The following is a 72,089-nucleotide window of genomic DNA, read 5'->3' on the forward strand; positions in this document are numbered from 1 at the left end:
CCCAAATCCAATTCGCGGCAAGGAAAATTGTATCTTCATTGGTGCCGGCGTTTCTACCGAGATCGGTGGCCGCCGAAAGAAGACAGGCATCGTCATCATCCTCATCTTCACCATCTTCTTCTCCCAAAGCCAATAAGAAAGTCACGGACAATCGTCTCACTTCCGTGATTGATGCCGTCAATGACCGCAAACTGCCGCCGGAGCTCCGCGGACAGCGCAACAACGTCAGGTGAACATTACTTTCAAATAATTCCGATTTCTCGGAAAATATTCGTTAGATTGCATGAATTCCATATTTTTATTTCCTTTGATTTTCTGAGCTCACTTAATTTCTAGAGATTTACCTGTTGGATAATTTGGATCTGTTTCATTTGATTTATTTGTATGTATGTGTGCTTGGCCGCTATAGAATTTCTCCATACTTGTAGGAATATGTCTTCCTTTGTAGAAATTGTTTGCTAATAGTTGGAAATTGCAGCTGGTTAGCATATTACTTCAATTAATCTGTGACTGAAAATTCTAGCAATTTGAGTGACTGAGTACTCTAATGGAGAATTATGTTCACCTTGTATATGTAGTATATTACCACATCTATATTCGTCAATGTTACAATGACAGCATAACGCAAAGCCAAATAATAAGGAAATAGAACATGAGATGAAATACTATTTTGCACACAAAGTTCTGTCTTGATATATATGCTCCATGTTTAGGTCCATTGTTTGGTTATTGTAAATTGTAATAACCTTATTCTGGTTACGATTCTACACATATTTTAGATGCCTATTTTTATCTTAGGAGTTACTAAACATTTTCAATTCGTCAACCTCTTCTAAATTTTAGATTATAGCTGCTAAATGACTTTATTGTTGAGAGAATGTCAATTCTTCAACATCAAAATGTTCATGGCTGATATAGCTCTTCCTTTGTAAATATTTAATCATAACCCGGCTCATATTAACTAGTTTTATGTCTTGGTGGTAATAATGTTAGGAGCTCTTAAATCTGAAGATTTTATAGTTATGTTACTCTGCTCTTTATTGACTTAATACATTTTTTAGGCTTTGGATTGGCTTGTCATCTAGGTGTTTTAATAATCACATACTTGCATTTCTTTGTGTGGTGGCTCTGGTTTTCTTTTTCTGTCAACTATCAGAGTTGAGGGGTATTTCTGAAAATTTCTAGAATGTAGTCATATCTTGTTTGTGTAGGACTTCTGTTCTAGAAAAAAATTAGTGCCACTGTCACTCATTTGATACGTTGAATGTTTACAAGCTAATATGATAATAATTGTCAGTTACACCATTACGTATCTCAGGGAAGTCCTGTTTTCTATAGCAGTAGCCATTTTGGGACTCCTCTTATTTGCTCTGCTCATTGGTAATATGCAGGTATATATCTAAGCTCCATACCTCAAGTGACTTGCCACAAGGTGAAAAGATTGCTCTTTCAAATTTGTTACTCGAATGCAAACTCAAATTTAGTTATATCAGAGAGATTCTAGTTACTCGGGGCTGGAAAGTCCATCGCTGAAATAAAGAAAACCTTCAAGGTGCGGTCTGCAGGGTCAAGTATCCCCCCCCCCAAGAAGATGCCGTCTGTGGACGCGCCCTCCTCCAGAGACGTCTCTGTGAGCAATGCCAGTGACATTGAATCGGAATGGATAGAGGTGGATGAGTCTGGTGTATACATCACCATCAGACAGCTTCTTGATGGCACTAGAGAGCTTCGCCATGTCAGATTCAGGTCTCCATTTCTCATACAAAGCTCACCATCGATAGATAGCCTTTTCACTCGGTTAATAGCTATGTTGATGTGTTTCAGCCGTGAAAAATTTGGAGAGGTGCATGCCAGGCATTGGTGGGAAACTAACAGGGACAGGATACAAACTCAGTATCTTTGCTAGAACCAAGGTAAGGTGCATCAAACCGATATTATCATATTGCGTTGGTAGCTATTTTAGCTTGGTCTGATACGTTGTTTTTTGAGAAGTGTATTAAGGCCATTATCCCTCTCCTCCTCTTCTCCATTTATTATTCATAACTATAGCTTGAGAACAAACGAACCTGCTGATAATCTCCATATATTTATACTTTCCAGATATAGAACGTGGATCCTTGGTCATGCGTGCTATTGTTGCTGCCACTACACTTTCAGATCATCAAGGTAAATTTGATTTTTCCATTGATAAAATATGTGATGATTTGTATACGTCTCAGAATAGTATTTTTAATGTGCCTTAAATCAAATAATAGCATTTTAAGAATATAATGATAATGTGAGTTACTCTTCAGAATCCTACCACTACAAAAAAAAAGGCCTATTACCACATAACTTTTACGACACCATAATGTATATGTCTGTATAGTACCTCTATTACGACATGTTATGTTTATATATTCATTAATACAAAATTACTGGACACTATTAAGACATCGAATTGTTGGGGTCGTAATAGTGCGTCAATTACAACACTATCAAGTGCCACACTGCAATCTCAAACAAAGATATATTTTTTCTCTTTTTAAATTAATCAAAGATGTAATTAAAGGAAAGGTCAAACACTTAAATACTCGTGCAATTAACTGGCGGCAAGCTTCCCACCAATTAAATAAAATTTTAAGTTCTAAAATTTGAAAGCGGTAAATTTCCCCAATTTTTCACTAAATAGCGAAATCTTTTATTCTAATTGTTTTAAAAAAAGAGCAAAGCGAGTAAAGAAAGGGAAATTTTCATTCTCATGCCCTATCCTCACCTGCGAAGAGAATGAGAAGGAGAAAAACTGCTTGAATTTCCTTCCCATCCTATAATTCCCTCTGAAAATTGATTTCGATTTCAGTTGGTGACAGGGAAAATCAAAGAAGACCTTGGATCTTGACATCGACAACGACGAGGAGTCGATGTTGGTTCAGCCCGACGTCTTTATCGTTCTTGGCAGCCGACCCATCCACCGAATCTCTTTGTAAATATATGCATCTGCACCAGGTAGTCATAGCGAGTTTTTGTAGGTTTGAATCTTTATTTTGGCTTCGAATTTTACTTGTAATTTATTTCGAGTTTCAAGTTTTTCCTATGCACCTTGTAACATATCTTTGTCTATTAGAATCTGATTATTTTAGTTATTCAATTTTGTGAATTTATAGTCTAGATAAATTAAAGATTTTCAATGAGTTCTCATGTTCTTATTTTTCGTTCTCATGGCATATTTATACTCTGATTTTAGTGCTCATGTTCTTTAGAGGTGTTATACATTTACAATTAGAGGTGTTTGTCTAGTTTCATACTTAACTACGAAACTATTTCATAATTAAAATGAAAGTATATATTAATCATGGGGTTACTAATTTGAGGAAATGACTTCTAAAATTACTGCAATTGTTAGACATCTTTCAAGAGAAGACTTCACTGTTTAAAGAATAAACTCTAAGGTTTGGGCTTTTAAATCTAGGAATTGGTTATGTGTATCTTATGTCTCTTTCAGTGGAAAAGATTGAGTTTATTTTTTAATGCATGCATTGCACTTTCTAAACCACTTTCTTTTGAATCCATCTGCTAAATATATATTCTTAGTAATTTTCTTATTAGCTAACACATGTAAAATTTATATAGTTTGGTTTCAAGTGATGAGAAGCTTCTTTGTGACTCATTTCAATACATGGAGATTGCGAATGGAATGCACGGGAAGTAAAAGGTAAGATAGGAAATATTTCATGTCATGTAAGGTTCAGTGGAACTTAAGTCTATTTCTGTTTCTTGCAGTATAACCACTTATGTGGTTTATGTTTCAAAACTTGGGATGATTGAGCTGATTCTGTTTAGGGATGCTGGCAACTTTTCTCTTTATTGCAGTCGCACAACTGGATTTTTGGTATTCTTGCTGGCTAGCTTCCTGGGGTAGCTTTTATTAACCTTCACATACAAATACGTTTGTTCATTCAATCTGCCAATCATGTGCATTTTGTTGCTTACATGATAAATATTTGAATCATAACTTTGTGGTTATTTACATTTTTTATATATGACTCTTATTTCTTAGGATTGGAGCTTCTTTGTGGCATACTTGGTTGCGAGGATCTCTTTTTGGTATTTCTTGCAATAGGGTATCTCCTGAAGTAAGTGGTTGAACATCTTGTCGTTTTTCTTTTATCTTCTTTGTATTACACACTTACCTATAAAAATGTAAATAGGTTAATGAATAATAACAGGTTATTATCTGCCTTTATCAATTTTCTTCAGGCCGCAGTAGGAGAATTTTCTTCATTTTTCGCAGATTGGATTGCTAGACATGGCATCAGCCTATTTATTAGGTAATGGACATTTTGCTGAAGTCTTTGATGGGAGATCATATATTAGGGTGATTTTTAGGTTATCAATTAGAGGTCATATGTATGTATCTAGTTTCGAATCAATTTTCTATTTTTATATAAATGATTTTGTCAGCTTATATATCAAATCAAAAGTCTCTCTGGACCCACTTAGTAAAGTGATGAATTCGTGAATAGTTGTGGATTATAAGATTATCATTGTTCTAAATTGTTAATTAGAAATCTTGCAAGCTGAGTTTGAGTTTATATGTTTCGTTGATAAGTATTGTGGTTGATTTGCAGGTAAACAAAAATGAGAAAGAGTGAAGAAGGGAAAGAAAGTGATGTGCAAGTTAGGGAGAAATTCAACTTCAACATGAGTTAATTGAAGCTTTAGTGGGCGATTGTTGAACTCGTAACTACAAGCCCGTAACACTATTCTTCAGCTGGATAGAGAGCAACGAAACAACCATTTTAATAGCTTTGATGGCAGTTCTCAACATATTTGCAGCCCTGGGAAGAATGAAAGTGCTATAAATTGCAGGCTTGCTAAGCTTGGGAGTGATGAATTTAATAAGGCTAGCTTCATTTTTTACTTGAGAACACGTTGTTCTAAATGTTTTCATATTTTGTAGCTCAATAGAAATAGATAGAGTGTAATTTTGAAATTTCTGGGATGATTGCTTATTGTTCAATTAATATAAGGCTATCTTCGATTTTGATTTGTATGTTCAGCTTATGAAATTATGCAGCAGTTTTACACCTTTTAAAATGTCGTTAGATGATTTATTCAAATGACATTTAATATGTAAGTAAAAATATTGAATTGTATTAAAAATATAAAAATTAAATCAGGAAGATGAATAAACATGTCGTGATAGCTGATTTTATAACTTTAATTACCAACCTATTACAACACGCTAAAGTGTCTTTAATGTTGTTAAGGTTTTAGCTACACAAGTACACACGACACTAAAACTTAATGTGGAGATAGATAATATGTTGCAATATCACTTCTATTAAGACACATTCAAACGCCTTTAAAAGCTTTTTTTCTTGTAGTGTACATTTGTTGAATGTAATTTTGCTGCTGATTTCTATGCGACTTCAGAGAATAAAGGTTGTATATTGCCAATTATTCTCCTAGATGTTGATCATATTTTTGTGGAGTTTGTAAAACTAGATCATATTCAAACTAGTTCTTCTTTTGTTTTCAGGTGATCAACGATGATGATGATGATGTTCGAAGAAGATTGATATAATATTCACTATGTAATAAGCTTCTTTACTCATGATTGAGTTCCTTACCAGAATATTCCTTGGTGATGTTTGAAATTTCAAATTTGAAATAAAGCATTGTTATATTGGGATTAATCTCATATTTGTTGGATTATTGTTACGTAGAATATCGCGGATATTAGGAAATAATAGTTAATTTAGTCATAACATTATTTTCATATTATAATTGTATTTTAAAAGCCTCCTAGCATCTCAAAATAAGAAACTCCAATCATCCCCAAATAGGATGGCAAAAAAATGTCCTTTTATGCATTTTTTGGCAAACTTTTAATAGGACACTCCTGAGCATCCTAAAATGAAGCGTCCCAGAATAGGACATGCGCATGCGTCCTATTACACATATTGTGACTAGCACAAATAGGACTCATTTTGGGAAGGTCCCATACAAGGGAAAGTCCTATTATATTGCATAATAGGACACTTATGAGAGTCCTAATAAGGGATTTTTGTTGTAGTGATTGCAAAATCTTAGATTATTTAAACTGGAATATCTGATTTGATGGTTGGAGTATTTACTTCATTTGAAAATTTTCTAGTTGTAATATATAAAGACGCAATAATTGCAATAATAACTGAAAGAGAGCATCTTAGATTTGTCTTGTTATTGTGTCTTACTACCGTTATAGGAGGTTATCAATGATGTCAACTCAATGCACTAACTAAGTGCAATTTATATCTATATGACTCTACATTTATAAATATATTCCATTTGTCCATGAAAAAAATTATGTTTGAGGATGCACACAAATTTTAATAAAATTGTTAATTTTTTTTTTCAATTTAAAGAAAATAAAAGTTATTTTTAATAAAATTGTTGTAAATAAAATAAAAGTATAATTTGTAGGGATAGTGTCAGTACAAAAAAGTACATTATTAGTTAAATATATGATGTGATGGTTCAAAAAGTGAAATGAAATTCTTTTTCATGGAAAAAAATAGAACTCTTTTTCTTAGAAAGAGAGAGTATATAAACTTGCATAGTCACACACACGCGCGCACGCGCACACATGCATATAACACTATATATATATATAGGGTTGACATAAGTAATGAACAAATCTATACATTTTACGAACAGATTAACATAAGTAATGAACAGACGTATTTAGTAAAAATAGAGAAAAATTCGCCACCAGCAGGATTCGAACTCGGGACAAATTTCTGTTCATGCGGTAGATTGATTTGTTCATCAAAATTATAGATCTGCTCGTTTTTATTTCACGAATTCTCTATTATCTAAATATTTAGCATTATCTGTTGAACCTTTCTCTCTCTATATATATGTGTGTGCGTGCGACTACCAATACGGGAATTTAATTTGATTATAAAGTAACGATGAGTTTGAGCTCCAGATACTTGGTTTCAAATTTTGCTTGGCATGTAATTACGGAAAAGATAAATGAATTTGAAATGTTCAAATATCCAAAGCCGGAGTGTGACGAATTAGTCTAATTTGATTAACGATTAACTAAATTTTATAATGAAAAACACAAGTGTCAGAAATGAAAAATATGGCAAGTATGAACTCAAGTTGGTGTTGTTTTTATAATTGATCGAATTGGAGAAGAGAAATCAGAAATGGGACAAAATAATCGCAGACTTTTACAAAATAATCATCATTATATACATAATAAAGTATTATCCCATGCGAAAATCAATTCATGATTATTCAGGCTTTTTGACTTTGGGAAAGGGGAGCGATGGGGTTTGAACCTTGGACCTCATTGTTTGTATACAAAAATTCGCATCATTTGGTGTCCTCTCGGGGACTTCTTCATTATTCAGTTAGTCATGGTCTATGGACTATTGTTGACTATTGTTGAGCCAGTTTTAAAACTCAATAAGAATAAATCTAAAAAACAAGAGAATAATTAAAACCTCAAGAGATAATGATAAAGAAATTCAATGAAATTAGTCACATCCAAACTTCAAACCACGACTACCTAACGAAATCCAAAAATTAATATGAACGAAATTGAAGAGCAACAACAAATTAAGAACCCACCAACTTAAGTAAAATACATAGACGGAATTAAGTAGCAGTGAATTTAAAACAAAATAATGCTTGCATAGTTTTAGTAAGTATTTACAGCTATATATCTATTTATAGGTATTTTTAGATATAAAGGTAATAAAAATGGTATTTTCTGCTTTGCGAGCGGGAGGGATACTTTTATTTTTTTAGATTCTAGAGTGCATGTGTATTGTGTCGAGTGATTACGCTAGGATCTTCTTCTACTATAATTGAATTTGGTTGGTAGATTATAATTATGTGATCTATCAGAATATTGACTTATTTGTCATCATTCCCAATATTATATGAGGCGTTCTTGGGTGCTCCATGGAGCATCATGCTTCCGGGTGCAAAATGACACTAACACTTACACTAAATGACACTAACACTAACACTATCTTGAAATGACATTAACACTATTCTATTTTACAAATGACAATATCATGTTATATAAATAACACTGTCGTAAAATGACACTAACATTAAATAACACTATCATATTATCGAAATGACACTATACACCCAGGAGTATGGTGCTCCATGGAGCACAGAAAAATTTGCGATATCCACGTCAAACAAAATATTTCGCAATATTATATAGAGTCGGCCATTTTTAGCAGATGAAATTGGTTTTAGGATTTATTAGCTAGCCCTAGCTTTAGCCTATTGGACTACGCCCAATAGAGAGACTATATAATCATCTAATCATTTACTATAAATTATAATTAACTTTTTGCTCATATCATTGAAGACACATCAACATATTTTCTTTCTTTATTTCCATCCCCAATAATACCTATTCAAATTCAAGTTTAATTTTACTTACATCATTCTGGACCCATTTTTTTATCCACTTTTAACTCACTTAATATTTATTTACATTTAATTCAAATTAATATTTATTCTTTATAATTTACTATAAATCAATTATTTTAAAAATATTATATAACATCATTAGCAAAAAAGAATAAATATTTTTTTTATTTAAAGCAAAACATAAACACAAAACATAAAAGTCAATTTAAATTTAAAAAATTAAGTACAATAAATTGACAATAGTAGAAAAATAAAATAAAAATAAATACTTTTTAGAAAAAAGAACAAAAAAGAAGAAGAAGAAGAAGAAGAAGAAGAAGAAGATTAGAAGAAGAAGAAGAAGAAGAAGAAGAAGAAAGAATAAATATGAAAGCAAAATAAAAGAACGAAAAATGAAAGAAAAACAGAAAAGAAAGAAGAAAAGAAAAAAATTGTCTCACATCTGGCAACAGTACCTCTTCTCTCTCCTCCCTCTCCTCCATATGACTATATGCACCTACAACTAAACTCCTCCAATCGATTATGGGGATCGAGATGCCCTTAACCAAGGTCCAATCATTATTAGAATATTTAAAAAGTATTATTGGAAAATTTAAAAAGCATTATAGTAATACTAATACATAGAAAAGCATGATTATAAAAAAAAAAAAAAAATTGTACATAAAAAAAAGCATTAATTATCTCGGAAAGAAATATTATCATATGAAATATTTCTCATGACTATTTATTTAGTCAATATTTATTGACTAGATTGGTTTCATGTAATATAATAAGGATGGTTTTCACCGGTTACCATCTCTTTGTATATAAGTGTTGGTTATAGTGAAAATTATATATTTTTTCATGAAAACGTGGTGAGAAAATGCTGAACATATAAAGTCACTGCATTCACCGTTAAATTAATTACACTAAAAATGGAATTGTGCATCTCACGACGTTTAAAAATGGATTCGACGCAAGTGTTGCATTCATCATTCTATTTACCAAACCCCTATAAATTAAATTTCTTTGGAACCTAAGAATTTTATTAATTTAGAGAGATATTAATTAATATATCGATAAATAAATAACTTATTAATTGATAGAGTATTTTTTTAGTTTCCAAAATTATAATTTTAGATCAAATTATGATGTATAAAAATAAATGATAGATAATATTTTAATGTATTTAAATTAAATAGACTCATGCATGTTTAATTCAATAAATTAACGTGTCAATCAATTCATTGTAACTAAATAAATATATATTCGTGTATCAATTAATAAAATCTAACTAATGATAATTGATACATATGATATATATATATAAAGAGAGAGAAAAGGGTTCAACAGAGAAGCTAAATATTGTGGAGAATAGAGAATTCGTAAAATAAATTCCAATATGATATATATACATAATGAAATTACATATGAATCTCAATATGGAAAAAAGGTTTACGATCATAAATTCCAATTGTGGCTTGTCATCTAAAAAGTATATATTCAAAAATCATCCATGCATGACAAATCAAATGCGCAAAGCCTTGTGTGAGTACAAGAGAGATTTGCTATAGATTCACTTAGATTTGACAATGTAGCAAGTTACTATATTATTCATTAATTATTGTAATATTTTAGAAATTATTAATTTATAATATTAAAGGGATCTATTATTGGGGATAGATCCAAACGTCGATTGGGTCTGGATCGACGAGCACCAATCTGTATATATACACAAGCAAACATTAAAGCCCTCATAAAAGCACCAATAGAAGTGTCATTAAAAGGGCGCTCAAGTAAGTAAACAATAGAAAATGGTCGGCCTAATTAATGTAAATAACGTAAAATAATGAATAATAGCAAAAGAGATAGTTATGTAAATGCATTATCCGATCAATCGGGTTATTTCAGTTGATCGGAGCGAGAGCAATTGAGCGCAATAAAATGGAAGGTTGACGATGGTTGTCTGGGCTAGCGGAGATAGTTTAGGCAATCGAACACTAGAGAAGTGAGAGCATATATAGAGGCAAAATGGAAGATGCGAGAGTGAGAGATCGTGTAAGAGCGAGAGAAGAGTACAAGTGATTGTGAATGAATGGCCTTTGACCTAGTTAGGTCTATATATATGACAGGCATTCGACAACTAGGGTTAATTTGGAACGTGTGTTACAACTCTAGTTGCTCCAATTCTTCATGAACGGACTCTAAAGATTCTCGTTAGACTTGATATTGTCAAAAAACTGCTTCTCTTAGGTTTTATCTAGCAAACTCATGTATCTCCTGTGTGTGGCTCTTATTTGGGCCTTTTCATACGAAGATGGCATGGGCCGCCTGTATGGGCGGACCCATTGATTGAAGAAGTTAAATTATTTGGGCTTTATATAAATTTTGTCCACCGCACCTATATATTCATAAAGGGGTTCTCCAAACATTATTATTACTATCTTATTAAAATTTATGAATGTTTGAACTGACACAAGTCAGGACCGAAGAAATTTATTATTTTAAAGAGTTTATTAATTTATCGAGAAATATAGAGTTTATACCATTCTTAACTTAAAAATGTGTTAAAACCCACCGTATAAGTAAGATGTGTGAATCATATTAGGATCTATATACTACCTAAACTTAATTAAGGGATATATATTCCTTGAATATTTAATTAGATACATTAATGAATTGGTAGATGCATGAAATATTTTATAGTTACATTAATTTATTGAATTAAACATGTATGAATCTATTACATTGAAATATTACCTACCATATATTTTTACACATCATAATTTTATTTAAAATTAAAATTTACAAAAATTAAGAAAAAACAATATAAGTTAATAAATTTTTAATTTATCGATATATTAGTGTCTCTGTAAGTTAAAAAGATTCCTAGACCCCGTGTCTCTCTAAGTTAAAAAGATTCCTAGACCCTGAATCATTAATTTATGAAGGTTTTACTACATATAAGAGATCAAATGAAAACTAATTTTCTACTAGATATCAATCTGAATTATTTTTATATAATTTATAATTGTAAAAGAAAAAATATATATATATATATATATAGGAGAAGGAAAAGAAATTCACATGATTTATAAGTTAACACGTAGAGGAAAGTTTCTATATGTGGAACCTGTATGTATATAATTGATTGGAGGGAGACAAATTCATTACGTGAGGTTAGAACATTTAATTGGGAGGGACAGGTAAATTTGAATTACGTGACGACGATGGATCATATATATGATTTAAGAGAGTTAGTATATCTTATAAATATTGTTGCTTGCATTCATAAATTAACCTACTTCATAATTAATACATTTTCTTGTTTTCTGTCTTATTATTGTGGAGTTGTTGCAACTTAATAATATTTATACGCATTTTTAATTTTCTGTCTTAATAATTTATAAATCTTGTATTAAAATATTCCAAAAATTAGAGGGCACATATAATTACGAGTATTAATTTGACTTGATTGGAAGAATAAACCAATGCTAGGGTTTTAACTGGTCATATATATATATATATACGATTATTCGTACTCAAGCCTTAAATATGTATTAATTATGGATCACATATTTTATCTATGTGACGAACCAAGATTGTGACACGGGACAGAGGAAACGTACATGTAAAATCGGAATAAAATTTTTGGATATCAAAAAATATATATTTATATATTTTTTCATAATTTTTGTTGATTTTTTTTTGGATTTTCTAAACCTTGCATGTTTTTTATGCATAAGTTTTCAAACAAAAATGCATAATATTGTACACAAAAATTGCATTTTTGATTGATCTGGAATTTCTCTCCACCCACCCCCCACACCTCACTTCTCCACCCACCCCCCACACCTCACTTGTCAAATTTTTTTTTAAATTGCACACAAAAAATTCAAGCGGGAGTGGAGGGGTTCGGGGTGGGTGGCGAGAAATGCATGATAGGTTGCAAAATGCTATACATTTTTGTGTATAATGCAATGCATTTTTGTGTTTCTCTCTCTCTCTCTCTCTCTCTCTCTCTCTCTCTCTCTCTCTCTCTATATATATATATATATATATATATATATATATATATATATATATATATATGGAGAGGTTCAAATAAGAACCACTAAATAAAATTAGAACGGAGAACCATTTTAAGCCATTCGATCATCAAGATCTACGGTGGATGCATCATCTTGGTGGATGAATGCAGATCCTGGGTTCGAATCCTGAAGGGAGCAAAATTTTTATTATTTTCGGATGCATTAAATTTAATAGCGAATGCATTAATTTATATAGCAGATGCATTGATTTTAATGGTTCTTATATATATATATATATATGGTGCGGTTATAATGAGAACCACACTTATCGTGAGAACATAAGAACCATTAAAATCAATGCATCTGCTATATAAATTAATGCATTCGCTATTAAATTTAATGCATCCAAAAATAATAAATTTTTTGCTCCCTTCAGGATTCGAACCCAGGATCTGCATTCATCCACCGTAGATCTTGATGATCGAATGGTTTAAAATGGTTCTCTGTTCTAATTTTATTTAGTGGTTCTTATTTGAACCTCTCCCTATATATATATATATATATATATATATATATATATATATATATATATATATATAGGGGAAGGCTAAAATAAGAACGCTTCTTAAAATATAAATTAGGAACCATTTTCAGCCCTTAGATCATCAAGATCTACGGTTGATTCATCACATTGTTGGATAAATTCATGGTCCTGAGTTTGAATCCCAAATGTAGCAAAAAATTATTTTTCGCAATTCATGCCTTTATACAGTTTATTCATGCGTGTTATACATAAAATTCATGCATTTTTACTGGTTCGTAATTCTTAAAATAAGGGTGGTTTATTGAATAACCGCCCCCTATATATCTATATATATATATATATATATATATATATATATATATATATATATAGGGAAGGGCTAAAATAAGAGCATTTCTTAAGATATAAAATAAGAATAATTTACAGCCCTTAGATCATCAAGATCTACGGTTGATTCGTAATCCTGTTGGACAGATTTATAGTCCTGAGTTCGAATCCCAAAGGTAGCAAAAATTTATTTTTCACAATTCATACCTTTATACAACGAATTCATACGTGTTCTACATAAAATTCATACATTAAAAATTTCTCTTATTTCTTATTTTAAGATGTATACAAAATTATGCAAAAAAAAAAGACCGAGGGATGGTGGGTGGATCAGCGGCAAAAAAATTCGATCGGTCAAAAAATGCAATGCTTTTTTTGTACAATTTAATGCAATTTTGTGTGAAAACTTATGCATAAAATACATATTAGCTTAAAAAAATACAAAAAAAAAAAACACAAAAAACTTCATCCGTCCATAAAAAATCACAAATACTCGTGTGCAATCGGTTGCACCATGCAACTGATTTTGAGAATGACACTACTTCATTCAGGAAATGACACTTAAACATTTCTGAATGACACTACTTCAACATACAAATGACACTTGAAGATCTTCAAGTGTCATTTGTATGTTGAAGTAGTGTCATTCATAAACTAGTTGCACGGTATAATCGGTTGCACAGGAGAGTGTCTCATAAAAAATAGTCCTAGTAAGGGATGGTACATGTTTTAATAAAAATGGTTATAGTATTGTGAGTGGAGAAATTATTCCACTTAAAAAGTAATGTTTATAATGATAATTAATTGTATTGTGAGTGGAGAATAGGGCACACCATGTGATATATAGTTTTCAAAAATGAAAAGAGACTTTTTTTTGTGGACATCCCAAAATGGCAAAAATAGGTACTATTTTTTGTGTGGACGGATGGAGTATATAAAAAAATATATTTTCTATTTTCTTTTTTAACATCCGAAAATTATATTCCATTTTACCCTTGCGCGGATTTTGTCTTGAAAGGCTTTGGATGTTCCTTGTCATATGTCGTGTTCTAAGCGCGCCACATGTAGGTCTAAATTTAGTACTACTACATACTCCCTCCGTCCCACTTATAATATTGACACTTTTGAGTTGGGCACGAAGATTAAGAATAAAGGGTTAAGAGTGTAAAGTAGGTAAGATCCACTTATTTTATGTGTGTAGAGAAAGTAGGAACCACATATTATTTTAAGAAAATGTCAATTTAAGTGGGACAAACAAAAAAATAAAGTGTGTCAATTTAAGTGGGACAGAGGGAGTACTATCTAAGAATATGGTACTACTGGAATCGAACCACATATATATATGGGTAGGTTTAAGTGAGATTGATATTTTAGTGAGATCGTAAGACTAATGAATAAGACAATATATATAGTGTTAAATAAGACAGTATATAGCGTTGAATAACGATATTAAAAATTTAGTAAAATTTTCGCTCCCTCTAGAATTTGAATTCAGGTAAAAAAAATTACCTCTAAATAAATATCAGTCACATTAAATCAACATTTACAAATCAATTTAAAATCTCACTATACACAGTGATCTAATTGGACGGACGGATATATATTAATTTGCCCCATAACGAATAATGCAATGTAATTTGTCACAATTTGATGTTGTACGTACGAGTATATATGTGTTGTCTGCAGAATTAATGGATCCTGTTTCAGAATGTAAGGATATTTAGTAATTTGGGTGCTCAGACTAATATTACTACGTACTGAAATGCATTCTCTAGGCTATATATATGCTATTTAGTTCACTAGTTGTTTTTCAATTGTGGTATATAGAACATTATTACTCGGCAATAATCTATCTATATATATACATTAAAGCAAAATAAATTCTATAATACGTGGCATCATATAATCATTCCATTCTAATTTTCTTCAATTCTCATTCATTCTTTTTTTTTTTCTAAATTTTAATCAATTTCTATATCTAAAAACCATTAAAAATCTAAAAGTCATGATATATATTTTAAAACTAGATATCTAAAAAATCATTATATAAATATTTCAACAAAATAAATTCTATCCCACATGGCGTCATATAATCACTCCATTCTAATTTTCCTCAATTCTCATTCATTCTTATTTTTTTAATTTTTAATCAATTTTCATATCTAAAAATCATTATATATCTAAAAAACTATTGAATATCTAAAAAACGTTATGCTAATATTCCACTAATCAATAAAATTTTATCTATATCCTTACACGAAAAATAAAAAATACATAAGTATTTGTAATTTATAGGTTGTAATGATTATTGTGATATTATACTTTATGATATCCAACGTTGCAATTTCAATTTAAAACGTACATGATTTACTTTAATATATATGACTTTGATGTTAATAATTCTATTTATATTCCCTAAAAAATTGTCTTCGACCTCATGGGCAGACCAATTCAGGTTTCAGCGTATATAATAATTCAGTTGAGTTAAAATAAAAATCATCCTTAAGATAAGAATGTATAACTAATCTATTCCTTTGATCCATAATACTTAATATATTTTAATTTGCCTCTAATACCTATTGTATATTAGGAATAAAAAACTACCATAGAAAAAGACTATAGATCCCTTAAAAATCGAAACAAAATTGATGAAATAAACGCACGAGATAGTGTCTCAGGTCTCACTAAAAATAGGAGGTCTCAGTGAAGCGCTCTCCTATATATATATATATATATATATATATATATATATATATAATAACTATTAAATTCAATTGTTAACATTTTTTCCTTCAAATATAAATAAATTGATTCTATTGTTCAAAAGAGCATTGGTGAACTTATACGGTTGAATGAATTTAGTGCTTTCTATCTTCCGATGTACTATCCGCGAATATTCATTTATGAAGATGACTAATTATAAATTCTCATTCATTCTAATTTTCCTCAATTCTAATTCATTCTTATTTTTTTCTAAATTTTTATCAATTTTCATATCTAAAAATCATTAAATATCTAAAAATCATGATATATTAAAAACTATTAAATAAAATCATTATATTAGTATTTCAACAAAGTAAATTATATCCTATTGACGTCATATAATCACTTCATTCTAATTTTCCTCAATTCTCATTCATTTTTTTTTCTAAATTTTAATCAGTTTTCATATACAAAAATATCTAAAAACTATGAAATATCTAAAAATCATTATATTAATATTCCACAATTCAAGAAAAAAATTATTTATATCCATAATGTAATTAATAATGGATTTGATACAGAAATGTTTAAGAATAGGTTATCTTGGCCCCACTAATTAATGAGATGATTGATACGATAAATGATTACGTCATGTCTCTAATGTCTATCAAAGAAAGGGTTTATCTAAATTCAGACAGTATTTGCAAAGAAGATGGACAAATTGAGCTTGATGAACAGGTATTCTTGGTTGAATATCTTGACACGATCAAATGTTCAGGATTGTCAAATCGTGAGATTAAATTGAAAGAGGAATGCATAATCATGCTTCTCAAATATATGATCAATCTAATGAGCTTTGCAATGGCACCAAACTGATAGTCACTCAACTTGGGGAACACGTAAGTGAAGGAAAACTCATTTCAGGAAAAAATGAGCACAATAAGTTTTCTATAGTTAGAATGATTACGATTTCATCGCATTTCACTAAATTTTCAATTCAGTTCCAGAGAAGGCAATTCCTTATGGGTATTTGTTTTGCTATGGCGACAATAAATAAAAGTCATGGACAATCTCTTTCAAATGTAAGATTATAACCTGCCAAAACCTATTCTTAGTTATGGACAAGACGCAACAACTAACATGTTGTATGATGAAATTTTCGATAGATTATGAAGTAATTGCAAATTTAATAATTTATTCAAACTTTTAAAGTTTAAGTCATTAATGATATTATTTAATTTATTTTTTTCTTATTTTTTAATTATTGGTTCCAACTACATACATCTAATATATATACGTTTCAAATCATTTTTTCAATTTCTCTTTTAATATTGTTTGGATCGAAACTCTGCTTATGTATAAATTTTATAAGACATTTAAATTAGGTCCATTTCAAATAAATATTATAACTTTTTTACTTTAAAACAATTTTATTAAATTTTCTATTTTTATAAAAAATAATTCATGAAACAAAAAATATATTAATAATTTCATAAATTTATATTTTAATAGACCCGGTCGAAATTCGACGGGTCACTTGCTAGTTTATAAAGATCAGAAGTAATTTCTTAACGAACGACTTAATTTCGAAATCAATTTGATTCATTCCCCTTTTAATTAAAAAGTGTCCTATTGTACGTTTTCACTTTGTCAATGCAATAGAGGTCGTATAGAATTACTATGGTGTTACTTAATTAATTAATTAATATTCGGGTGATATGGATGAATGCTATTAAAATAGAGGTGAAAGCGATTTTTAAATGAGGATCTCAGTCATGTATATATCCGTGTGAGTATTTATGAGATGTGAGATGTCATCAAATTGAACTAAAATCCAGCATCAAAAAAATAAAATAAAAAATATATATCCAGCATCATTAATTAGATGAGATTCTCGAAGGGCGTTACCATCTCCTATTTCAACTTTGTATACTTTATAAAAGTCTACAAGTAAATGGTAGTTCAATATATTCTATTACTTTTTTTATATATATTCTCATTGTCCCATGAAGCACGCCACAGTTTCCTTTTTTATTTATCCCACGAAACTTGATCTGTTTCTAAAAATGATAAAAAATTTACCCTTTATTCACCTTTTCACTTTTTCACCTACCACACTTAACACACAAAATACAAATTTCTTAATTCTCATTACCTATCACACTTAACACACAAAATATCAATTTTTTAATTCTCATGCCGAAAAGAATTAGGTCATGCTTCATGGGACGGAAGGAGTATAAAAATGAGAGCCTATGATACGAATCACAATCTCCCATCCTTGAACTAAAAAAAATTAGTGTGCGACATAAATTAAAATGTTTGAATATATAGAGGATGAAACCTCCTTCCTTTAAGTACGCATTTCTTGTTTTCTAGTCCTTTAATTTACGAGATAGCAAGTAATTCAGGCTTTAATTTGTGTTTTTGTGTAGGTTGGAAGTATAGTTTTTTTGTATTTGTGTTTTGAAATGAGCAAAACATGAAATTAATTAAGATGAAAAATTGATTTCGTAAATAATTAAGCTAGTGGTTGGTTTGAGGTGGCTATATATTTTTATGGCCTCTTAAGTATTTGTGTACTAAAGTAAGTAGTGATATATTATTAGTCCAGTATGATATACGACGTAGTCCCTGAAATGAAATATAGTTAATGATTTATATATATACAGCAATAATTGTGGAATTGTTTGAGTAGGCCAGAAAGCATAAATATGATAATGAGAAAAGTAAAGGCAGAAAGGGTGCTGATCTGATTTATGGTGAGACCGACGATAATGATAAAATGATTTGTGTGAGAAGACGTCAGCATGAGTAACTTGTTTGGTACAGCTTTATCTCTCTCATGAAAGCTGAGTAGACATCAGCATGAGACGCTGTCTATTTATACGCTTCATCAACATGAATACACACACAAAATTGAGATAATGATGAGCAACAGAAGATGGTGCCCTACTCCAGAGCAGCTGATGGTGCTGGAGGAGCTCTACAGAAGAGGCCTCCGCAGCCCCAACGCCACCCAGATACAGAAGATCACCGCCCACCTCTCCCTCTACGGCACCATCCAGGGTAAAAGCGTCTTTTACTGGTTCCAGAACCACAAGGCCCGCGACCGCCAGAAACTCCGCCACCACCACTTCTACCAATCCTTCCTTTTTCATCAGGTTTTTTTCTTTCATTACTCAACCAGGCCTTTTAACATTACACATTAACCAATCTGTCGCTAGGCCAACACACACTATTTTACCCACGCGTTGATGACAAGGGTAAACCAAGTGGTACGAAACGAAGCCATAGATACTTATTGTGTATGCATTAAGATTTTAGGGTATGGTCCACAAAAATACAAGTTTTGGGACAGTTTTTAGGTCTTTAGTTTGGAGTTTCAATATTTGGTCTTTTGTTGATAAATTAGCTAGATTGAGGATTTGGAGCAGTTGTACAAGACACGAATTAATTGGGTTAATTAAAATGAAATGACGTATGCATAAGTTTTGTTAGCTGAAGAAATATGAGTATTGATGATCTGTTATAATAAGTGTAGGGTAGTAATGGAGTAGTGATGCGGCCGACATGGAGGTCACCTTGGTCGGTGCGAAGGAACGGCCATGATTCCGCGATGATAATGGAGAAGGGGCCCATCCCCACCCCGAGGAGCCAGCCCCTCCAAACCCTAGAACTCTTCCCCCTCACTCCACCTACTGCTGCAAATCATCCATCTTGACCGTTGGATCCACCATCATCACTCTCTCTTTTTCTCTAGAGTTGGCTGGATCAGGATGAGCTAAGATATATATGCATGTCCTGATGCAAGGTGTGTTTGTGTGTCTTAGTTTTGGGTGTTTGTGTTTCTTCAGTTATGTGTCTGTAGACTTCCCAAATATGCTTAAATGTCCAATAGTTGCAGCGAGGAGTACTCCCTCTTTACTGCAGTCTCTTATCTTCTGTTTGCTACTCTTCCTCCACTTTTCACTACTGTCTCCTATTTCCCATATCAGAATTTGCAGAATCTTTTTTTATTTTACACCATTGTGTTAATATCTAGCTCTCTCTCTCTCTCTCTCTCTATTCTATATGTGGTTTAATATCAATGTTTTTAACCTAACCTTTAACATATTTATTTCAACTATATCCCAACTTTTAATATTTATGCAATTTTGTCCCTACCTTTTTAATGGTATTAATTATATTCCCTGAAATAATATATATAGGGAGTTTTTTAAAACTAAAATATTCTTAAAATTCCTAAACGTTTCAACTCAATTACTCCACTGCTTAAGCATCCAACAAAAAAATAAAAATGTAACTGGACAATTTAAACCACAGATCCATTAGGTCAGAAGTTCGCATCACGAGGAAAAATGAAAAATCATTATTGAAAAGAAAAACTGAACCATAGGCTTCAAGAACCCTAAATTTTTTACTTTCAATGATTGATTTGATACACACTGAAAATGTGGGACAAAATTGACAAATATTAAAATTTGAGATATAAATAAAAAATATTAAAATGATACTAGGTAGACCAGTGTAGATGGGTGGATCGATAATTTTGTCTAAGAAAAATATGAGAGACAAGTCGTTGAAGGTGCATGCATGCATCACACATCATTCAATTTAAAACGCATCGTAACAAAAACCAAAACCTGAGATTTGCGTCACAGTAGTACAAAAACAAGAAACGGAAATACGGAGTCTTTATTTATTTTTTGGGGGAACCAATTCTCAAGGAAGCAGTGGTCTACTTGAATGGCTACTGATTGGATTGTGGGATTCATTTTTTATTTTTTTTAGACAGATGGGATTGGACGCGACATTTACATTGTCTTCAAAAAGTTTTTCTTACATGTCAATCTTTGACTTTCTAGTAAGGACAAAATTTCTAACTGCCAAAAATAGAGATCATGTTTATCTCCACACATTATGTATGTATGTGCCCCACAATAGGGGGTTTATTTGTGAATCAATTCTAATATCACTATTAGTCATGCATCAAGCACATTATGTACTCCCTCCGTCCCGCTTCAAATGTCTCCTTTCTTTTGGGCACGGAGATTAAGAAATGTGTAAAAAGTAGATAAAGTGGGTATAAAGTAGATAAAGTGGGTTGGTGGAAATTATTTAAATATTAGGTATAGAGAGAGAGTGTTTTGCCAAAAAGGGAATGGGTCATTTGGAGTGGGACAGCCCAAAATGGCAAATGGGACATTTAGAGTGGGACGGAGGGAGTATTATCTAACCGAGTTAAAATGGGATTTTGGATACAATGTGAATTAGATATCATGTCACTCAATGTGAAAAAAGGATAAAAGGCAAATTTTCCTCTACAATAGGATGTATGGTGCGGATGCATGGTTTTGTCCCGATCCTTCGGTTAATTCAAAAAGTATCATTTCTATGCACGAAAAATATCATTTGTAGTGTAGTATCTAGTATTATACAAAGTATCATTTGATTTTAATAAAAATATTATTTGCATATATTAAAAATATCCTTCTTTGTTATTATAAGCGTCATTTGTAACGTGTCATTTCCAAAATATCATTTATATTTAATAAAAATGACATATATTGTTAGTAAAAGTATCGTGGGTCGACAAAAAAATTAGGCAAAAACAAAGTTATGTGAAAAAATATTTGCACGAATCGGGTCAGATCGGGCGGGATGGAAGCTGGAATGATAGGATCCGTCCACACGGTGCAAAAGGATGTACAAAAGACCTCATCATGTATAAAGTATACTTGTTTTACCTATTTGATACAATTAAAATTAATATTATTTATATTTTTGCAATAGTTTTAGAATTTAAAGGAAAAAAGAAAAAAAAGAAATGCTAATACACTAGCTGGCTCCCAAATCCGCTGACCCTTGCCTTCCTCTCGACCCCCATCTTCTTTTCTAAAAAAAAATACAAAACCCTAACTACGAACCCCTCCAAATCTAAACTCAAACTGTAAATGCTCGATGTTCGAACTCAAATGCATCATCCATGCATTCAATTTCGAGCATTCGAGAACGGCTGCTCCTTGTTAGATCGAAAGATTTATTTGCCAATTTTATGAACAATATGAAGCAAGTTGTACAAAACGTAACGACAAAAATATATTTATTTTTCACTGTAAATATTAAGAGTGTTTTTGCTACTTAATCCTTAATTTTATAGCTAAGATACAATAAGATTGTCTAAACGTAAATTGAGAAATACTGAACTAAATCGAACCACAATCAATCGGATATGATTACCCGAATACTGATTTTTCGATAAACGGTTCGGTATTTGATATGGAAAAAATTTCAGGATTTGATTAACCCGATTAATCGAAATTTTTATGGGTGTGTGTATGTGTTAATTTGTATATATCATTTATTTGTATTTTTTGAAATATTGTTGTGCTCATCATTGTTATGTTTAGGATTTAGACTGACAAGAAAAAAATACAGAATTTTTCTTTTTGACCAGTTATTCTGGATAATCGAAATAAAATTTGAACTGTTATGTATTTTTTGAAATAATTTTGTACTCATTATTAAGTTTAAGGGAATTTCAGATTCATGTAATTGAAAATTTTGGATACAAGTACTCGAATCCGAATTGTTCGACAACCTTACGTGCATACTGACATTGTCAATCTTCTTGGCAGCAATCTTTGTCCGAACATAAAATAAATTGCAATATTATAGTTTGTGTATATATTAATTAATGTCTAATGTAAATTAGGTATTACATTTATTCTTTCTAATTGCAACTACGATATACGTTCTTTTTTTAGTTGTATTGACAACAGTCAAAGAAATCATTAAATCTGTCTGTGATTACAACTAACTAGTTTGATTTTAGTAGAGTACTCCCTCCGTCCCAATATTCAAGTCCCGTATTCCTTTTTGAGCCGTCCCATGTAACAAGTCCCCTTTCCTTTTTTGGCTAAAATTAGGGATGAATTAGTAACTTAATTACCTATACTATAAAACACAAAAATTAACCCTAAAACCTACCCACCCACCCGCTCTGCACTCTCTCTCTCCTCTCCTCTCTGAAATGAATCGCACTCTCTCCTCCCTCTCCTCTTCTTCTTCTTCCACCGCTTCCAACACCTTCCACCGCCACCATCCTCCTGCGACGCCTCCACCTTCCTCTTGCTCCGCCTCCAACGCCTCCACCTTCCTCCTGCCCCGCCTCCAACGCCTCCGCCGCCTCGCGCCTCCGCGGGCTCCAACAGCCGCTGCCCTCCGCCTCTCCTCTGCTCTGCCGCAACAGCCGCTGCCCTCCACCTTCTTCCACCGCCTGGCACCTCCGGCGCCTCGCGCCTTCGCCACCATCTTCCTGCGCCGCCTCCACCATCCTCCTGCTCCGCTTCCAACGCCTCCGCCGCCTCGCGCCTCCGCGGGCTCCAACGCCACCTCTGCCCTCCGCCTCCGGCTCTCGCCCACCACCTCTTGCCGTCGGCTGCTGCAGAGAGGATATTTGCTCTCCGCCTCTGCCCTCCGCCTCCGGCCGTCGCCCACCACCACCCAACTCCACCAATTTTTGTTGTTTCGCCCAAAACGATTAGGGCTCGCCACCACCCTTTCAATTATTTTTGTTGTTTTAATTTCATAAATTGAAAGATTTCCATTTCTTGATTTCTCTGTGGTGGTTTTTGGTGGTCCGGCTCAGAAATTGAAATTGTGGCGGTGCGGTGGTGATTTCTTGAAAGATTTCCGTTCACTGTTCTGGCGGCTACGGTGGTGCGGTGGTGCGGTTCAGAAATTGTGGTGGTGCGGTGGTGCACAGGCGGTGGAAGAAGGCGGTGGTGCACAGTAACTTTTTTAAGGGGACTTGATTAACTCTTAATTTTAGTCTCCTAAATACCCGTGCCCAAAAGAAAGGGGACTTGATTAACGGGACGGAGGGAGTATTAAATATTCGTGTCTAGTTTGATTTTAGTAGAGTATTAAAATATTCATGTTCACTTCCGAATCATTATCGAATATGGCGTAGCTTCATCCACGACGTAGGTCTAGGGGCCATCAAATATAATTTTTGAAGTACTCCCTCCGTCCCAAATGAAATGGTCTACTTCTTTTCGACACAGAGATTAAGAAATGTGTATAAAGTAGATAAAGTAGGTTGGTGGAAATTATTTAAATATTAAATATAGAGAGAGAGTGTATTGCCAAAAAAGGAAACATGACATTTCGTTTGGGACAGCCCCAAAAAAAAAACAGGACATTTCGTTTGGGACGGAGGGAGTATATAAGATCATCTATTAAGGGATGTTTTGACTATCTTTAGTTATAAATAATATTCTCTCCGTCCCATTACTAATGTTCATTTTTCATAATGGGATGTCTCATTTTTTATTTTTTTTGCAATATATTCTCTCTTTATACCTAATATTTAAATAATTTTCATCAACTCACTTTAATTTATTTACTTTCTACACATTTCTTAATTACCGTGTCCAAAAGTAATGAGACATTTGTAATGATACGAAGGGAGTAAATGAACATCATATTCATAAAATAATACTATTAGCAAGCCGTATACACATGATAATATAAAAAGAAAGGAAATGAAAATAGAAAGGATCACCTATCCACCGTGGACAAACATGACGTGTCCATTACTGGTGTGAGAAATTTTAATTAAGAAAGAGAATTAACATTTTTTATTTTAATTAAAATGATCTTATTCTAATTAAAATTTCCACATCATTGGTGGACATGTTATGCTTGCCTACGGTGTGATCGGTTCTGTTATTATAAATATGTGAATCCGACTTGGATTAGAATCACTAAGGGTGAGTTTACTTTAGTTGTAAAATTAATTTTCATTGAAAATGATGGATAAAAAAATATTATCTTTTTTTTTTATCATATGTTTAGTAGAGATAAAAAGATGAGAAAATGTTATTTTACACTCCTATCCTAAGATAATACTCCCTCCGTCCGCCAAAATTATGTAAAAATTACTATATTTGGCGTCCGCCAAGATTATGCCACTTTCCTTTTATGGAAATGGTCCCACCATCCTCTTTAATATTTTATCCTTACTAACACTCTTTATTTACAAAAAACTCACTCAAAATTCAATCTCAACCACACATTTCATAAAGTGGTGGGACCCTTTCTCCACTACATCAAAATCATCACCAATTTTATTAAATCCCGTGTCCAAGCAATTTTACATAATTTTGGCGGACGGAGGGAGTATTAAACATTGGAAAGAAAATGAGTGAAAATGAACTGTCCGATAAAATATTTCACTTTGCTAGATGAAAATTTTCCATCATAGTAAACATGTAAAAATGGTGAAAATATACTTTCTCTTATTTTCCATCATAGTAAACATGTAAAAATGGTGAAAATATACTTTCTCTTATTTTCCATCAAAGTAAACACACACCCTAAAAACAAATAAGAACACGTTTGAATATATGGTATCATCAGCAGTGGCGGATCCAGGATTTTTAAATTGGGGATGCAAAAAATAATCTTATAAACACTAGTGGAGCTAGGATTTTCTTGAGGGAGTTGAACTTCTATGGGGGTTCGGGGGCGGTAGCCCCCGAGATTTTTTTTTTTTGAGGCCTTCGATACATTTTAGACATTTTTTTTTACTAAAATACAAATATAATAGTAATAACTTTGCATTTCAAATGCAAAATGTATACTTTCAACTTTTTTGTTTAATTAAGAATTGAGGTAATTGATTGATTAAATGATGGGCTTGATCAAAAGAATGAAAAAGAAAGAGATGGTGAGCTCTCTTTTTAGTTGGGTCAATGGAATTTAGGATTTTAAAAACTGAATTTCTCTTTTATTTTGGATTAAAACTTTTAATTGGGGGTGCAAAAACTAAATCTAAAATAATTTATATATGAATATTAATACTAGTAAAAAAAATTTTTTTTTTTTGGGGATGCAACTGCACCCCCATGTTCCATGGTGGATCCGCCCCTGATCATCAGTATTTTAAAATATACGATTGTGTCTAAATTGATCACTGATGATTAATATGAAGTACAATATAGTTAAATCTACTCATTAAGAGTAATCACTACTACAAAAATACACATACATAACACTTCATACATAACGGTTTTTTTAAAAAACCGTTATGTATGAGCGCATTTTTATAAAAGACAACGGTTTTTATAGAAATCCGTTATCTATGTAGTGTTATTTATAAGCATAGATAACGGTATGAGGTAATTCGTTATAAATGAGTGTTATCTATTAGTTGCATACATAACGGTATTATCGAACCGTTAAGAAGAAGTGTTATGTATGCGATTATTCCATTTTATCTTTTATTTTCATAATTAATTTATTAATTAAATAATTAAAAATATAATATGAATTATATTATTATTTCTCCCTTCCTCACACCCCTCATTCACCTCCACCCTAGAATTATACACCACATCAACGCCTCCTGTAGAGGAGGCGACGTCTTCGATCAGCTCTTCCATGGTGGCGACGGCGACGGCGACGGCGACGCGCCCGCCACACCGAGCGGCAACGGCCATAGCCTCTCCATGTCGTGACTCTCCTCCCTTCAGCCATAAACCCCGCGCCACCAGGTACGTCGCGACCTCAATCTCGCCGCCGCAATCTCGCTGCCCCTCTTCTCGTCTGCTAACCCTAGGTGCGCTCCATCTCTGACCTCAATCTCGCCACCGCAATCTCGCCGACCTCAATCTCTGACTGCCACGCTGCGCTCCCATCTCACTGCCCCTCTTCTCGCCTGCTAACCCTAGGTGCGGCGATTCACGCTGCCTGCCACGACGTGCCCCTATCTCGTCGTCCTGGTCCTCGTCGCTACCCTAGGCTTCGCGATCTGCGCCGCATCCCCCATCTCGCCGCCCCTATTGTCTGGTAACCCTAGCCGCACCGCCTGGTCCCCCTCGCACTGCCTGCTTTCCTCCCTGTTCTCATTTTCTCTATCCTTGTCGCATCTCCGATCGATTCATGCTCCAGATGCTTGGAATCTGGTGTTCTGCAGCTCTGACTCTTCTCTAACGAGGTGATTTTGTTCTATCACTCTTTGATTTTTGGTTATTTGGAATCTGAGGCATTGTGATGCTTACTTGGGGTTAATTTTGATTGTGGGTTATTAGTTGGTCTTCGATTGCTTGCTTTTTTATTGTGATGCTGTGTTGTGCTGTGCGTATCTTTGTGGTTTGTTGTTTTGGGGGAATTTGTGTATGTTTGCTATGCAGGTTGAGCAAACAATTAGGTAATTAGTGATTCATATAATTCTCGAGCACCTAAATTAGTGATTCATATAATTCGTGGTTTGCTATGCAGGTTGAGCAAGACTCCGTGCAATCACCGGAGGCATCTGCTGCTAAAACAACCTTGGAAAAACTCCAGGTGTGTATTTTCAGGCTTCTTTCTCAGTTAATACTGATTCTTGCTCCATGACCTCAGGAATAAACATGTTTATGGAAAATCATTATCATCGATAAATAGGTGGTCAACCGGTTTTGTTTTTGGACTCTTCATCATGTACCATGTCCATTGTTTTTACATTTAAATAATTTTTTATTTGCAGAGAAAAGCTGTATGCCTTTTTGCTGCGAATGAAAGATGCAAGCGGTGGCTTCAGGTACTGCAGAGTGTTCCTCTGAGTGCTTCTTGATAGTAGTTCCTTTAAATGAAAAAGAGTGTATTCATATTTTATGTAGGTCCATATCCAGAGGTTAGGATAGAGCTTTGGTATGCGTTATACTTGCTGATCAGTGTCAGATGCATTTGTATCCTTCTCGGCAACTGCATCATGTACTATTTATGAGTACAAAAGTTCACTCCGTCTAACTTATAGTAATTCCTTGCATCATGTGTCATGTCTCTGTTTATGCGTCCAAAAAATGAACCATCTAAAAGAAATTCCTATCAGGATGCACGATGGTGGAGAAGTAGATGTCCGCGCTTGCTACACTGCAATATCTGTAAGTTGAAATTACTCTTGATAATTACAGCTGAATTGCTCAGTCACTTGAACAATCTTTAAGACTTTTAGTAGCTTTTGTTAAATATGAGACATTATTGCCAATAGCATCTCTATCAGTCTGTATGCTATTGGTATCTTTCTGCTCTGTTTATATATTTTCGGAAATGTAAGTTTGAATAGTGCAAATTTAACTTTACATGTTAATTAGTACTTTTTATTGTGCGTAGGTAAGCATTAAAGCAGAGATGGGAGCTAATAAACTAGTCATTTTAACAAGTCTTTACACTTCAATAGAAACATTTCCAGCATAGTTTTGATAGTATCATGGTCTTCGGTGCTTAGCTTGTTTTCATAGTTATTGGGTCCTGTACTTCATTACTTCTGACACTGTGGGGCTTAGATCCTAATCAAATTATGCCTAGCCGATGGGCTAGTTGGGATTCCTTTTGTTTGCTGTTGTTACATTATTGAGAATAATTAAGCATTTTCACCAAGGCTAGATTGATTAATTCTTATTCATTTAAGTTATTTTCTCATATTCTGTTTGTTGTCTTATTTAGGTGGCCAGTGTTCTTAACATTTTGGATGATAGGCTGATACAAAATGTAGGAGATTACATCGTAAGGTTCGCTTTGCTTGTTTACTTGTTATGTTCTCTCACCTTATCCCTATTCACCTTTCTTGCGATATTCACTCACAAAAACGATTTGTTTCTGTGGTATTATTGATTTACTGAAGATATACACGTTGCTACCTCTTATAGTTGCCAGACTTATGAAGGTGGTATTGCTGGTGAACCTGGCTCAGAAGCTCATGGTGGGTAAGTACCTTTCTCACTAAATGATTCATACTCATTCAGTTCTAGGATAGTATATGGAAGCTCTGTTTTTGAGTGCTTATTAACAAATGAAGCTCTCTCGGCCTGATCATGCTCGTTCACGTAGGTACGCATTTTGTGGTTTGGCTGCAATGGTTTTGATCAATGAGGCCGATCGTTTGGACTTGCCTGGATTGCTTGTGAGTTTCTTTTTCTCATCTAGGATGGGCATGGAAACCCTACTAGTGTCTGAATTTGTATTTATTAATATAAATCTGATAAAGCATGTCTAAATTGAAATGGAGAAGTTTTTAGTGCTTAGTAACTTGATAGGTTTTGTCCATTTTACCAATCACTTTGATATGCTTTTTAAGTGTTTATCATGATGCTCTATATTGTGATTCTTGGTTGGCTCTTTGTATGATTTTGTGGCAGGTTTGTGGTGGATTAAATGAGCCGTACGTTGAGCTGAAGAGGCTTGTGAATTCACAAGAAAAGTTGTACCATATGGCTAGTTAGTTGCATATTTAATATGTTTAGTATTTTTGTAAGGCATAATAGTATAGATAGAGCAGTTGTTGAATTTTGACTATATTCAAATCTTGTATGAATTCTTTTTTATGATAATAATATAAAATTAAATATTTTGGATGATATATAATATTATTATTGTTGGTTTTATCATTTATACTGTTATGTATAAATTAATAGATAACGGAGAAATAGAAATCTAATTACGGTCAAAAACGTTATACATAACGGATTACCAAACGTTATTAATATCAAAAAACCGTTATGTATAGGTGTGTACATAACAGTGAATATTAAACTTTCATGACGGTTTGAAACGTTATGTATAATACTATAGATAACGGATATAATCCGTTACGTATATATAAACAATCGTTATGTATAATAGAATAGATAACGGATATAATACTATAGATAACGGATATAATCTGTTATGTATAATAGAATAGATAACGCTTAAATCTCCGTTATGTATGAAATCCACATACATTACACCATTATATATTACGGATGTTTTCGCACATAGATAACGGATAAAATTCGTTATCTATGAGCGAATCTGGCGTAGTGAATTCTATTCAGAGCTCCCATTTTACTTGGTTTAGCCCTCAATTTTAAATAATAATAATAAATAAATAATTATAAATTTACTTTATCCTAAAGTTCATAGCCCTCAAATTAAATACCCTATAAACAATATAGCCCCCAAATAATCTCTTCTCTTAATTCAGCGCAAATATTTGGTTAATCTCTTCTTCATTTCTTTCACAAAAAAAAAAATATTCATTCAAAAAAGCACTCCCGGTTATCGTCTCCAAAAGCACAACCATTGAAATAATGATAATGTAGAGTAGAGTGATGTTAACATATATATATATATAGGGAGTAACAATATTCACAAACACATAAAATTTATACTAGTATAATTTATTTAAGTGCGAGGGGAATTACGAATCCATTTGTCCACACATAGATAAATAGGCAAATAATAATTCCTAAAATCCCTCTAGCTACGACGGCGATGGCGGCTATATATTTATTCTGTTTAGTGAAGGGCGAAGACGTGGGCACCTTTAGAAAAGCGTGCTCACACATCTCCGCCTCGATCTTCACATCGGCCATGGCATTCTCGGCAAATTTGGCATCTTTTTTAAAGAAATAAACAAGAGATTAACCAAAGGCTTGCAATGAATTACTCCACATATGAACTCATAAAATTATATTTTTTTGGGCTATTATATAAGATATTTAATTTGAGAGCTATGAGCTTTAAGGTAAAATAATAAATCTATAATTATTATTTATATTATTTAAGATGTGGGTCTATAACGAGTAAAACGGGGTACCCACTCATTAAATATGTACAAAATAGGTGGCAATCTTTGGGTTGTAGTTCAAACCCAAACCTAAAATCATTGGGCCTTCAAATGTTTGTGCTGGGCCGAACTAATCTTTTAATGGTCACAGAATATCATTTTCTAATTTTATTTTTTGGAAAATATTGTAAATATTTACGTACCTCGACCAAAAACGAGAGAGAGATACAAATCAATTGTGATCAGATTATGTTATGGTTCGTGATTAATCTAACCCCTCTTCCAGATCTCGTTATCATCACTTTTGAAAAATAAATTCTACTTACTTATTCAACGTTCACAATAAATTGTGGTACTAATAGAAAATAATTGCGAAAGATTGTGCATATATGTAAGAAAATTAATCGTGATTTTCTCTAGTAATAAATTAACTACCAATTCTTCTTCAACAAACCCTTGACAATTAGTTCGCTCAAGCATTAGAGTAAAACATATAAATCCACTAATTAAGAGGATCATTAAATCTCACTTAATCACTTCTAACTTATAAGGCATGTCATGCGAAAGATCGAAAATTAATCCAATTCAAATCAAACACAGACATAACTTTTCCCCCCAAAATTAATAAGCACAATTTTTGCATGAAAATTCATCGCACTCTCCCTATATATACAGACTAAAAAATGAATGAAACCCAAATTACAAAAAATAATAATAATGGATGAGAAAAGAACAACAAAAGGTCGTCAAAAAATAGCGATAGCAAAAATAGAGAAAGAAAACGATTGCTACGCAACGTTTTCAAAGCGGCGGCAAGGGTTGTTCAAGAAAGGCAGCGAGCTGTCGAGCTTATGCGACGCCGACGTGGGGCTCTTGGTGTTTTCCCCGACGGGTAAGCCCTTCTCCTTCTTTCATCCTTCCATGGAGGCCGTGGTCTCTCGGTTGGGATCGGGCGGCGCCCACCGCGATGATGCGTCTCGCCTGCTGGAGGCCTTCTCCAGAACTAGGGTTTTACAGCTCAACCAGATGATTGATACGATTGGTGAGAAGCTGGATGATGAGGTGGAGAGAGAGAAAGAATTGGAGAGAGAGAGAGGCGCGTGCCAGAAATGGTGGGAGATGCCTCTTGAGAATCTTGACAAGGAACAGGTAGAGCAGTTGATGGTTTCCATGAGGAATCTGCAGTTGATGTTGAGGACAAGATAATGCACTCACATATAGTAGTAGTAATATCAATTCTTGTTTGTTATACCAACCAATATTCTCACAAGGAAAAATTGGTCATACTGTATCTGTTAAACTTAAATATTTAAAATTTTCGCCTAATTAAATTAAAATTGACTTAACACTTGCCGGCTATTGACAACTTGCATGCCAAGACTGGCCGGGATGCGGTGATCAGATTTCATTAGGGATAAGGTGCAAATATGCCCTTAATGTTTACAATTTAATGTAAAAATACCCTTAAAGTAACTTGTGGTGCATAAATGTACAAATTCTCATATAAATGGTGCAATTATGCCTTTACAGTTACAATTAACAGAGTTTAAACATCTATCAAACTTCCTTCATTTTTTTTACTTCTTTTTCCCTCGAAAATTCCTAATAGAACAAACTCCAAAAACTCTCTTTAATCTTGAGGCTACTTTCAAATTGGAATCTCAAACCCAATTATCCTCTCACCGCTAATTAGATATATTAAGATTAAACTCAAATGATCCAAGTACATCTCTCACCGGTAATTACCTTTTGTGCATCAGATTCTGCATTGATATCAAGTTTCTGGTTCTCAACATCCATTTTCTCTTTCTTGGCTTTTGCTTTCTGAACTTTCCAAACACAAGATTCGATATAAACCAATTCGTTCATGGCAACATGACTAACAACAAACAGATATCTGCTGAGCTTTGCAACTTGCATAGAGGTGAGGACATTGGGACTGGGAGAATCAATATCAGCTTGCAATTCGACACTACAAGAAAAAAGAGTTAAATAGACACGTAATTATGTCGCAATACATAACTTATTGCAACATTTAACTTTTCTCCACATTGAAAAGTAGTGTCGCGTGTTCAAGTGTAGCTAAAGCATTAATTAGCTATTATGTCACTTGAAAATGTCATAATAGATCAATAAGTAAATAGATATTAAAATATAATACGACATAAACTCATGTTGCAACCAATTATTACAACATCTTGTTGTCCAGATAAATACTCTGTTATAACACTTCCCTACGTCCTTAATAATTTAAAGTTGTTTTAATAATAATTTATAAATAGGCATTTCTAGAAATTCACGCTATTCAATTTATCTGCATATATAACTAATTGCTATAAAAATTGAAACACGTAGAACATATGAATAAATATATTGTATTTTCTATAATATGAAATGGTACAAAATTAAAAGTTAGGAGTGCCTAATAAGAGTAAATAATAACAAAGTAATATCATAATCCTTGTCTCGACAAAGGAAAATCTAGTAATTACAAACTCTAGCTAAAACATAAATTTTCTTGAAATTTCTAGCCTTTAGAGGAAACCTCTCAATAGAAGAACTTGAAGCTTCAATGTCATCCAATAGGTGCCACCTAGATGCAAAAAAAAAAAATACATATCATTCAAAGTTTAATTTACTATAATGGATAAAGAGTTTATGAAACAAATCCAGATTACTCTCCAAACTACAAGGCCAAGCAACCATTTCACAGAGTCTCCAAGTGTCTGACAATATTAGTAAGATCAAGCAGTTTCTCTTCGTATTTAGTAGTACTGCTTTCACATTTACTTGACAGTCATTCACTTATACAAATCCCAACACTTGCCTCCCAACTTCTGCAGTTGGATTGAAGCTACCAAGACATTCTTTGGCTACGATTGTTCCTTGATCAAATACAGTAACACCAATACGAATTCCAACCTGCAAATCAATTTTTATTTTAATCATTTTGCAAAATATTAAATATAATATTAAGTGTTGCAAAGCTAAACGATCTACAATACAATATTTTCTCTTATCTAGATTAAGCTATGCCAAAACACAACACTAAAAATACTTGAAATGTAACCTTTTGAAAGTTTTGGGTAGTCTCTAATTTTCACTTATAAATAATTAATATGGCAGATGAAGATCAAAATCCATCTTTAATATAAATAACTTTTGAACAAGTATTATATTAAAGATCTAGATCATATCATTTTCTAGTCACATTTGCCGACCATTTGGGATAACACAAAACAAATGAAAAATGAAAATCTATCAATTAACTTCATATGAATGACTTTTGTACAGAATTAGACTATCGCCAAGTTTATCTATATACTTGGAAGCTCAGTTCACTAGCATCTCATGCATATTGGAACATAAAAAGGCAAACACTTATTATTTGGAAGAAAAGGGCAAACAAAATGATATCTATCAAATCATAACCTAACTATTGTCAATAAACAAAGTCGAACTCCGATAGAGAATGAAGCACAACTCAATTGATAAAACGTTTCCCCTCTAACCAATAGGTCAGAGACTCAAGTCACCACGAGGGGATCGAATGAGAAACCATTATTGATCCTCTTTGAAAAAAAGAAAAACAGAGTAAAAGTCAAATAAGCATTTTCGAGGAAGCTGAAAGTAATCAACAATTAGTATTACCTCTTCTTAGAAACATTAGAGATAACCCCTGCACTTGTAGAAGTTGAATTTATGTCAGGCTTTAAATCTGGGATCCTAGTATGATTAACTCTATTTTCTCAAACAATATCAAACTCTAGAATACACCCTCCATATAGTTAAACCACATCCATCATGCAGCTAACCAAAAAGTAGCACATATGAAGAATTCCTCGAGGCCACAAATTAACCAAACAGAACATCCATCTGGTTTAGAAACTCATGAATACCATATTTGCAATTGAAATTTTTTAGATATTGTATGTTAAGAAATAAAATCAATGAAACTCCTCAAATCATTATATAAGGTTTATTATCCTTGATGCATTCTCTTATTCAACGATAAGAGTAATCAATTACATATAAAAAAACCCAATTCACTCAACAATTAGGAGATGGTAATTGAAATAAATAAAATAAAATACCACTAAATATTAAATTTCAAAAATAGTTTCAGTAAAAGCATAGTCCAAAGTTTTACCTCACACGCGCCATAGGATTGCGACAAATTTGATGGCTGTAGAAAGGAAGAGCAATCGATAATATTGACATATTTAAATTACAAATATTAGATTTTCAATAAAAAATTGTAGGACTAAGAAGAGTAAAAGCCTTGCGTCACCGATGCCCTGGAATTTATATCGAAACTGATAGTCGAACGGAAGAAGATAAGCAATGTAAACAAATTGAACTGAAAATATATATCAGATTTTAAATTAAAATTGCAGAAATAAGAAAAGTAAAGGGCTGTCAAAATATTACCTTGCCGGCGAAATTGATGACTGACAAGAAGAAGATATGCAATTAAAAACTAATACATTAAACTGAAAATATCAGAATTTTCATAGATCACATCAAAATGAGAAAAGAAAGTTGTCTTACCATTGAAATTCTGATAGAATCATAGAGGAACGATGGGTTTGAAGAATTACGGCTTTTCTAATATTTTTCCTTTTGGAAATAGGTAATTTCTAATACTGCTGATAATTGTTCCCAAATATATTTACCTTCAAGGATTTGTTTTTTTAGGGAACCGCCAAGTAATTTCTTTTACCGCCAAGTATATTTTTAACAATTATATTAGTATAATTTTTAGAACAAAATAAAGAGGGAAATATATTATAATTTTCCGAACAAAGTAAAGGCCTTTTAATCTTATTTCTTTTCTTCTCAAAATTCCTTTGATGATTTTCATATTAATTAATTCTCCATGACACTCCATCATGTCGTAATTAGACTTATATTGTGGCACATGGAATTTTATGTTGGAATAGCCTATGACAATCGCCCATCCTGTCATCATTAAAAGGTTTGATGTCTCAATAGACGTCTTATTATGACATGTGCTCTATTGTGTCTCCATAGACGTGTTGCAATATGCATTTTTTCTTGTATCCACTTGAATTGAAAATAGACTTGAGGGATTTTTTTACTAGATCCGCTGCTATAGCTTTAGGAGTTCGATGAATAATGTAAAGAGCAGCTATTGCTGTATTTGCACCAGTATACCATATATTTTCTGGAATTGAAAAGCTAGATATTAATATTCTATAATACTCCCTCCGTCCATGAAAAAGAGTCCCGATTTCCCTCTTTTTTTTGTCCACGAAAAAAAGTCATATTTCACTTTTTATACAATTTTACCCTTCTTTGACTTTCATATTTACTTTATTTGCCATTCATGGACCCACACAATACATGATAAACAATCTACTTTTTCTTTAATTAAATTCTAATCCTCCTCAACAATTAAATCATTCATTCTTTCGATGAAAATAATTTTGTTTTCTTCCCTTTCTTTCACTACAACAAAATCAGGTTATGGGGACTCTTATATTAGGACTCTTCCATGATAGGTGTCCTATTACTGTTCTAATGGGACTCCCGGCTGGAAAATGTCTTCATATGAAGCATTTCATTAAAGATAACACAATCAATGACTACCACCATGACAATTGTAGTCCATTTGTATTGTTTGTAATTTCAAAAATAAAAATAAAAATTGAAACTAAATAAAATAATATTTATGTGAGAGTTTTAACAAGTTTTGCTTAACTTTTTCTTTTTATCAAAACTAATTTTATTCACTGAATTTTCTAATAATTACATACTCTGGGTTTCCATTAATAAAAAAGATAAAAGAGGGAGTGTTTTATAGGAAATTAAAAGAATCTTTTTTTGATAAATAAAAAACTTCTTTTTTCTTTTCAAAAAAATTTAAAATAAATCAAACTTATGCAAATTTGGAACCCCCAAATTCAAACCTTATCGTGCAATTCCCAAATTCAAACCTTATTCAAACATCTTCACCCCCAAATTCAAAACCCTCGTCCGCCACCCTAATCGTGCAATTCCCTCAGGTGACCTCGATCATCATTCATCCTCAAATTGAATATCTCTAGCCCCACCGCCCTACCTTCCTCCCACCGTGCGGCATCTCCTCTGCGTGAGTCCACAGCGCCGTTTACTCTGAATTGCTGTATCGACCGTCAAAGTCTGTTGCGCCGTCGAGCTCTGAATCGCTCTCCACCGACGTGCGCCGTCGAGATCGAGTCTCTCACCTGTATTGTAGCTCCTAAATTGAATTACTCTCCACCGTCGCGCTATCTCCGGTAAGATTTTTTTTATTTATGTAAATTTGCTTGCAATGTCTGTAATTGTGTTTTTTTTTTTTCCTTTTATGTTTGTGTTCAAGGTAATATTTTTCATCCAAGCACTGATGACTGATGCATTACATGATATGTCTGTTCTCCATTCTTTTGTCTTTTGATTTTTTTGTGATATGCTTCTGTTATGAACTAGAGATTTATCTCTCTTACAATCTACTATGTGTAATTTTTCAGCCATGGAATTAGCACTGCGTTGCCGTTTGAAACTTCACGGTGTAATGTTTTATCTGATATATAAAACTTGAAATAAGTTATGCTCTTTATAGAAGTTCTTCATCAATTTTTCTAAATGCAGAGTTTGAATTTATGTGTAAATAACTCTGCATTTTCGGTTCCTTCAACAGGTTGTTGATTCCAACGATGATCCTAGCTAGCAGATTTAGTTGAGAGTGAATTCTTGGGAGAATAGGTAAACTTGAATGATTTTGGTTTTAAATTAAATGGACACGATTTTTTAAAAACTACTACATATATTTTGGTTCTCTCACAGATTTGTTTTTACTTTATCTCATTCTTTAGGTAAAATAAATTACTCAAGATGACAGATGACAAGATGAATAGAGGAGATGGTGCTCTAAGAGGAGATAGCCTTGTAAAAAAGCCCATTCTTGATTACTTTTGCAATTACAGTCCCCAAGTTTTATATAATTATAGAGCCTTTATTAGCATTTTTCTTGTAGTGAGTCTTCTAGCAGCACTGGCCACGTCACAATGAGGTTTTGGAATTAGCATCGAACTTTCTTCCTCTGAGCTTGCATGGATTCTTGATTTACAGCGATTGTGATGCGTGGTAATGTGGTGAATACCTCTACGTTTATTACCAAATGCTTTTAATTTCTTGATTGTTAACTTGTAATTGTAGTTTTTGTACTCTGTAACTTTTACCCTTAAAAGACAACTCTTGTTTTTCTTTTTCAGCTTCAATGAAGTGGTAATGTCTGTAGTTCAAAGTGTTGCATCATTGATTTTAGAAGCTGTCTTGCCTTTGGGAAAAAGAAGTGAATAAAATTTGTGGTGGTGAAGTTCTGCATAGTTCAATACTACCTATGGTTCCAAAATTAGATTAGTCATCTACTCATAACTAATTTTGATGTTCCTTGGCTTTGAGGTAAACATCATTGCTTTAACATTTTGAATGCTTGAGATGCTGCAGATTTCAAAAAAAAAAAAAAAGACAATCTTGCCAGGGGATATCAAGATGGCAGATTTCAAGCAATTTCTTGTGGTCAAGGGATTCAGGTACTGCAATCTTCTTCTTTATCTTCATGAAAATTATGTTCTCATGGTAGAAATATCAAAGCCATCTCCAGAAACTAATGATGCATGTACTGAAAGTTTGGATGGTTAGCTTAATAGTAATACCTTTTCATTTACTTTCCAGATAAAGAACTTGGATCCTTTGCCCAGGCATGCTATTGCTGCTGCCCACTCCAAATCTTTAAGGTGAATTTGATCCTTCAAGGCTTTACTGTTTATATTTGGTTGGGGCTATACCACAAGTGCGTTCATTTCATATTTTCAACAGACAAACATGACAAGTTTCCAGTTAATGTCGAATCTAAGCTTTTATCTTTTCAACCTGAAGGTATCAAGTAAGTAATAGCTCTCCATAATTTGATTATCCTCACATTCAGCTTAGGACTGCAGTTTGTGTCTTAATCCTTAGTGACATCAACATTTATTAATCAGTTCCATCTGAATCTCATTTAAGTATATGTTCTTCTCAGGTTCATATTGCAGCATGGAGTGGGGATCCTTTTCGATGATGAAATGGGGCTAGAAAGAGTCTTTAGGCACTAGGCGTTTTATAAGTTTGTGCTTTGTTCCTTGTATTCTCTTAATCTAGATCTTGTTGTCAAGATAGATTTGTGTATAACAACTTTGGAAAATGAATTTCATTTTCTGTATTGCAAATCAATAAAATATACTATTTGTTCCTGCCAATAAATTATACTCCTATATGTTAATGTTATTAAAACCTACAAATCTTCGCTGCCAATTTTGTGAAATAGAATGTAGTAGTTAATAGGACGTGCAATTTTGTGAAATAGAATGTAGTAGATAATAGGACGCTCAGGAGCGTCCTAAAATGTCTTTCCAAACATCCTATAATAGGACTTTCTTGGGTGTCCTATTATGATGAGTGTCCTAATATATATATTGTGACTAGCGCAAAAAGGACTCTCTTTAAGAAAGTCCTATACAAGGGAAAGTCCTATTATATGGCATAAAAGGACACTTGGGAGAGTCCTATTAGGAGAATTTTGTTGTAGTGTTTGGAACCCTATTTTTCTTCCAAATTTGTGCCGCCTCTCTCCAGCGAAGGTGACGCCTCTCTCCGGTGAGGCCGCCCCTCCTGATGGCCTGAGGTGGTGACCATTGATGGTCTGAGTAGGCTGCGAAAGAGAATGTGGCGGTGGCAACAAGATTTTAGAGAGAAATGCGCGACATCGGTGGCGATTCAAGGTGAGGAGCCACATGCACAGCGCAACGCCACACTGCCTCTCTTCACCGGCGAGCAACGCCACCGCCTCTGTTAGCGACACAGCAATCAGCAACCGCTGGAGGACCTGCTGCCGCCGCCGTCGCCCTTCATCTTTCGCTCTCTCTATTTCTCACTCCAAATCCAGAAATCCCCCCTATCGTTCTCAGGTAACAACGACAATCCCTCGCTGTTTGTGAAATTCCGGCAACCATGGCCGCCCCCAGCCTCAACTCCCCCTCACCGTCCGGACAGACGACAACTGCAAGCTTAGATTTTTTTCCAAAATGTTCATTTACTGATTTAAGTGGAAAAATTAATTTTTCATTTGAAATGTAGCTATAGCAAATCTGAATGTATGCTTATTTCTTTTTCATTTATTGATTTTTTTCATTTAGTTCAAACTTGGTGAAGTCGAGTCTCTAATTAAGGATTCGATTTGTTCCCAGCCTTGCTTGTTTCTTTGGATTTCTTGTGCTCATTTCTTTGGATTATTTTGTGTGTAAAAGTGATGGTGCTTTCAGTATGAATGTTAAGGGTGTTAGACTGAGTTCAGTCTAATTAAGGATTGGATCTCTTCCCAGGTAGAGTGTTAAGGGGTGTTAGACTGAATTCAGGTTTCAGTCGAGAATAATTTTAAAATTTAAATTAGGATTAAGTAATTAAAATTGTTATTGACACTACCTCTATAAATTTACTTCTCTCTCCACTTACACCTACTTTAACAACTTTCTTAAAACACGTGCTGAGTCCCAAATGGGACTCTTTTTTATGGACGGAGGGAGTACCAAATACACGATTTCCATTAGTAGACAATAGCTTCTTCTTGTCTTCTTCAGACAGCCTCTGAAGTGCAGAGCATGCTGTCCTAGCAACCAGCGGTTCTACTTTGGCCTAACGACTCCAATCCATGACAAAATAAGAGATAAATCAAAAAAGTTTGTAACACAATATAATGTTTCATCTCAAAAGGTTCACCCTGCCAATAAATTTCACACACATACTCATGACTCTGCCGAAGCAAACTACACATAACAAAACCATTTGTTTTTCAAAATCCAAATCTCTCATAAAATAAGAATAAACTAATATCTTTATATTCATATTCCATCATAGGCCATAGTGATCGCCAAAAAGACAAAACACACAAGTACATATTTTATCACAAAAGTATCAATACTCCATCATGGGCCACAAAACCCAAACAAGAAAACAAAAATTCAAAAACTAGCTCCATTAAAAGCTATGCAGTCACGATCTCAAGTAGCAGGGGCAGATGGTTCTCCAATCCGCCCTAAATTTGATTTCCTTAGTTCTTTTTGTTCCAACAATTGTCTTGTGGTGACAGACGGTGTTCCTTTCCATTGCAAACCTAGAGAAAACAACAGCTAAATAGTAAATATCAATTCAACAACACAATAAACAAAGTAGAAAACAACAGCATATCAAACACAAAACCTGGAGGCTTGAACGACAACGAACTTGGCATTCTCACTTGAGAGCCCTCCCCACTGAAACTTATTGTTCTAACTTGGTTGTTTGATTTGTGTTGATTAATCGTTCTCTCATTTGGTATCGGACCTCTAACAACAAGATCACTATTGTGTGAGGTTGATTGCTCACCATCTATGGTTATTCATTGAGAAGATAGGCCAGGCTGCAAGGGGATAACAACATATGAAAATCAAACTACTAAAACATACATATAGTAAATGAGGTTTATAAAGCTAAAATATGTTTACATTGATAGAGATCCTTCCAGTGCTCAAGTCAACATGACATCCAATTCCAGTAGGTTGTTTTGGTGTCTTATAAGGTCTTCGCGGTTGCATTTTATCAGTCTTGTTTGACACGTGTTCTACATTAGACGATGTCGAGTTTTCAAGTGACTAACATAAAGTCAAAAATAGAATGTCAGTTCGAATTTATTATTAAGAGTTTCAAAATAAAATAAACTTGATAATACTTGATGTGTTTTGTTTGGACACCTAGTTTTGTTGTGACCTGTCATCTTGCGAGTGCTGCACTATTGTGATTGCCCTTTTTTTGAGAATTTGTTACCTAATGCTACTGCAGGTTCATTGGAGGCTAAAATTCGCTTCTTCCTTGGCCTCCCTGGCATCTTTTGCACCGTTGGAGGTTCAATTGGTTCATGTTCATATGTCTTCATGAACTTGATTCCCGGAACAGGTAAGATGACATTCTGATAAACCTTTTGATAAGTGGATTTGTGGTACCACTTCGACATCATTGATAGGGGGTCTATTTTCGAGTAATACATCGCACTTATTGCATGCATACATGGTATTCCAGTTAGTTCCCAACATCTACAAGTACATAACCCTCTATCTAACAACACCGTGTGCTTATCTCCTCCTTTCCCAATTTTATAACCCGATGCACCATTCCAAAGAACCCTACACCCAATTGCTCTTTCTTTGTTATCTTGATATAGTCTCATAGCAGGAGACCATTCATTAATCCATGAGTTAGACAAGTTTTTTCTATCTTTAATCCTAGTCATTGTAATAACTCTTATTTCTTCGAGCATACTCACTATGGGCTTGTGTCTGGCATCAATGATAGATGAATCGAAACTCTCACTAATATTATTATCAACCATGTAAGTAGAACACCTACTGCGTTGGTATGCTCTGCACCAAGTTTGAACGGGCCGGGATACTTGAGCAAATCTTCCGCCGCTTGTTTGTGCACTTCACCAAGCTTCAATAGATTGCTCTTAAAATCTTCTTCAAACGTACTCCATGCACAAATCCAAAATTTCTTCTTAAGCTCACCCCCACTCCATTTCTTAGACCAATTGGCATGTATATGCCTAGCACACCACCTATACTCAGCCTAATGTAATGTCACTGAAACTGCATCAATTAATCTCTGTAAGAACCAAATTAAAATTGTTATTACAACAATTACTTAGTATTTAATTCAATGTGTGATGAAAATTGACTGACCTTTTGCATATCAAAGATGATAGTAACATATATTAGATCCATTACCAAGTTCTAATTCTTGTCTTAACCAACATAAAAACCATCTCCAGTTCACCTTATTCTCTTTGCTAACAACTGCCCATGCAATAGGCACCACTTGATCATTTCCATCTTTTCCAACAGCGGTAAGCAATTGTCCCTGGCAAACACCTTTCAAGAAACATCCATCTAGACTAATTATAGGTCTACAACCATCCAACCAATTCATCTTACAAACATCCAACATGATAAACATTCTTTTGAATATTCTTCTACCATGTTCGAGTCCGATCTTCACACATCTGGATCTCAGCTTCAGTTCCAGGGTTGCTTCTTTTCAATGTCTAAGCATATGCAGCTAAAGTGGCAACTGCTGTACCTTCCAATTCATCCATTATAATTTTTTTTTGCTCGCTTACACTTGTGCTCACTGACATTCTGTCTCAAATGTTTCTTAACCTCATTTTGCATGTCTTTGACTGAGAACTTCAGATTTTTATAAATTTGATCCTTGAAATATTTAGAAAGAAACCTTTGGTTAACACTAGGTACTGAGAATTTCGAAAGCATTTGTGTTCCATCATTGCAGTTTTCACGATCATTCCACCTCGATTTCCATCCTCGAATATAAATAGCCTGAAAGGACAATCTGATTCATTTACACAATTCACCCTTAATCTAGTGGGATCACTCTTTTCAAACTTTAATTTATATCCAAACTTTACTCCATACTCGTTTATTGCATCCCTCGCCTCTTATACATCAGCAAATGTCATCCCTACAACAAAATACTTTGTAACAAGCTCTGAATATGTATTTTCATTACTTAAGTTAGTATGCTCTGTCTCACTGCTGCTATATTCAGCATGATCGTCCCCATCCTCATCTTCTTCACTAACATAACCTACAGGACTAACATAGATGCTCTCATATGCATTGCATCGACTGGATTGCGTAGAAATTTCATCATCCTCCATCCTCTCATCATCCCTTGTGTCTATTCCTTCTTTAGTCTCTCCATCCATTCTCAAACTCGGTAATGAATTTGGAGTAAACTCAGGCATATCACCATTCTCCGAAGTATCTCAATTTCATTCCAAAAATTATCATCATTAGACATGCTAAAAGAAAGTAAAGTCTAAAATTATCATCAAACTAGTTTATGTAAACTACTCGTGTGCTTCTCTTTTCGCACTCATACAAAAAAAAATACTCCATAATTATAAACACACAACATATTTATATTGATTCCTAATAGAGTTGGCTCAAAATCCTTCAAAAAAAATATTGATCACTAACCTTTTTGTAGCTTGCCTCGTCTTCAAGATTGTGTGTGATTATAGAGTTCAAAGAGAACTGTTGTATGACGATTATTCAGAAGTTAAATCGTAGCAGAGAAGAGTTTTGATTTTTTGAAACTCAAGAAGAGAAGGGTGGTTTTGATTTTTTTGAAACTGAAGGAGAGAAGAATTTTGATAAAAGAGGTTTGTGCTTACCTGAGAAATAAAAGATTGAAACAAAATGAAAGATTTAGCGTCTGTTTATTTTTCTAGTAATGGGCTTTAATTAAGGCTTAAGTTATAATTGCACCATTTATATGGGAATTTGTACATTTATACACTACAAATTACTTTAAGGGTATTTTTACATTAAATTGTAAATATTAAGGGCATATTGCACCTTATCCCATTTCATTAATCAATCGTCACAATTTTAAAAACCCACATTCCATCTTCGCCCTACAATTATTTTCAAAATGATTCTTTTATAGTTAAACAACATCTTTTAGTTAGAGTAGTGCCACGTGGATACTAACTCATAGATTATGCCATCAAGCTATGTCACCAGTTTTAATTTTGAGCATAAATACTAATTATGATAAGATTACAACAAGGATTAATTGCTTATAAATATGTAAGTATATATATCTAAATTTATGATTTTTAATCAACACTATTTTATTGGTCAAAATATACATAACTTTGATTTTTTGAAATTCGACTTCAATAAATTTCAGCTATCTAACTTTTATGTGCAAGCCGGAAATTAATTACATGAATTCAAAAGTCAAAACTTTTAAAATATTAAAAGTTCATATGTTTCTTTTATTAAAACATGATGTTGATTAAAAAGTGGAATTTGAGTATATTCTGTGTCACCTAGAAAATTAGTATGTGAATGAACTTTTCTTTATAAAAAAAAAGACTCTTTACAACGATATTAGAATTCTTATATTTATTTACACATTTCAAAATTTGTCCAAAATCAAACACGGGTCAAATTTTGTAGATTTGCAACTCCAATAACCTTTTTTTTTTTTTAAATAATTATCTTATCAATCCTTGTAGTTGTCAAAAACAAAGAAACGATTATGGAATGCGACAAAGAAGAAAATGAAACAGTTGATTCTAACTAACATTTTTTACGTAACAATTTATAAATTAATATGAAAAAAATGAAAGAAATCCAAAAACATAAAAAGAGAACCCGATTGTGAGTAAAAACTATTGCGAGTGCCACATGTCATCTAAATACTCTGTTGTAAAATATAAGATTGATATAAAGATGATGAGCAACAGATATTTGAACAAAAATTGGAACAAGAAATATAAGATAAAAACTTTTCTATAATTTTATTTCTCAATTATCGGAGAATAAAACCAAATATGAATATAAACACATTCACAATTGTTTATTCATAAACTCACACTCGTAATTTGAATAAAGTATTTTCCAAATTCGAACTTATAGATCGGGTCGAATCGGGGCGAGTGAGGCCGACCCGCAGCGGGCGTGCACGCTTCTTCGTTGAGAGTATTGTCACGTGACATCTGAGATCCAACGGCTCACACTCGTCGTCTTCTTCTTCTTTCTTCTTTCACCCAAGTCCAAGTGTACTCTTACACACACCCTCTCTCACACACTCCACCCCTCCCTCTCTCTCACACACACGCACAATATAACCGTCTGCCTTACTTTTTTTCCCCCTCTTCGTATACCTATTGCTAGGGTTTCCTCGCGATTAAGGAGATTCGCGATCGGGCCTCTGCCGCCTTCTTTTCCGTCTCATCCAACAAATTCAGGTCTGTTTTTGTTATCCAATCTCGCTCTTCAGCTTACGGAGCATTTTTTTTTTATCGTCTTCGATTTGTGATTTTGTTCAATTCTGTTAATGCTTTTTCTCAACTTCTTTTTCTCTCTCTCTCTCTTTTTTTTGTTTAATTCGGGCCGTGCTTCGTAATATGGGAATTTGTGTTTCTCTAGGTGTTTGATAGGGTCGGGAAGGATCGAGTGTTAAGCGAGGCTCTTTGTCGTGTCTAATTGTGCCGTATTCAGTGTTTTAAGTTGGTGTGGTTATTGTTTCCGCTGCCCTCCACACACACACACACCACAGGTTGAGGGTTTTTCGTTTCTCGGATTGATTGGGTATTATTTTCTTAATCTAGGGCTTTTGAATTGAAGTCGAGCTGTATCTGGAATCTGGGGTTTTTTGTTCGAGGTAATGTTACTGTTGAATGGCGATTGAAAAGAATAGCTTTAAGGTAGCTCGTTTTGACCTGGAGTTTCAATCCCCTCACAGTAGGGATACACCTATGTCTAGCGATGACGATGGAGATTTTCAGCGGACCCCTGGTGCTCCTGCTGTTGAATCTGATGATGATGATGAATTTGATGATTGTGATTCTGGAGCAGGCTCGGATGACTTTGATTTATTGGAATTGGGCGAATCTAGCGAGGAGTTTTGCCAAGTTGGCGATCAAACGTGCAGCATTCCTTACGAACTGTATGATCTCCCAGGGTTGAAAGATGTGCTCTCTATGGAGGTTTGGAATGAGAATCTGACTGAAGAGGAAAGATTTGGCCTTTCCAAGTATCTGCCTGATATGGACCAAGAAAATTTCATGTGCACGCTCAAAGAACTTTTTGCTGGTGATAATTTGCATTTCGGGAGCCCCATTGATAAGTTGTTTGAGATGTTGAAGGGGGGGTTATGTGAGCCAAGGGTGGCACTCTATAGGAAGGGTTTGAGTTTTTTTCAGAGAAGACAACACTATCATACCCTGCGGAAGCATCATGACGGTTTAGTAAATAATATTTGTCAGATTAGAGATGCTTGGATGAATTGCAGGGGATACAGTATTGAGGAGAAGCTTCGTGTATTGAACATTATGAGGAGTCAGAAGAGTTTGATGAATGAGAACATGGAAGAGTTTCAAAGTGATTCATCTGATAGGGAAGAATCTGGTGATGGTTTGTGGGACAAAAAGCTGAAGGATTCAAAACTTGGGCAGAAGACGGGTCGCTATTCAGCACACAGCATGGGTCCGGCATCAGATATTTCTTCTAGAACCCGGAAAACCAAAAGCAACATTGAATCTGCCAAGTTCGAAAAACGGTTTCCTAGAGGAACTTTGAAGGTGAGTGGATCTAAAACCACTTCAATGAAAGAGTTGGCAGAACCCTTTTCTTCAACTCACCCTGGATATGAAATGAAGTCTGGCCGCTATGGTTTGGAACTTCCCATCTCTCAGTATAATAAAGATTCAGGCCGTGACCCTGCTGCTTCAGTTGGGAAGAATGACCAGATTCTAGAGTATGATGATGAGGAAGAAACAATGGTTGAAGTAGCAGTCCATAGAGATCGGAATTTTCGTCGAGTTGGGGTAAACGATAAGTCTGCAGCTTCTAAATGGAAGAAACATGAAGACCCAAGAGCTGAAGAGGACACAGATAGTTTCATGAAAAGCCATATGACAGGGAGGAACAGTTTACATGCTCTTGGGAGGAATAGGGCTATCAACAAGTTGTCTGATATCAAGGTCTTAACTGCAAAGCCATCTAATGCAAGAAACATGTATGACAGTGGAAAAAAAGTTAAGCACTCAGAAAATCTTCAGCTATTTACTGCTGAAAATCAGATGAAACTTGGTAAGGGTCAGAAGTTGCATTCATCTTTGAAAGGAAGTCAAATGGAGCTTTTAGATGCAAATGATCCTGCATGGCTTAGTCAACACAGCGGGCTTTTCCCCACCAGAGATTTGAACGCCAAAAATAAGAAGTGGAAAATGAGTAGGGAAGCCATTGATCTGAATGCAAATGATAAATTTTTGCCTACTGAATATAGAGTTCAGCCTTTGCAGGATAAGTTCCGCACAGGTTCTCAGAAATGGAAAAAGAGACGGTGTTGGGAACAGAGGTGTTGGGTTGTTTTCCAAAGGTGAAGACACAGAATCAGATTCATCAGAATCCTATGGAGGAGGAGGAGGATGACAATCCTTTGATGAGGAGCAAGTGGGCTTACCCTGGTGGTGTGCCAGAGTTGAGACTTGGCTCAGATGCAAAGAAGGCCGAATTTTCAGAGAGAGATGACAAAGAAAGGTACCCAACTGTTGATGGATCATCTCATTCTCGAAAGATGGAGGATTATAGCCACACCCTAGATATGATGAGATCAGAACAGAAGGGTAAGATGCACGATGTTGGCTACTTTAATATATTGCCCACCAAAGGTTTGGATAAAAACTATTTTCCAGGAGGGATTGGCACTGAGGAACAGCATGAGTTCTACCCACTGGGAAGAAATGGCCATGTAGAAGGGACCCATGGTGATCATTTCCAAGCGCCATTGAAATCATCCCTCATACTAGGGAGAAGACGGAAAGGTGAAGTACCCCATGATTTCAGTCATCTCCAGTCTAAATATATGCAAGACCATCAATTTGAAAATGATTTGTTCTGGACTCGACCACTGGCAGCAGCTAATGGAGTTCCTCTCAAATTGGGGAAGAAAGGCCACTTGGTTGACCTGTCTGCTGGTCATCATCCCGAAAGATCAGATGTATCATTGCTAGGCTGCAATGCTCTTTCAAAAAAGCGGAAAGTCAAGGATGACTTGACTTACATGGAATTGCAAGATAATAATCATTTCCTTCATGCTGATGGTGAGCCACAGTTAAATGGTGTCGGTTCTTCAAGGAAACGGGGAAAACACAAGTTGGAGGAGGCATCTGATAGTCTAGAGAATGGAGTTCCTCAGCCACCTGGTATGGAAATGGAAGTAGAAGATGTTGAGGCAGAAACTAAACGGCCTAAAAAGTCATTTCCCTTAATCACGCCTACTGTTCACAATGGCTTCTCATTCTCTATAATCCATCTTCTTTCTGCCGTCCGTATGGCTATGGTTACTCTGCTTCCTGAGGATTCTTCAGAGGCTGGAAAACACCCCGATAAGAATGATGCTGAACAGGGGGTCAAGGAAGAGCAGAACAGCAAGCAGGAAGATGCCATTGCTAATTCAGATCCAAACATGGGTGTTGACACTTCTGTGCCATTGTCTCTGGCAAACGTTCCTTTCCTCACTGTTCAGGAAATTGTCAACCGTGTTAAATCAAATCCTGGTGATCCCTGCATTCTTGAGACACAAGAGCCACTTCAGGATTTAGTTAGAGGCGTCCTGAAAATCTTTTCATCCAGAACTGCTCCTCTAGGAGCAAAAGGGTGGAAACCACTTGTCGTCTATCAAAAACCTACAAAAAGTTGGTCATGGATCGGCCCCGTGTCTCATACCTCGTCTGATTCTGAGGCTGTTGAAGAGGTGACGTCTCCAGATGCATGGGGCCTCCCTCACAAAATGCTTGTCAAATTAGTCGACTCATTTGCTAATTGGCTGAAAAATAGTCAGGAAACACTTCAACAGATAGGCAGTCTTCCTGATCCTCCTTTGACACTGATGCAAATCAATTTGGATGAGAAAGAAAGGTTCAAGGACCTTAGAGCTCAGAAGAGTCTGAATACCATTAGCCCTAGCTCTGAAGAAGTAAAAACATATTTCCAGAAGGAAGAAGTCCTTAGGTATCTAATACCAGACAGGGCTTTCTCGTATACAGCTGTTGATGGTAAAAAATCAATTGTTGCACCTTTGAGGAGGTGTGGTGGCAAACCTACCTCAAAGGCCCGCGATCATTTCATGTTAAAGCGTGACAGACCACCACATGTTACAATCCTTTGTTTGGTGAGAGATGCTGCAGCTAGATTGCCTGGAAGTATTGGGACGCGAGCAGATGTATGTACATTAATTAGAGACTCGCAATATATTGTGGAAGATGTGTCTGATGCACAGGTCAATCAAGTAGTTAGTGGAGCACTGGATCGTACTGCATTATGAGCGTGATCCTTGTGTCCAGTTTGATGGAGAGAGAAAACTGTGGGTTTACTTGCATAGGGAAAGAGAAGAAGAAGATTTTGAGGATGACGGGACTTCATCTACTAAGAAATGGAGAAGACAGAAGAAAGAAGCTGCTGAACCATCTGAACCCGGAGATGTTACTGTTGCTTACACTGGACCTGTGGGACAACCAGGGCTTGATTCGGTATCTGATCTTAATGCGGACACATTATGCTTGGATGATGATAAGAGATCGGAGGCTGAATATCAGAATGGTAATGATCAGGGGGAGGACAACGCTGAAACGAGTCATGGTTCTGATCCCGGTGCGACTCCAGTGATGTGGAATGGCCTTGGTCAGAAATCTACTGAAGAAACAAAGTTGCTCTGCCAAGAGAATTCGACAAATGAAGAATTTGAGGAGGATGCGTTTGGTGGGGAGCCCCCATCATGATTGTTGAACATAAACTCCCCATCGTTAGCTTAAAAAGGTATTTACAATGCTAGCTCACAACAGTGCTTGATGCATATAGTCTAGATTATTCGCAGCATTCTCATTTTGCTTTTGATTAATATAGCTCTCTGAGATTTAGAAAAATTAACTTGTTGAGCATGTCCTGTAAAATAATGATCATGGTAATATGGTTTCTTTGTTGTAATATCTTTTTATAGGGAATATGAATAATACTATTTTCTTTTCAATGATAACACTGCTGCTGGGGTGTTTATATATAATTGAAGATGTACTTATTTTTTTTGTATCTACATATTTGATTGCATTTTTAACTCGGCTTCCCGGCAAATTGCATGACAGAGTTTCTTCTTTGTTGGAGACGAAAGCGTGGTGGTGCTGGCGGATGTCATCATCATTCATGAATACCATTTTTTTGGGCTTTCACAAAACCGTAAGAAAATATGAAGTCCAGCAAAGCTGTAGATATCTTTGTAATTACCCTGTGTACTTGGCCGTATAAAATTGTTTATTTTAAGAGTTGTCCACAATTCCATTCTTTTATTTCATTTGTAAATAGATAATAGATATATAGATACGAATAATTTTGAATTTTTTTTCATTCATCTAATCTATCAAACACTGAATCACATATTTGAGAACCCATACGAAGTAAAACTTGATATGATCTAAGCAAAATGTCTACGCGTTACAGAATAGCCTAAGCCCTAGGATAATTTCAGGACAACTGAAATTATTTAGTGTATATTGTGCATTTGTACAATCTCAATTGCTACATTGTTTAGTTGATGGCTGTGAAGGGAAGTCGAGCAGCCTCAGAAACATGCTTAACATCTCCATTCGCTTGCTTGGTGGACATCATCGTCTCCAAACACGGGGTCTTGAGATTCTCGATGAAGGCGATGCTTGGAACCTTCATCGATCTCCTTCTTGGTGTCGAGCATGATGGCTGATCTATCTGTAGATGCATATTATTCGTCTGTCAAGGGGAAGAAGAAGATAGAGACGATCATCTTTTTTTCTAGTGTGGGAAATGTCCGTCTTACCTTGTAATCTTCTAGGAGGCATTTTCCTGCATTTTCTGTTATTTCTGCAATCTTTTGATGGTGTCCGCTATTCAGTTGCCTCAACTCCCCACAACATGGGTTGATAATCGAATCAAGAGTCTCACATGCCTCACGATCAAGTTGTAATGAACCTGAAATAGTGAAATCCAAGTATAATTATGCATTTATATTTATGGTTTTCAAGTTTGTAATTTCCCTGTATAAACACAAAAAAGTACTTACGATCAATGCATGAGAGCATGTTCTTGCTTCCTATTTCTGCATCTTCCACCGCAGAACTCACAGCAGATGCGTACCGGCTACGCAATCCTTCTATGATATCCATTCCTCCCCTAAATTAAGAATCAAAATAAATATAAAATGCAATTTATTGCAGCAGATTGTTAGCTCGAATTCAGAAAGATTCAAAATTTATGACGGAACCTAACAATCTCATCAACTGAAGCAACATTGCTCTTCTGTAGAGCCCGAAGGGAGTCCTGGGCATTGATCCATTGCTGTGCATTTAATTTTGCTTGATTCGAACTGCACCAAAATTAGCCTCAGATTAGAGATTAAAGATTGAAATATATCTAGCATTGCCTAGAAAACCATGTGGAGTTTGTAACATAGTGATGCTAACCAGTTGTGAATAACATCATTCATCTCTTTCTTCCCACTCTCCACTAAATCTGTATTCTCGAGATAATGAGATTCAGCTCTCTCTGAGTAGCTTGTCCATTCTGCTTTGACAGAGGAAGTTGTGCTTTGCATGATTGACATCTCTTGCTGCAATTTGTTGGTTCTATTGACCGTGCTCTCATCGGAGTTCATTGATTGCACACTGAATCTGGTAAGAACCAAGGCCAAAATATATAAAAATAAAGATAAAGACTAATAAGAACAAATAATTGACCGACATTTTATCACTTCTGCAAAACAAGTGCGTCCATTTCTTGGAACAACACTTGCACATACCAGTTTCTTCTTCCTAGCATTTGATCCTGCTAGCAGTTCTGCCACTTCTGCGAGTAGTTGTCTCTCTTCCAGTCGCAGCACACTCCTACAACTCAGCACGGCATTCCACTCAGGCAAAGTTTGCAAAGATCATTCAGCAAAAATGGTGTTACACATGATGAATTTAGTTACCTCGAACTTCTTTTCAAGATCAGATAACTTGTGATCAGTAACTATCTGTGCTTCTTCCACAATTTGTCCTAACTTTGAAGCATGTCCATCTACAGTCTTGAAGAAGGTCACTGTAATCTGGGAAATTGACCTTGTTGCTTCGACAGCTCTGCTATGAGCCTAGATATAATATATCAAACTTTAGCTTTTCACCTTTTAAATAAAAGACTACGACACAGGGGATAATGAGAATCCGAATATTTTAAAAATGCCAACCTCATGTTGCTGTTGTGCATATGCAGTCAATTAATCTCCTGACTATGTAGGCTCTCTTGAAGATCTTGAAGTATATTATTAGCCTCAGTAGAAATCCCTTTAAAAAGCTGCAATTATAATAACTAGCATCAAACCAATGCTGAAACAAGGTTTTAACACACGTCAAATTAAGTTAACTCAAACCTTTTCTAAAGCTGAAGAATGCTTGGAAACTTCAGCATTCAGGTCACCAAGTGTCGATCGGCAATTATCATTAAGTTCTCCAGCTAAATTTTCTAGAACCTTGATCCCCGAGCCATACATGGTTTTCAATTTCTCTAGATGATCTTGAAGCTGTTCAGTAGCCTAATAGTACAACATGAGATAGTTTATAAATTCGGCATCCAACCATGTCCATATATCATATGTATATATACCATACCTCTGTCTTTGAAGATACAAACAAATGCATATCTTCTTCCATTGCTTTAAGGTGGTGTTCTTGCTGCGTGGTAGCAGATGCTACCGCCTTTTGTAAGATCTCAAGCTGCTGAGTCAATTCGGATTGGAATTTCTGTATAAGAACTCTGTTGCTCTCTTCAGTTTTATCCTTGCGCTCTGGAACATAAACGGCATTATTAATCAATGAAATTGCTTTAAGAGAAAGTATTTAGGATTAGAAGTAAGAATGCAGACCAATCTTGGCGAACAGATTAGAGACATCTGATGCAGCATTCTCCAGTTCCGCTCGAAGCCCTAGTGCGTGCTCAATGAGTGCTTTCTCTGGTAGAGATAACCGCAGTAAAATGTTTAAAAAAAATTGTAATGGTATTTCACAATGCAACATAAAATAATTAGCTATAAAAGGAGAGGAAAACAAAGCAATGTCCAGGAAAGGAGATAGTCTATTCAATATAATCTAGGCAGAAGAATGCCAAAGATGACACTTACCAGACTTAACCAGGTTCGATATCAGGTAGTCCTTTTCTTTTAATGTTGCATTTGCCTGCCTGTGTCTTTCTTCGAGATCAAGCAAAGCACATTCAGTTTCCTGTAGCCTTTTCTGAATTATTGACAAATGAGCAGTTATTTTATGATAGCAAAACAATCAATAATTGAGTATTGTATTCTAAATGGCACGCATTCAGACCTCGGATATCTCAAGTTTATCACCCAGTTGAACAGCTAACTGCTGCTCAGAATTATATAATTCCTGAAGCTCCAATAGTTGCTGCATAAAAAGCACAACTCTATGATGAATCATAAATTTTATATCAACAACCTAAAGGGGAGTGAGAAATTGTTTGCTAAGTCTACCTTATCCTTGGTCTCTATATCAATTTCCATATGCTCTATCTTCTCTGACATCGCCTGAAATGTATGGCATACGGTATGCAAAATTCAGGGGATATTTCTCTTAACCGCCTAGAGAGTTAACTGCATGCATCTATAACAAAAAATTCCACACTAAACCTTTTTCTCTGCCTCATCCTGGAGATAACGATCTTTTGGAACATAGATTCCATTCTTCTCTCTTGCAGCATGCACCTCTGAACAACACAAAAATATTTGTGAGATAAAAAATGTCACGGAACTCAAGAAAAGTAGACAGAGCTGGAGGGCAACTAACAACCTTGTTTTAGTCGATCAATTTCAAAGTATAAATCCTTTATCAGGGCTGACTTCATCATCTTCTGATTTACCTGTAATTAGTAACAATTAAGTATGTTTAGATGCTGACTGTGGTATCACATCAATGCAGAGAGTCAAATATTTCAAGACTACTAACCTCCGGTTTGTTCTTTATGTTTTTGGCACGATGAGCATAATCTAAAGTACTGAGTGTCTCTTCCAAACAGTGGAATGGAAGGTGATATTGTTGCAATTATGCAGGTCTTCGTTTTCCCTCCCAAAGAATCTCTCAGCAACCTCGTTAACTTGCTATCTCTGACATTACATGAGATGTTTTAGATGATGATCTTATGTTACATATACTGTTATACGTATGAAATTGACATAATTATCTACCTGTAGGGTATGTGACCAGAATGTTCAACCAAGGCATTTATGACTCGGCCAAGTGTCAGCAAGCTTTTGTTTATCTCACCTGCTTCCCTTGCTCTGCCCTGGAAGAGAAAATAAAAAATATATTCGAAACATTTAGATCATATTGTCATGAGGCTGTCAAATTGAAATTTTGTACTCCGTATTAAATTAGTTATTGAGTTCATTAAGAAAAGGCCACAAGAGCCTTAGCAGTTAGCACAGATGAAAAACTTAACATTTTCTTACCTCTCTTGCACCAGAACGTGAAATATTCTCCGAGCCAGCCAGGTCAACTAGGTTTAGCTTCCCACATTTGATCATCTCCTCTCCTTCTGGAGTACACTCCTTGATATGAATAGTAATAGAAAATACAGAGTGAGACCGGCTGCTCTGTTTGTTGAGAAGTGTCTCTGCTGTTCTCCTCTTGGCAGAACCTTTCTCTAAGATCTTATATATTTCATCAGCTGTTGTCACAATCTCCTCTTCCAATCCCCTAACAAAAACTCCTCCTTTTCCATCCTCCATGAGAGCTATTGGTTTCTTTGACTTGTCTTCTGTGAATTTTGAACATTCTTCTGGCGCCAAAAGATCCGTTATTTCCTCGTTGTACAGTTCTAAGAATGTGACCTTCAAGCTGTACTCAGCATTTTGAGCTTCTAAGATATCAAAAATTTGTCTAACGGCTCTTGGAATGACACCAGCATCACTTGGGATATCACCATTCTGAACAATGAGAAGATTCAACTCAACAAACCATACTGGAAAAGGTTGAAGCAGAGGGAGCATTAAAGTTTCAAGACTCCATAATATCAAACCTTTTTTCTTGATCCCCCCTCCATAGTGTAGGTCTTCCCAGTTCCTGTTTGCCCATAGGCAAAGATGGTGGAAGTGTAGCCTTCCAGAACTTCAAATACTATGGGGCATACAGCTTGATCATACAAATCCTTTTGCTGGGATGATGGACCAAAGACCTACATATAATACGAAAATCATTTTCTACTTTACACATTATTATGTACTAACTGCCAACAATTACAACCCTTTTCGAAGCTCAATTCATGAATTAGAATTGCAGCTACAAAACTCTTTCATTATTATCTCTACTCTTTCTCATTGTGAATTCAGCAACCCACTAATTTTAAAGAAAAAGAAAAAACAAAGCAAAAATAGACAGGTAAATGAGGTGGAGAGCCAAACCTTGTCAAATAGGAAAGTCCTATCAATTTGCTTATTTGCAATATTTTGAACCGCGGAAACTTCTCTTCTGCTGTCATTGCAAGAAATCACCACAGGTGTATGCAATCTAGTCTCATCCTCACTCAAAGGCCTATAAATGAACAAAAACATTACGAAAGAAACATTATACCAGAACCAACCCAAAATCAAACTTGATACCAAAATTATTACTTATATTCAACTAAGTTAATTACTTACCTACATCGCACAATGACCTGTACATTGACGCCTCTATCCTTATCGTGCTTTCCGCTGAAACTCCCCTCCCCCGATCGCGGATCTCTCACCGCCTTATCACTGGACCGAGGCGTTTGCGACGGCGATATAGGCACCATTCCGCCGCCCCCTCTTCTCTGTGAAGGCCTCCATTTATCGCAACTACTCACCACTCTGAACCTCAAAACTCCAGTACTGAAAACTACTCTTTTAGCCCCTCTCACTGCGCCACAAATTGAAAATAATCTCAACAAGGTAAGCCGAGGCATATTCGATCCAAATCTTCCAGCAAATACATTAAGGAAAAAATATATTCACACAAGTATAAAAAATGATGGCGGATCAAATTTCCTAAATGACAAACTAGCTCAAAATCACTACTCATTTGAAAAACAGTAAATATAGCGTACTGATTTACCATCTCACAGCACATGAATGATGATTAGTTAAATAAATACTTACAGCGAAACAAAAGGCCAGCGAGCTCGAAAATGGAAATGCAGTGGAAGAATTTGAGTACAAATTGCTATGTCAGAGACAATATACGAATCGGAGACTGTGAGTGTTAGATCTTTTTTAAGGCTAACTTAATATAGTATAGATCAAAAAAAATGGAGAGAAGCTAAGAATATGGCCGTTGGGGAGCGTGGCGTTTGAATTTTGCGAGAATAAAATGAGGTGCGGAGGCGCTGGCGGTGTTAACTGTTAAGGGCAAGAGCCAAAATTTGACCGTTATTATTCAATTCTATAATCTAGTAAATACTTTTTCAAAATTTCTGACGCAACATATTTATATTCGTGCTCCAAATGTGAATTCTTAGGTGTCTTCTCTTTTATTGTAAATTTATCATGAAAAAAAATGAGAGATAATCAAAATTCCACTCTTTAATAATATTATCACACCATTTTTGAAGGGATAATATTATCCCTCCTTTGTAGTATAAATGAAGAATAGTAAGGATCAAATAGAAAATGAGAAGAAAAAAAAAATTAAAGGGCGAAATTTTGTTTATCATTCATGTTCACATGATAAATTTACAACTAAAGAGAACGCACTCTAAAGAAGAATAAAAATTATGATTTTTTTATAGACTAAAGTCTGCACTGTTAAAATTTCCTTAAAAATTGTATTTTGAAATGGGACTTGAATCTTTTATTTTCATGTTATTTATGAGTCACACTCGCACATAGTTATAATATGAAACTGCAATAATATTTATATAAATAAAATTGTGTGCTATAAATTTTTGAATATTACATGTCATTCGAAAACGAACATATATGGACATTACGTGTGTTCGTGTTAATGTCTCTTTTCTTTGAATAACAATATTTCTGAAAGTAGCAATTCATTTAAAAAACTGGCATAAACAAGTTATTTTTAAAAACTATAAATAAATATGTGCAGAACAAATATATGGTATATAAAAATAATTTAATCTATTCCCTCAAATTTGGTGCGAAGTAAAATGACTCAACATTAGACTGATGTAGCATTCGAAAAAATACATTTGACTAATGTAGTCTCATAAACTAAACTATACCTAATAAAATAATAATCTATTATATGTAGCTTGTTATAATTTTAAACAAAAAGAACACCATATATAATGAATGCAGTACCTGAATAGTAACATTATGAATGCCCACCTAAAACATATGCGTGTTCCAATGAGCGAGGAAATAATGAGATCCAGTTCAATCATGTTTTATATTTTTGATTTTAGCGTTTTTTAAAAAAATCTTAAATTTTTATTTTTTATTTTAAAAAAATAAACTTTCAAGAATGATGAGTCACCTTAGTAAATTGTAGTAGCTTTTATTGAAAAGAAAGAGCACAATTAAGGATGATGAGTCACCATATCGAGTTCTTAATTAGGTAAAACTTTTTTTCATTTCATCCAATAAAACAACATTGTTCTATTTACAAATTCGCCGAGATGACTCAACATTTTGCTATTAGATTTTGTATATTAAAATATTTTTTGAACAACACTAAAAATTAAGGATTTTTTGAATAAAAAACCAAAGCTTGAGAATTCTCCTTTTTATCAATAGCAATCAAACATAATACAATTATTGTGAATTCTCCTAAAAAACAAAACAATTATTGTGAATTCAAAATTTGTTCCTACAGCTGGAAACATGGCTATATATACATTATCGTATGTATACGTGTTGGCCTATTGATAATGCAGTTAATATTTGAGATCAAAGTCTCAACTTTTGAGTTTTTAAAATATTTGTTTCTTTTACAAAAAAAGAAAAAGAAAAAAAAAAGACATAATTAGTGTGTGTATTGATTTAGTGGTAAAGTGTTTAATGTTGATGTCTCAGGGAGAGGTTCAAATAAGAACCACTAAATAAAATTAGAACGGAGAACCATTTTAAGCCATTCGATCATCAAGATCTACGGTGGATGCATCATCTTGGTGGATGAATGCAGATCCTGGGTTCGAATCCTGAAGGGAGCAAAATTTTTATTATTTTCGGATGCATTAAATTTAATAGCGAATGCATTAATTTATATAGCAGATGCATTGATTTTAATGGTTCTTATGTTCTCACGATAAGTGTGGTTCTCATTATAACCACACCCTGATGTCTCATATTCAAATACATTATCACACAATCTTTAAAAATATGCATATCCTCAACCAAAAGTACTAGGTACATAATCATTAATTTCAATTTATCCTTTAAATATATACTAAGGTGCGGTTCTAGTGAGAATTTCATTTTTCATGAAAACGTGAGAATCATTATAATTAATGCATCAACTATTAAATTATGCACTCAAAAAAGTACTAAAACTTTCTCTCTCTAAGATTTGAACCAAGACCTTGATAATTAAAGGATTAAAAATAATTCTCGATTCTTATTTTTGTAATGATTATACCTTAAATCTATATCTGGGGTATATTTTAAGCTTTCTGTGAATCCAAACTTTTGATCAAATGATTCACATTAAAGATTAATCATAATTAATAAATTTTTAATTGAAGATTAATTAAGTCTAGTTATTCTTTAATTTACAGACAAAAATATTTGGAATAGGAAAAAAAAAGGGGACATTAGTTTGTGAGTCAGATATCCCGTGTATCCATATTCCAAATTCAAAAGATGCATACTGGACCCAATAATGAGCCCACTTAGATCAAAAAAATGAGCCCACTTAGGCCAATTTAATTTAACAAGGCCTGTGTAAAAGCGGATAGGTTATATACTTGGTGACCGAATATTTCATTTTATATGTAATAAACAGTATTTTAAATTGTCAGTACTCTTTATGTAATTATATAAACTATAATATAATTAATTATTGGTAAATAATTCTTAATCAAAAATAATATTTATAAAGCAAACTCTATCTTGAGGGGTATTGATGTGTGTATTTTAGCTACCTAGTTTAGTGTGCGTTTTGCCGTGGTTTCATGTGATATTACATGTTTTGCTATGTTTTGGCGCAGGATTTAGATGAATTGGAGATGGATGCTCGTGGATGGAAGAAGTTGTGAAAGTCGAGAATTGTCGAAGAAGTTGGTGAATTTTTGGAGAGATTTAGAGATTTTGGCTTTGAGAATAATTGTCTTGTAATTTATTTAAGCCTAATACTCTTTTAATTAAACTTTTTGGGCTTTAGTTTTGAAAGGGCCGAAACCCACATTGATTATGGGTATTCGGCCACTTAGGTTAAATTGCTAGTTTTTGATAAAAGTAGGACTCTCCTAGTTTAATTAGGTAGCCGCACTTTTAGACTAGATTATATAAGTTTGACTTTGATTAGGATTTTATTTTTATTAACTTTAGCATTAGCATTAGGTTATTGTTTTTAGTTTTGGAGACAGCCGCATTTTTTAGTTAATAGCAGTTGATTTTTCTTGTTTCAATTTCAATTTCAATTTCATGCAATTTACATCTGCACGATTTCTAGCATAGAATTCCTTTTTGTTTAATTTACTTTATTCTCTTGAATTGCGGCTGAAGTTGGAAGCAAAAGGAGGCAGACGAGTTTTTGTCGATTGGTTCAAGGGTTTATTTAATTTCTTGCGATTTATTTGTTAGCTTTCGTTCTATTAATTTATTATGTCAATTTTTATTTATTTGATTGTTTTTATTTTAAGCATGAGCAGCTAATTCCTTTAATTCGGCGATAATAATGAAACTCTAATTTAATGATCTGTGAGACCTAATTGGTTTAAAATTGGTTCCTATTGATTTTGATTAATTCCTAGGGTTTAAAGATAATTCTGATTTTATTTAAGTCTGGCCAACTTAGGTTTAATTGGATTACAGTCAATTAGTTCCTGCCAATCCGTAATTGTTGGAATTGGACTAATTAGTGATACAACTACCATGTTCGTAGGGGGAATTAATTGGTATATTAATTATTACTAGCGTCTCTAGGATAATTGATATAAATTGGGTTCCTTCATCGTAATGCTATTAGAATATTAAATCTAGGTCTGGCGTCTCCAGCTAGGTTATATTTTAATAAGGGAAATAAGCAGGTCTGGCGTCTCCAGCTGTTTATCGACACAGTAAGTAGGAATTGGGGTACGTCCGTTGCGTTTCACGGTATCCTATAACTGGTTGGTTGATAGGGATTGATTAATTATTGCGTCGAGGATCAGAGTTGAATTAGAGTGGATTTATTTGAGCCGAATTACCCTTTTTATATATTTACTTCAAGCGTATTTTATTTGATTTAATTCTGCATTCTTAGTTAATTAATATTTTCTCAAGTTAAGGCGTGGTGGCATCACCAAATTTTAATAGATTTAGGGAATTGAATGATTTTATCTGCTCTCTGTGGGATCGACCCTGCTTATCACGATACTAATATATTTTGATAATTCTGCAGAAATTATTTGGTGGTATACGACGTCCACCAAATTGGCGCCGTTGCCGGGGAGCGGTGTTAATTGATTTTTTTTCCCTTTTGATCTATTTTTTTTATTTTTCTTTTTGGTTTATGAGCAGATCTTCTAAGCCGAATCTCCTCTACGATTTTGAGATCGAGAAAACCGCGAAGAGATTGAGGAAGGAGGCCACGGCGCGGAAGCTGCAAGGTCTGGAAGGCTCGGAAATTGCTCCGTCTGACTGGACAGAAACGTTTTTCAAGTCTGAACCTGAAGTTCAGATTGCTGCAGAGGATCCGTTTGCCCAAACAGACCCTGATTCAGAGGCAAACACAGACTGTGAAGAGGAAACCGACTCGATTTCTGTCGCAAGTACTGAGAGCGACATGGCTTACGATCCTAGGCTGTGCGACCTCTCCAGCCACGAAGCTGATGACCCCCCAACTCCAATCCGGATGCCGGCAGCGGCTACTGGTATTGAGATAAAGCTTGGACTGCTTAATGTTCTCCCAAGGTACTATGGCAAGAAGGGAGAAGATCCGTACAATTTCTTGAGCGAATTCATCAAAATTTGCAAGGTCCAGAAACGCCCCACTGGAGTTACGGAGGAACACTTCAGACTAGCTGCCTTTCCCTTCACCATGACAGCAGAGGCGAACTCTTGGTTCGCGAGTCTTCCACCCTATTCCATCACTTCATGGGTCGAGATGAAAAAGCTATTCCTGGAGCATTTTTCCCTCCTACCAAGACGAATGCGCTAAAGAAGGAAATTAGTGGAGTGAAGCAGGAGTACGATGAGTCACTGAGCACATACTGGACTCGATTCAGGAGATTGGTGGATAGCTGTCCAAACCATAAGTTTTCAGAGGGGGATTTGCTGCAGTATTTCTATCAAGGGATGACGGTAGATACCAAAAATCTGGTGAATTCATCAAGTGGAGGAGCATTTTCTCAAAATACTGTGAGCGAAGCTAAGAAGTTGATTCAACACTTGGTGGAGGCAACAAGAGAGTATGAAGAGCCACGCATCCAACTGCTCAAGAAAGCTGCTCAAGCTAGTTCGTCGGATTTTGAGAATAAGTTCGAAGAAAGGATGGGGAAGTTAGAGAGAATGCTAAGTACTGTGGTGGAGAAAGTCGCAACTGCTAGACAACCAACAGAAAAGTCATGTGGAGCGTGTGGTAGCTTTGGCCATACGAGCTTGCAATGCACCGGGGGCGACGAAGATCTTCAAGCCCAAGTGAATTCTTCTCACAACTTTTACAGTTGTTCTGATCCACTGCCCCATTTGCCCAAACAGGACCCCTACTCGAGCAACTACAATGCGTCGTGGAGAGATCACCCTAATTTTCGTTGGAGAGACCAAAGCAATCAAGTGCAGCAACAAAGCTATAGACCGCCTCATCAAAGAGGATTCCAACAAGTACCACCACCTCCACAAGAAAATCAAGGAAAAGCTCTTGAAGAGATGATGAGAGAGTTGATTGGCTCACAACAATTGTTGCAAAATAATTTGCAAACAACCAATGAAGTGGTGCTAAAACTCCAACAGTCTCAAGCAGAGCAAAGGGTTCAGATCGAAGGACTATCCCGTCAAGTGTCTCAGCTCGCAACGTCCGTGAATCAACTCAAGGGCCATCAAGGTGCTTTACCATCACAAGTCCAATTGAATCCGATGGAGAACGTCAGTATGATTACTTTGAGGAGTGCCAAGGAGTTGAGTGAGCCCACAACCCAGAATTCAAAGGAGTATCCGAGCAAGGATTCTGGAGTTAAATTCAGCTTGGAAAAATTCGAAAATTCTGGAAGCAATGTGGATTCTGCAATCCAGAATACAGAACAGTCCCGTTTGGCCAAACAGAACAGTGATCCGACAGCTGGGCAGAAAGAACAAGAAGCAGAGCACAAATTGGTTAAGGGTGAGCAGTCTAAGGTTCATAAACCTTTGAGTCTACATGATCCCGAGATCGAGATACCCGTTCCCTTTCCCAGGCTGTTAGCAAAGAAGAAGCCGGAGGAAGAGCTCATTGATTTCATGAAAATCTTTGGGAAGTTAGAGATCAATCTTCCATTTCTCCAAGCACTCAAAATTCCTCATCTGGGCAAGTTTGTGAAAGACTTCATTGCTGGTAAGTCTAAGAAATCTGGAAAAATTGTGATGGGCGAGAACGTGTCAGCAGTGATACAAAAAGAGTTGCCACCCAAATGCAAGGATCCAGGTATGTTCTCTCTGCCATGTTACATCGGTGATACTAAGATTGAGCATGCTATGTGTGATCTAGGAGCTTCTATTAATGTCATGCCTTTAGCTGTTTATAATAGTTTAAATGGTGTGAAGTTGGTAGATACTAGAGTTGTGATTCAGTTAGCCGATGGATCATGTGTGCACCCTGAAGGTTTGCTTGAGAATGTCCTTGTGAAAGTGAATAATTTTGTTTATCCTGCTGATTTCTATGTGGTGAAAATGAGTGGTATGCAGTCGAAAGAGTCAGCCGGTGTTCTGTTAGGTCGTCCTTTCTTAAGGACCACTAGGGCAATCATTGATGTTTATTGTGGTACCATATGTTTGGATTATCATGGAGAGAAGTTCACTTTCAACATTGATGATACCATGAAAAGTCCATCGGCTATTAAGTGTGAGGGGGGCGTCTTTGAATTTGTTTTCTGTTGAGTCTGTTTTATGTCGTTTTGTGAGTCTTGAGCTTTGTGTTGTTGAAATATTAGTGATAAGCATGCTGTCCGGTTGAGTTATGTGATGAACTTGAGATTTGATACTTGAGAATTGGGATTTTGAGATTGAAAATTTTGTGTTTTTGTTGGATGAAATTTGGGATGACAAATAAGAGCAACAATGAGTAAAAAGCCACATATAAGTGAGAATTGAGCTTATTAGAGTAGAGCACTCTCTACTAATTTTCTTTTTGAGTGGTTTGTTATTCATGAAGTTGTGATATGTTGTGAGTCATTGGTGATGCATGATAGAAGGCACTAGGGTAGCCTTTTGGCCTGCTTTTGAATTCCTACCTGAACATTAACCCCTAGTGAACCTCGTTTGAAGCTTTGAACCTTTTTGTTCTTAATAGTCACTATATATATATAGCCAAGGCCTGTTTTTGTGAACCTTCTCTTGGGCCCTATTGTGCATGTTAGAATTGAATTACATACTAATTGAGCTTTTGGAGGAATGTGCATAAGGATGCGTGTTTGCCCAAACAGAACCGGGTTTCTCCTCGACAAACTGCTCCGGTCGAACGGGAAGGTCAGCCTGCGAATCCAGCAGATCCAGTAGCTTCCTCGCCTTCGCCTCTCAATTTGTTGACAGATGGGCAGATTGTTTTTGATGTACTCTTTGCAGAGGAGGAACCAATACTTTTTTTTTTTTTTTTTAAAAAGTATTGGTTCCTCCTCTGCAAAGAGTACATCAAAAATAATCTGCCCATCTGTCAACAAATTGGAAAACTGCTTGTGCCACCAATGTTACTGACCCTTTTGTCCAAGAACATCTTGAGACTAAATCTATGCAGGATAAGTTGGAACCAACTTTGACCAAAAGGGCAACTGGTCTTGATGCTCGTGGGATGAACAATGAAGAAGTCAAAGAGTCTACCAAGTCTCTCCATGCTCACTCGAAATTAGCAGATTCTGGAAATACGTTCTGTTTGCCCAAACGGAAGCCACACGACAGAAGTCTACATTTTGATGTGGAACCACCCGACTTAGAAGATAAATGTGAGGATGAGCTTCATCTGGAAGCTTATGACGCCGCGATGTGGTATAAGGATCGCACCAAGATGTGGCACGACAAGAACTTGCAAGGAAAGACATTTACAGTCGGCCAAAAAGTACTTTTGTTCCAGTCAAAGCTGCGGTTGATGACCGGAAAATTGAAGACGAAGTGGATTGGCCCCTTCGTGATACAGTCTGTTTGCCCAGACGGGGCGTTTGAGATTCGCAGTTTAGACACGGCTAAGATATTCACCGTGAACGGACAACGTTTGAAGCCGTACTATGATGCCTCTTCTTTGGTTCCAGCGGAGTCTATTTCACTGCTGCTTCCAGGCACGTTTTGAGCACTTGAGCAGTCGAGCCAACGACGTTAAATAATGGCGCTTATCGGGAGGCAACCCGACTTTCTTTTCCTTTTAATTTTTCGTTTTGTTCTTCTTTTCTTTAATTCTCATTTTTCGTTTAGTTTTTTTTTTAAGCTTCTTAGTTTCCCTTCCTTAGTTTTAATTTTTGTTATGTTTCAAAAAAAAAAAAAAAAAAAAAAGACAGATCGATGGGAACGTGGCAGCCCTACATGAGAGCATCGCGAATTTGAGCGCCACCATTGGACAGGAGCTGCGGCAGCAGCACACACGGTGACTTCCTTCCTTTTCTTGTTTTGTTTCGTGTGTTTTTATGTTGTCTTTGCCTTGGTCTTTCGTTTAGTTGAGTGTCTCTATTAGGCTCAATACCTCACTTATGTGTAGTTTAGATTCACTCATCGCCCTTATTTTGTCATTCCAGACATCATGTAATCAAAACACACATTGTCAATCACAAGCTCTCAATTATTAAGTCGGGAAAGATCAAGTTATCACACATTTTCAATCTAACAGCATGTTCCAACACTGAGCTTATCAATTACTTTGGCTAGAAGACTCACAAGACTCAACATAAACTGACTTAACAAGCAAAGACTCAACAACGCCCCCCTCACACTTAAATTTTGCTTGCCCTCAAGCAAATAAAACAAAGCATAAGCGAAGGAGCAACAAGACACTCAACTAAACGAAAGACCAAGGCAAAGACAACATAAAAACACACGAAACAAAACAAGAAAAGGAAGGAAGTCACCGTGTGTGCTGCTGCTGCAGCTCCTGTCCAATGGTGGCGCTCAAATTCGCGATGCTCTCATGTAGGGCTGCCACGTTCCCATCGATCTGTCTTTTTTTTTTTCATGGGCGACGTCCACCAAATTCAAAGTACTGGAGGCCCATTTTATGAGGGGATCCGCCACTTAGGGTTAATTACGTAGAGTTTTGATTAAAGGAGGACTCTAGTTTAAGTAGGAGATATAGCCGCACCTTTAGACTAGTATTAGTTTTGACTTTGATTAGGTTAGAGAAAAACACACAACTTTTGATACAGCCGCATATGTTTAGTTTAGCACTTTTAATTTGCATGCAATTTGATTCACACGTTCTTTTAGTAATTGGAATTCCCTTGTTTTACTTTACATTGAATTCTTGCTTTTTAGTTGACAATTGCGATTGGAGTTGGAGCAAGGGGCCAGACGAGTTTTCTTCTTGTTCAAGTGGTTACTTTTAATTCTTGCAATTTATTTTGTTTGCTTTTGCTCGGTTATTTTTCTTATATTTATTTTTATTTATTTGATTGTTTTTAATTTAAGTATGAGTAGCTAACTTTTTAATTCGGCGAGAATAATGAAACTCTAATTTGATAATCTGTGAGACCTAATTGGTTTAAAATTGATTCCTATTGATTCTGATTAATTCCTAGGTTCCAAGATAATTCTGATTTTATTTAAGCCTGATCAACTTAAGTTTAATTGGATTACAGTCAATTAGTTCCTGCCAATCCGTAATTGTTGGAATAGGGCTGATTAGTGGCAAAACTGCCGTGTTCGTAGTAGGAATTAATTGGTATATTAATTATTACTAGCGTATCTAGGATAATTGGTATAAATTGGGTTCCTTCATCTTAATGCTATTAGAATATTAAATCTAGGTCTAGCGTCTCCAGCTAGGTTATATTTTAATAAGGGAAATAAGCAGGTCTGGCGTCTCCAGCTGTTTATCGACACCGTAAGTAGGAATTGGGGTACGTCCGTTGCGTTTCACGGTATCCTATAACTGGTTGGTTGATAGGGATTAATTAATTATTGCATCGATCAGAGTTGAATTAGAGTGGATTTATTTGAGCCGAATTACCCTTTTTCACATATTTACTTCAAGCTTATTTTATTTGATTTAATTATGCATTCTTAGTTTAATTAACTCCTCTTAAAATTAAGGCGTGGTGGCATCACCGTACTTTTATAGATTTAGGGATTTGAATGAATTTTATCTGCTCTCTGTGGGATCGACCCTGCTTGTCACGATACTAATATATTTTGATAATTCTGCAGGAATTATTTGGTGGTTGACGACGTCCACCAAATTGGCGCCGTTGCCGGGGAGCGGTGTTAATTAATTCTTTTCCCTTTGTCTATTTTTCTTTTTTTTTTTATTTTCTTTGTTTATGAGCAGATCGTCCAAGCCAAACCTCCTCTTTGATAGTGAAATTGAGAAGACCGCGAAGAATCTAAGGAAGGAGGCGAAGGCGAGGAAGCTACTGGATCTGCTGGATTCGCAGGCTGACCTTCCCGTTCGACCGGAGCAGTTTGTCGAGGAGAAACCCGGTTCTGTCGCTGCTGAAGAGGTTCTGTTTGCCCAAACAGACCATGACTCAGAGACAGAATCAGACTTTGAAGAAGAAACCGACTCAATTTCGGTTGCAAGTACTGAGAGTGACATGGCTGACGATCCGAGACTGTGCGATCTCTCCAGCCACGAAGCTGATGACCCTCCAACTCCGATCCGGATGCCGGCGGCTGCTACTGCTATCGAAATTAAGCTTGGGTTGCTTAATGTTCTTCCTAAGTACTACGGGAAAAAAGGAGAAGATCCATATAATTTCCTAAGCGAATTTATCAAGATCTGCAAGGTACAGAAGCGCCCTACTGGAGTAACGGAGGAACACTTCAGATTAGCTGCTTTTCCCTTCACCATGACAGCAGAGGCGAACTCTTGGTTCGCGAGTCTCCCACCTTATTCTATCACTACATGGGCGGAGATGAAAAAGCTATTCCTGGAGCACTTTTTCCCTCCCACCAAGACGAACGCGCTAAAGAAGGAGATCAGTGGTGCAAAGCAGGAGTATGATGAATCGTTAAGCGCCTACTGGACCAGATTTAGAAGATTGGTGGATAGTTGCCCAAACCACAAGTTTTCTGAGGGTGACTTGTTGCAGTATTTCTACCAAGGGATGACCGTTGACACTAAGAATTTGGTGAACTCAGCAAGTGGAGGGGGATTTTCCCAAAACACGGTGAGTGAAGCCAAAAGATTAATTCAACACTTGGTGGAAGCTACGAGGGAATATGATGAGCCACGCATTCAAATGCTCAAGAAAGCTGCGCAAGCAAGCTCCTCAAATTTGGATGACAAGTTAGAAGAGAGATTGGGAAGGATGGAGAGAATGCTAAGCACTGTGGTGGAGAAAGTGGCGAGCGCTGGACAACCGACGGAAAAACCATGTGGAGCGTGTGGAAACTTTGGCCATACGAGCTTGCAGTGCACAGGGGGTGAGGAAGAGTATCAAGCCCATGCCAATTCTTCCCATAATTTTTACAGCTGTGACGCGCCACTGCCCCATTTGCCCAAACGGGACCAGTACGCGAACAATCACAATGCTCCATGGAGAAACCATCCCAATTTCCGATGGAGAGATCCCGAGCCGAAGCAACCACCAACGATGCAGCAGCCACAGCAGCAAAACTACCGTCCTCCACATCAAAGGACGGGGTATCAAGCTCCACAAGCTTAGCAACATCCTCCCGAGAAGCAAGGTAAGTCACTTGAGGAGATGATGGCGGATTTGATCGGCAACCAACAATTTCTGCAAAATAATGTGCAACAGCTTCAACAATCTCAAGCCGAGCAGAAGGTGCAGATTGAGGGGTTGGCTCGTCAAGTGTCTCAACTCGCAACTTCCGTGAATCAACTCAAGGGCCATCAAGGCAAATTGCCATCGCAAGTTCAAGTGAATCCTCAGGAAAGTGTGAACTTGATCACCTTGAGAAGTGGCAAAGAATTGGATGAACCACCAATCAAGAAAGTGGAAAAAGCTCGAGAAGGCGAATCTGGCGAGAGCAACTGTTTGCCCAAACAGAACGATTCTGAAGAACTAGTGCTCACTGGAGGTCAATCTGGAAATACGTCTCGTTTGCCCAAACAGGACGATGAGTCCGAAGCTATGCAGAAAGGAAGGGAGGCGGAACGAGAAAGTGTTGAAGATGATTCGACCAGGGAGGAACCAATACTGAGCCTCCGCGATCCTAAGTTTGTGCCACCAGTACCTTTCCCAAGAAGGTTAGCAAGGAAGAAGCATGAGGAAGAGATCAATGACTTCATGAAGATATTTGGAAAGTTGGAGATTAATCTTCCTTTCCTCCAAGCACTCAAACTCCCTCATCTGAGCAAGTTTTTGAAGGACTTCATCGATGGAAAGTCTAAGAAATCTGGAAAGATTGTGATGGGCGAGAACGTGTCAGCAGTGATACGAAAAGAGTTGCCGCCCAAATGCAAGGATCCAGGTATGTTTTCCCTGCCATGTTTCATCGGTGATACTAAGATTGAGCATGCTATGTGTGATCTAGGAGCTTCTATTAATGTCATGCCCTTAGCTGTTTATAATAACCTAATTGGTGTGAAGTTGGTGGCTACTAAGGTGGTGATTCAGTTGGCTGATGGGTCACGTGTTCATCCTGAGGGTCTTCTAGAGAATGTTCTTGTAAAGGTGCATGATTTTGTTTATCCTGCTGACTTTTATGTGGTGAAAATGAGTGGTATGCAGTCGAAAGAGTCAGCCGGTGTTCTGTTAGGTCGTCCTTTCTTAAGGACCACTAGGGCAGTCATTGATGTTTATAGTGGTACCATTTGTTTGGATTATCATGGAGAAAAGTTTACTTTCAACATTGATGATACCATGAAAAGTCCCCTTGTTGTTAAAACTGTTTGTGCCACTAACATTACTGACCCTTCTGTCCAAGAACATCTTGAGACTAAATCTGTGCAGGACAAGTTGGAACCGACCTTGATCAAAAGAGCAACTGGTCTTGATGCTCGTGGGATGAACAATGAAGAAGTCAAAGAATCTACCAAGTCTCTCCATGCTCACTCGAAATTGGCAGATTCTGGAAATACGTTCTGTTTGCCCAAACAGATCAAATTTCTTCATGCTGACTCGAAATTCACAGGTTCTGGACATACGGTTCGTTTGCCCAGACGGAAGCCACATTATAGAACTCTGCATTTTAATGTGGAACCACCCGACTTAAAAGATAAGTGTGAGGAGGAGCTCCGTTTGGAAGCCTATAATACCAACATGGGGTATGCGGATCTAATAGCGATAGCTTATCACAAGCATCGATTCTGGAGAACATTTGAAGTCGGTGAAAAGGTCCGATTCATGCTTGGAAAACAATGGATAGGTCCTTTTGAGATACAGTCTGTTTGGCCAGGCGGACCAGTGGAGATTAAGAGTTTGGCTACGGCAAAGACGTTTGTAGTCAACTATCACAAGTTGGAGCCGTACTGCGATGTATCACACATGACGACGGTGGAAGAAATTTCGTTGTCACCTCAGATGGGACTCTGATCGCATCATAAAGTCTAGCCAAAGACTTTAAACAATGGCGCTTATCGGGAGGCAACCCGATTTTCTTTCCCTTTGTTTCTCCCGTTTTGTTTTTCTTTTTCTTTATTTCCGTTTCGTTCAGTTTTTCTTTCAGTTTTAATCCCCTTTCTTTAGTTTTAATTTTTGTTATGTTTCAATTATAAAAAAAAAAAAAAAAAAAAAAAAAAATGGTTGCACCAAAAGAAAAAAAGAAAAAAAAAAGAAGAAAATAAAGGTTGCACCAAGATTGAATTAGTATACATGCATTGAGTTGTTTGATGGTTGTTGCCCATAGTTGAGTTGGAAGTTGCTCTTCATATGTTAGAATTCTTTGGGTGTGATTTGATTCGAGCATGCACGATATTTGATCTTCAATGTTTGAGCTTAGGACCCCTAGGATCTTGCCTACATCATTGATAGTCCTTAGCCCCATTACAACCAATGAGAAAAGTCCTTTTTGAGTTACTATGTGACCACGACATATCACGACAGATTGGATCTTCTTTCTTGAGTGTGAAATTCCAAATACATCTTTGAGAGAAGAGTGAATCTTGAGAGGAATTTGTTGTTGCTTGATTTGCACTAGATAGACAATGAAAACACTTGTTTGGCATTTCCTTTTCTTGATTTGAGAGTTGAGAATTAATTGTGAGTTGCATGGTTCGATTTGGCAGTATGTTACGTTACTAGTGTTTTGATGATTACTTGGCTGTTGTTTTAGTTGAGTTTGTCGTTGTTTAGTTTCTTTGTTCTGTTTCTTTTTCGTATGCTTGTTAGTTCCTTCCTTCCTTTTTCTTTTGGAGTCTTTAGTGTCGTGTCGAGGGGGGAAGTTTTGTCTAGATAGCTATGTCCTCTATTGAGTCTTTTCTTCACTTCATACTTGAGGGCAAGTATGATTCAAGTGTGAGGGGATTTGATGTGTGTGATTTAGTTATCTATTTTCGTGACGTTTTGCCGTTGATTTTTCCTTGATATTACCCAAGTTGGTGATTTATGGCGCAGGAATTAGAGAGATTGGAGATAGATCTCGTGGATGGAAGAAGTTGGTGGAAATCAAGCTGTTGATGAAGATTAGAGTTGATTGCGGAGGAATTTAGAGATTGGGCTTGGAGTTAATTATTATACATTTAATTAGGCCCAAAACTCATGTTTTAATTATTTTTTAGGCTTTATTTGTTTAAAGGCCGAAGCCCATGCGTTGGATTAGGCGGCGCCCTTTTAGGGATTTATTTCCTAAACTTCTTGATGGGGGCCGCACGCATAGTTAGACATATATAATAGTTAGGTTTTATTTTCTGGGCATACACAATTTGATTTTTTTTTTTTTTTATAATTGAAACATAACAAAAATTAAAACTAAAGAAAGGGGATTAAAACTGAAAGAAAAACTGAACGAAACGGAAATAAAGAAAAAGAAAAACAAAACGGGAGAAACAAAGGGAAAGAAAATCGGGTTGCCTCCCGATAAGCGCCATTGTTTAAAGTCTTTGGCTAGACTTTATGATGCGATCAGAGTCCCATCTGAGGTGACAACGAAATTTCTTCCACCGTCGTCATGTGTGATACATCGCAGTACGGCTCCAACTTGTGATAGTTGACTACAAACGTCTTTGCCGTAGCCAAACTCTTAATCTCCACTGGTCCGCCTGGCCAAACAGACTGTATCTCAAAAGGACCTATCCATTGTTTTCCAAGCATGAATCGGACCTTTTCACCGACTTCAAATGTTCTCCAGAATCGATGCTTGTGATAAGCTATCGCTATTAGATCCGCATACCCCATGTTGGTAT

At 35.4% G+C, this 72,089-nt stretch overlaps 4 protein-coding genes, 2 long non-coding RNA genes and 2 pseudogenes across 14 annotated transcripts; 6 read left to right on the forward strand and 2 right to left on the reverse strand.

Moving 5' to 3' along the window:
• Nucleotides 1-2,415: 2,415 nt before the first annotated feature.
• On the forward strand, nt 2,416-5,026 carry LOC131000715 (uncharacterized). Of its 4 annotated transcripts, none has more exons than XM_057926761.1 (6): nt 2,416-2,985; nt 3,610-3,691; nt 3,850-3,894; nt 4,037-4,112; nt 4,237-4,307; nt 4,608-5,026. In XM_057926761.1, the coding sequence occupies exons 2-6, from the start codon at nt 3,624-3,626 to the stop codon at nt 4,609-4,611; spliced, it is 264 nt and encodes an 87-aa protein (XP_057782744.1). In that variant the 5' UTR covers nt 2,416-2,985; nt 3,610-3,623; the 3' UTR covers nt 4,612-5,026. The 4 variants fall into 4 exon arrangements, with proteins under 4 accessions (XP_057782744.1, XP_057782743.1, XP_057782742.1 ...); XM_057926760.1 differs by having other exon boundaries at nt 2,417-2,985; nt 3,820-3,894; XM_057926758.1 differs by having other exon boundaries at nt 2,629-2,985; nt 3,760-3,894.
• A 13,833-nt stretch (nt 5,027-18,859) lies between these two features.
• Nucleotides 18,860-20,052, forward strand: LOC131000717 (putative WUSCHEL-related homeobox 2). The gene is made up of 2 exons (XM_057926762.1): nt 18,860-19,181; nt 19,562-20,052. Exons 1-2 carry the CDS (start codon nt 18,945-18,947, stop codon nt 19,739-19,741), a joined length of 417 nt encoding a protein of 138 aa, XP_057782745.1. The 5' UTR covers nt 18,860-18,944; the 3' UTR covers nt 19,742-20,052.
• A 7,411-nt stretch (nt 20,053-27,463) lies between these two features.
• On the forward strand, nt 27,464-29,433 carry LOC131000718 (protein farnesyltransferase subunit beta-like). Its single transcript, XM_057926763.1, has 7 exons — nt 27,464-27,474; nt 27,557-27,610; nt 27,902-27,953; nt 28,516-28,580; nt 28,719-28,775; nt 28,900-28,972; nt 29,208-29,433. The coding sequence occupies exons 2-7, from the start codon at nt 27,585-27,587 to the stop codon at nt 29,289-29,291; spliced, it is 357 nt and encodes a 118-aa protein (XP_057782746.1). The 5' UTR covers nt 27,464-27,474; nt 27,557-27,584; the 3' UTR covers nt 29,292-29,433.
• Nucleotides 29,434-31,296: 1,863 nt separating this feature from the next.
• LOC130998032 (agamous-like MADS-box protein AGL61) lies at nt 31,297-31,825 on the forward strand. Its single transcript, XM_057923467.1, has one exon. It carries the CDS (start codon nt 31,307-31,309, stop codon nt 31,823-31,825), a length of 519 nt encoding a protein of 172 aa, XP_057779450.1. The 5' UTR covers nt 31,297-31,306.
• Nucleotides 31,826-33,306: 1,481 nt separating this feature from the next.
• On the reverse strand, nt 33,307-35,351 carry LOC131000719 (uncharacterized). Its single transcript, XR_009093773.1, has 3 exons — nt 35,171-35,351; nt 34,770-35,070; nt 33,307-33,541 (listed from the first exon to the last, which is right to left on the reverse strand). It is a non-coding gene; the product is annotated as an uncharacterized LOC131000719 (long non-coding RNA).
• Nucleotides 35,352-36,557: 1,206 nt separating this feature from the next.
• On the forward strand, nt 36,558-38,895 carry LOC131000720 (uncharacterized). 6 transcript variants are annotated; one of them, XR_009093778.1, is made up of 8 exons: nt 36,558-36,900; nt 37,132-37,172; nt 37,302-37,366; nt 37,477-37,549; nt 37,638-38,196; nt 38,339-38,400; nt 38,483-38,549; nt 38,685-38,895. It is a non-coding gene; the product is annotated as an uncharacterized LOC131000720 (long non-coding RNA). The 6 variants fall into 6 exon arrangements; XR_009093777.1 differs by having other exon boundaries at nt 38,339-38,549; XR_009093779.1 differs by having other exon boundaries at nt 37,638-37,755; nt 37,876-38,196; nt 38,339-38,895.
• Nucleotides 38,896-45,311: 6,416 nt separating this feature from the next.
• Nucleotides 45,312-50,583, forward strand: LOC131000722 (uncharacterized; annotated as a pseudogene).
• Nucleotides 50,584-50,697: 114 nt separating this feature from the next.
• Nucleotides 50,698-56,673, reverse strand: LOC131000721 (kinesin-like protein KIN-5D; annotated as a pseudogene).
• Between the last annotated feature and the right edge of the window lie 15,416 nt (nt 56,674-72,089).

The sequence above is a fragment of the Salvia miltiorrhiza genome, chromosome 8 (assembly GCF_028751815.1).
Source record: "Salvia miltiorrhiza cultivar Shanhuang (shh) chromosome 8, IMPLAD_Smil_shh, whole genome shotgun sequence".
Taxonomy (NCBI): Eukaryota; Viridiplantae; Streptophyta; class Magnoliopsida; order Lamiales; family Lamiaceae; genus Salvia; species Salvia miltiorrhiza.

What these genes read in the sequence shown, in the direction of transcription:
- LOC130998032 (XM_057923467.1), top strand. Translation starts at nt 31,307, where the DNA reads ATGAAACCCAAATTACAAAAAATAATAATAATGGATGAGAAAAGAACA.
- LOC131000715 (XM_057926758.1), top strand. Translation starts at nt 3,624, where the DNA reads ATGAGAAGCTTCTTTGTGACTCATTTCAATACATGGAGATTGCGAATG. An exon ending in GAATGCACGGGAAGTAAAAG is followed by an intron (nt 3,692 to 3,759) that starts GTAAGATAGGAA and finishes TGTTTCTTGCAG; the next exon opens with TATAACCACTTATGTGGTTT. An exon ending in TTGCTGGCTAGCTTCCTGGG is followed by an intron (nt 3,895 to 4,036) that starts GTAGCTTTTATT and finishes CTTATTTCTTAG; the next exon opens with GATTGGAGCTTCTTTGTGGC.
- LOC131000717 (XM_057926762.1), top strand. Translation starts at nt 18,945, where the DNA reads ATGATGAGCAACAGAAGATGGTGCCCTACTCCAGAGCAGCTGATGGTG. An exon ending in AATCCTTCCTTTTTCATCAG is followed by an intron (nt 19,182 to 19,561) that starts GTTTTTTTCTTT and finishes TAATAAGTGTAG; the next exon opens with GGTAGTAATGGAGTAGTGAT.
- LOC131000718 (XM_057926763.1), top strand. Translation starts at nt 27,585, where the DNA reads ATGAAAGATGCAAGCGGTGGCTTCAG. An exon ending in GGCTCAGAAGCTCATGGTGG is followed by an intron (nt 28,776 to 28,899) that starts GTAAGTACCTTT and finishes TCGTTCACGTAG; the next exon opens with GTACGCATTTTGTGGTTTGG. An exon ending in TGGACTTGCCTGGATTGCTT is followed by an intron (nt 28,973 to 29,207) that starts GTGAGTTTCTTT and finishes ATTTTGTGGCAG; the next exon opens with GTTTGTGGTGGATTAAATGA.